The sequence below is a fragment of the Cricetulus griseus genome, chromosome 5, assembly GCF_003668045.3.
Source record: "Cricetulus griseus strain 17A/GY chromosome 5, alternate assembly CriGri-PICRH-1.0, whole genome shotgun sequence".
Taxonomy (NCBI): Eukaryota; Metazoa; Chordata; class Mammalia; order Rodentia; family Cricetidae; genus Cricetulus; species Cricetulus griseus.
In genome coordinates this window covers 168,832,739-168,904,827 of record NC_048598.1, presented here as the reverse complement: position 1 = coordinate 168,904,827, position 72,089 = coordinate 168,832,739, and the positions used below count along the sequence as shown (strand labels likewise).

Here is a 72,089-nt window from a genome sequence, read left to right as displayed (position 1 = left end):
ACCACCCGTGTCCAGAACAGACCAACCATGAAACAATACCTCTCATTCTCTCATCTTCCCCGTCAGCTGCTGTTAATTGTCACTCAACTTTTTATTTCCATAAATTTGACCTCTCTCAGGAGGTGGAACCACACAGATTGCTCTTTTGGACCTGGTTTATTTCTTTTAGCACGATGTTTTGCAGGTTCATTGGTGTTTACTATACCAGCCCCCAAATAAACACTGCCAGCAAGCCCTCCTGTCTCCACCTCCTGGTACTGACATTACAGATATGTGCTGCCACACCCAGCAATTAACATGCTCGCTTTGGATATGAACTTGGGTCCTTATGCTTGCCAGCAAACACTTTACTGAATGAGCCATCATTCCAGCTCCAAATAAACATTTTTAATTGCATAAAATGAACAAATGCTCAGATATTACCTCATCTCTAAATGGCCTCAGTGCACACTGCTGAGGCTTAGCCGGAATGTTCCAGAATGGCTGATGGGACAGAAGAATTAAAGAGGAGGTGGGGGTAGGGAGACTCTCGTCATGTGGCTGTGCCTGTGTCTACAAAACTGTTGCTGTATAAACATGCCGTCAGTTGTGTTCTCCCAAGGTTATTGCACTGTGTGTTGACAGGACAGAGATTAACGTAAGCCCCACTCTACTCTCCACCCAAAAGATGAGAGGCAGAGGTTACCGTGCATATTTCCACCCATGCTGGCACCTGTCAATGAACACTTCTACTTCCACCTCTGCTGTTTTTCTGGTGAATGTGGTTTACACAGGGACCAGGCGACTGACTGATGTTGCATTTTGAAATCTCAGCTAGATTCATTGGCTGACTGGCTAGTTCAAAAGATAAAGGCACAAAGAACTCTACTCAGTATTTTTAAAACCTTTAAAATCCACAGTGTTAACCCCAGTAGAAAAGAATGTAGCCATCCAAAGTATTTTCATTGTAAGCTTCTGTGAGATCTCACAAATGAATTTGTTTCCAAGGGTAGGACCCTTGGAAACAATCATTGGACCCTTGGAAACAATCATTGAACCCTACCCCACTTCCACCCCTGGCATCCTTGCTTCACAGGACTTAAGAATCACCCACACTTACTGCAATGCTATTGTCTGTCACTATGGGCATTTCAAGCATTAGCAAATGTGGCAGAAGACCTACATGGCAGAGGTAGTCGGGGTTCACTGAGATGGGTCATTGGGTTGGTGGGCACCTGTTCCCAGTCCTGTAGTTATCAACCTGCACCTTCAGACATCACCTCCTCTCAAATTAGGGAACTGGGGACAGTTTTACAGTGAATGCTGTAGTTGCTTGTTCTGTGGGCAGGCATGGTGGAAAATGTAGGGGAGAGGAGCTGAATTAGAAGGACAAGTTGATCTAAGTTTGAATTATTCTTTTGTACCTCCACAAGGGCAGAAACATATTCCCTCCTTTGTCCTTTCTCACCAGTGTCATGGGCAGCACTGTGTAATCTATACTTGGGGTTTCTTGTAACCAAAGAGCCAGAGAACTTAACACCATCACTGGCTGAAAACTTTGCCGCTTCTAAAGACTCTGTTAGAACAGGAGCTCGGCATTAGCTAGGTGGTCGCTGCACCATCACTGAGCTTTGAGACATCTTCCAACAACATCTCTCTCTATGTTGCACTCTTTTCTCCTATGGGTTTGGATTCTAAAGGATGTCTATTTTTAGAAGTTTGTCTCTATGGTGTAGTGCAATGTTCCTACCACTGTGAAAATGTAGTCCTAGCTAAAAATTTACTTATGTCTGAACAAATAGAATTTCAGCACTCCTGGCTAGTTTTTACCTGTCTATGTCTTTATTTTCCTCAAATATAAGAATTTATAGCCTAGAATCAACTCTGTATTAGCTGCAGTCTGAGAAAGATGGTTCTGAACTAAGACACAGAAATGTAGACTGGAAAATGAAGACTGACAATATGAGGCCACAGCCATATGAACACCCAGTTCTAGCACCATGGAGAAGGTCGTCTCTGGTAAGACATTTCCAGTCTCTGATCTTGTCAGTGCCTGTCCTTCTGCTGTTTTCCTCTGTTTCACCTCAAATAAAGGACTCACAGCCTCTGTCTTCTTCCTAGAGGACATTCCTCACCTTGTGAATCTTGCTGGAGGGCTACCCTGTTTTCTGGTACAGAAGTTAAGGAGCAGCAGTTTTGTTTGCCAGCTAAGATGTGGGCATGACAGAGGCTTGGGCCTTCTGCTACACTAGCTTGGATATTGAATTTGGAAGTACTGATACCAAGAAGCAGGCCAAACAAGCTTTTCTTTTGGTCCTGTGGGGGGGAGGGTGCAGTAGCAGTCTTGAGGTCTTGCCATCAGCAGCATCCTAACATATTGGTAATGTTTTCTTTGAGGAGGCACCCCAGCTTTCCCAGACATGGTGTGGCCCCTTACTGTTCACTCCTCACAGTTGATACACTGTTAAAATATCCAAAGTCTGCTGCTGACATTTATGATTAGGACTGTAACTGGTAGACATGGCCAATTTCTATTTGTTCTTTGAGGCTCCTCTTATTATCTATAGAAGCAGCGCCTACCTCTGGCCACTCCCAAGCTAGTGCTTCTGTCCTGGATTCCCACAGAAATCCCTTCTGCATCCCTGACTGCACTGTGTGACCCGTCACTCACTCACTCACTCACTCACTCACTCACTCACTCACTCTCACTCTCACTCACTCTCACTCACTCTCACTCACTCACTCACTCACTCGTTCCCCTTCTAGACTATGAGACCATTGAGGACAGAGCAGAAAACAGTTGTAGCAACAATACAAACACTAGCAGTAAAAGCGATAATAAATGGCATTTGTTAGCACCTACTGTGTGCCAGGAGCTACCTTACATTATTTCAAAGGCGCAAAGATAGTAAATAAATGAATACATTAATAAATGTATGTGTGTCTCTAGAGAGCCCACTCAAGTCATCAACTGTTCTTCAGGTCTGACTTTCTGTTGGTGGTCCCGAGAATATTTTTCATTTGTGCAGCATGGGTATCTCTGAGTAAAAACTGGTACTATCTCACTTTATCAATTAACTCTTCCTACAGTTCAGTTGTAGAACCCTTGCCTGACTTTCACAAGTCCCCAGGTTCCAGCCTTGGCATCACACATACACACAAATTATTCTCCTCCTTCTCCTTTTCCTTTTCCTTATCTTCTCCCCTTTTTGTCTTTCTTCCTCCTCCCTCTCTCTCTCTCCCCTCCCTTTTCATCCCTTCCTCCTTTCACTGTCTCATGGTCCATTATCAAACCAAATACAGTCTTTCAGAAAAGTGATGAACAATAGTTACAGAATCAGTAGCCAGGAACTTCATGTTTGCCTTTCAAAAAGAAGCTTGTTAAGGTGCACACCATTTCCAAAAGGAACCAAGGCTTTACTGTAGACAGGCGTACAAGCAACCTATACTTATTGTATGTCTTGGGCATAAGTGTTGAGGCATAGTGAGACCGCTGTTGTCTGGACAGCTTGGGGAGCCACCTGATTCTTCTCTCCAGCCTCTTTTGGCTGTTTGCTTTCTTCTCTGGGAAATATTTTCTGGTCCTCTAGCCCACAGAAATACCTTCCGAGCATGACCAACAACACCCCTAGAGTAAGCTCATGGTGAGAAGAGGCGGCTTTGTGCTATCCTGGGTATCGCTCTGCTCCCCATGGCTCCTCTCTTGTTGAATACAGAAATGACACACAGCATGTCCTGTTCTGAACCAACCCCTTCCACTGCTTTCAGTGTGTATGATGCCCTTGAAAAGCTGAAGTGGATCACAGATAAAACCATCTTAAAAACAAAGTTAGTAGGGCAAAATATGTAGATCAGTTGTAGAAGCATGTCTAGTACCCACAAAGCCCAAGGTGAAGTTCCTAGCACTGTATAAACTGGCATGGTGGTAAACACTTGTAATCTCAGTACTCAGGAAGACTCAGAAATTCAAGGTTGTCCTTGGCTATAGTAGGAATTCCAGGCTGGGGCTGCAGAGAGCACTTAAATCATCAACTGTTCTTCAGGTCTGGCCTGTTGGTGGTCCAGAGAAGGCAGGGGTGTATGACTGAAGACTGGTTAGTTGTTTTGAAGCAAATAGATCTGAACAGGTAGAAGAGAAGAATACTTTATTAAGAAGCACTCTTTCATGTCCTCAGAACCGATCTGTATTTACAAGGGATATTGGTCTTGGCTGGAGAAGCAGCTGTCTGATGATCAAAATGATAATCTCAGAACATGGCGCCAGGTATCTTTCTTATGAGCCTTAATGTCCCGGCCGAAGGGAGCATGTCTGGGAGAAAGAGCTGAAGTCAGAGGAAGCATGATTTGCAATAGTTTTCTCCGGCAAGTGTGTGAATCAACTTTATAATGTTTCCCATCTCTAAATGAAGACTGGCATGACTTGATCTTAACCACATGGGAACCCCTTTCTATCATTTTTTATTAACCAATGTTCAAGAGCTCTTGGGAGCATCCAGACTTTGTGTGTGTGTGTGTGTGTGTGTGTGTGTGTGTGTGTGTGTGTGTGTGTGTGTGTGTGCATTGCTGTCTGTTCTGCAGCACAGAGTGGAGACAAGGTGAACCACAGCTCATGTTGGCTGAAGGCCAGGGAATGCCCTGAAGCTCCGCAGACCCCCTGGCTTCTATCCTCAAGACTACCTGCACTGTGCCAATTTGTCACTGACCTATTTTGTATTTTATAGAGAGTTTTGAACTTTTGTGTATTTTCTCAGACTTTCACTAATGAAATTGGTAAAATGAAATCTTTTTTAAAATGAATGCTAAGATTTAATTGTATTTGGGCATGGTTTTTCTTTTCTTTTTTTGTTCCTATGGTATCATGAAAGTATTACATGTGAGCACTTCTTACCATCTAAGTTATTACCATTCTGGTCCAGTTACAGCTGTCCCCTAACTGTGGAGGAAGCTTCCAGACACATCTTCCTGCTTCTCTGTTTTTGTGTCTCACTATGTAGCCCAGGATGGCCTTGAACTCTCCATTCTCTAGGGTGCTGGGATTACAGGCATAAATCATCAGATCAGTTTTCCTACCCTGACAGGACCTTGTGTATCCCAGACTGGTCTTAGACTCATTGTGAAGCTGAGGACGACTGGCTTTGAACTTCTGAGTCCCAGGATTACAGACCTGTGCCGAGATGCAGGATTTGTGCTCTGCTGGAGTTCTGAGTCCCAGGATTACAGACGTGTGCCACAATGCAGGATTTGTGCTGTGCTGGAGCTCTGACCCCAAGGCTTCATTCTTGCTAGGAAAGCTGTCTCTCAACTGAGCTGCGCACCCAGTGCCTCCTGCCTTGAGTCTTAAGCCACTGCTGTGGCCCACACAGTCAGTCCATCCACCACAGACAGCAGAGAAACTTTCAGGAAAGGGGCAAAGATCAGATTACATAACTTTTTGATCTTAAACCTCAAAGTTTTTCCCTGCCAACCACCTCAGAACTCACTATCCATCTCTGGCCTATTAAACCTACCTGCCTCGGCTCCTTCTGGACTTCTGAGTGACTTGCTTCTGGTGGAGGGCACTCCAGTTCCTTCAGCCTTCTCTCTGTCTCTTGGCCCCTGTTAGCCTTGACACTCACTCTTCCTTCTACTGTTTTCTTTTTGTCCAGATCTTGGCATGGTTGGCCTTACCCCTTATCTAGGTTTCAATCCTCATCTCTTCTTCAGAGAGACCTTTAGCAAGCCATTCTAGGAAAGCCAGTCCCTTCAGTATACCTGTACTCTATCCCATCTCTTTTACAGCTGTGTCCTGCACTTATTAATTCTTGAAACTAAATATTTTTTTAAAAAAATCTGTTCATGTACATATCACTTCATCTGCTCCCCGCCCTACCTCCACACTGTGGTGTATACTCATCAAAGGCAGGGACTCAGCTCCTTCCAATCACTGCTGGAGCCTCAGTACTGGGACAGTGCCAAGCCTAATAAATAGTCATTGACTATCTGACAACAAACTTAACACTCAGTAAAATGGATGTGATAAAGGAATTAATGATTGTGGAACCACATAAAGGACTCTCAGTCACAATGTGCTGAGTACAGATCACACAGTGTAAAATTCCACTTACATGGTATTCTGGAAAGGCCAAGTGACAGGGTGGTAAGGTTAAACCCAATGCTCTAAAGACACAACAGGGAACTGTTTGGTGATGAGGACATTCTATGGGTTTATATTGTCTTGGATTTTTTGCATAAGGGAATGAACCCAGGCCACATACTAAGCAAGCACTCCACAGCTTAGCTATATCCTAAACACTATAGCTTGTCTTTGATCTGTTTCCTGGCTACATGTTTGTGAACAATCATAGGAACGATTCATTAAATAGTATGAAATTTTGTGTATAAATTATATGACATAAACCTGATTTGATTTAACTGTCTGTCAAGGACTTTCACTGACCCTGGAATAGGCACCTGGTGGTATATAGAAAGGGTTTCATATTGAGCCGTGGGTGATTGGTTGTCCTGTATATACTTTCTGAGCTTGAAAGCACTGGGTGCTGTGTGATGCCACGGGGACGGATGGGCTGAGGGTAAAATTTTGTTGTTAGCACTCACCACGTGTGTTCAGATTTCTAAGTTGTAAGCCAGCAAAGCCAGCTCTGGTCACGTGCTTACCTTTTGGTTACTCCAAGACCTCAAGAGAAAAAGGGCATTTATTTGGGACTTTCACAGCCAGCATGGATGAAATTCTACAAAAGCAATGTGATGTAAAAGACAGAACCAAGGGGCTGTTAGGAGGGACCTATGCTGTGCTGTGTGGTTTCAGTGGACCTCTCTGAACCTCAGTCTCCTATACTTAGCACCCACATTCCAGAATATAAGAATTTATCAAAACACAAATGTTGTTTCATCAATATTATTTTCACTTTTGTCTGGTCCATGCTTCTGAAACTTGTTAAGTCCTCAGATTCATCTAAAAGCTATGTAGTTTATCTAGTTCTTCAAGCTAGGAAATCAAGGTACGAGTGTCAGTTCAATTTTTTCTGTTTTTTTTTTTTTTTTGATTGGTTTATTGAGACACAGCTCAGGCTGGCCCTGAACTTGCTATGAGGCTGAGGACAATTGTGAGCTCTGGTTCCCCTACTTTCACTTCCCAGTGCACACTGCTGTGCCTGATTCAATGTTTCTGCCTATTTCACCTCAGCTGTATATCCTATTTCTGCTGTATGACTGCAATCATCTTCCAGGTGTCAGCTCATCCATTTCCCTGAGTCAGTATACCAGAACGACAACCTTGGAGCCACGCCTTCTCCTTCTATGTCTTCGCTTTGCTCCTTAACAGCCATACAACCTCAATCAAGTTGCTTAATCTTTGTGTGCTTATTTCCTCGTGTGTAAAGCAGGAGTGATAAGAGCTCTTGCCTAGAGAGTTGTTACAAAGATGAAGTGATTTATTGTATGAGCACAGAGAACAATGGTAGGGTCATGGTGAGCATTGGCCAATGTGTGTTTGCTAAATGGATCCACCTCCTGCTCTTAAAAAATTATCCTTCTAAAACTTAAACCCGGACTTCCTGCTGTCTTCAGGCATCTTTCTCCAGCAGACTAGTCCAAGTTAGAGTTGAGTACTCCTCCATGCATCCTTTATTTATGCCCAGCTCACCGTGCTATGATTGTTCTTGCCAGCCTTCTTTCCTAGTCTGAATTCTTAGAAACATAGATAAGTATCTGACCTATCTATGACTGGTACCTGTTTGTCTAGAAATGAGGTTACTAAACATTCACTGATTAAATTCAGTGAACACAATAGTTGACATCGTCCACTGAGTGAAATAGAAACTTGTTTTATTTTCCTTAAAATCAGAGGGTTTGGTAAAAACCCAGTGTTACCCTTGTAGCAACATTTATGCAAAAATCCAAAGAGCACAGGTGTGACCCTCTGCCATCAGCTTCCTGCAGGGATGGAGCACATAGAGTTGTTTCTACAAACTGATTAAGATTTCAGTTTGCCCCTGTGGGCATTGGTGGTGCACGCCTTTAATCCCTGTACTTGGGAGGCAGACGCAGGTGGATCTCTGTGAGTTCCAGGCCAGCCTGGTCTACAGAGTGAGTGCCAGGACAGGCTCCAAAGCAATATGGAGAAACCCTGTCTCGGAAAAAAAAGAAAAATTCAGTTTGTTTTTTATCCAGGTACCTGAAAGCAAGCAGTTTCAGGCTATGTTATTTGGCTCATTTTGAAATGCAGAAATTGTTATTGATTGAAATAGACCCATCTGCTTTAAACTCCAAGTGAACTGTATACTTTGTCATGGGATGTAAGACATGAGTGTTGTGGCTTATATATAGTCCCAGCAGCTGGGAGACTGAGCAGGGGGGTGGCCTCAAGTTCCAAATCCATCTGGGTTACACAGTGAAACCCTGTTTCAAACAAACAAACAAACGACCACAGAACAATAAAACAGAAAAATAAAAATAAAATTATCACCTAGGTCTGGCTGTTTTTCCATCTTATAGGAGTCAGGCAGTGCTGGTATTTATTGAGTCCTCCATACCCCTTAGCTCATTCTCAGCTGGAGTCCTAAATCAGCCTCAGTGAAAGTGAGAGAGGGCATTGGCTAGCCCTTGGAACTTGGATCAGACTCTCCCCCATCTCTCTCTGTGTGGTGTGTAAAATGTGTGTGTGCATGTGTGTGCATGTGCCTACGTGTGTGGTGTGTGTATATGTGTATGCATGTGTGTGTGTACCTGTGTGTGTGTGTGTATGTGTGTGTGTGTACCTGTCTGTGTGTGTCTGTGTGTATATGTGTCTCTGTGTGTGCCTATATGTGTGTGTCTCTGTGGTGTGTGTGCATGTGTGTGTGTACCTGTGTGCGTGTGTGTGTGTGTGTGTGTGTGTGTGTGTGTGTGTGTGCGTACCTGTCTGTGTGTGTCTGTGTGTATATGTGTCTCTGTGTGTGCCTATATGTGTGTGTCTCTGTGGTGTGTGTGTGTGTGTGTGTGTGTGTGTGTGTGTGTGTGCATGTGTGTGTGCATGTGTGTGTGCATGTGTGTATGTACCTGTGTGTGGATGTGTGTGTACCTGTATGTGTGTGTGCCTGTGTGCGTGTGTGCGTGTGTCTGTCTGTGTGTCTCTGTGTGTGTGTGTGGTGTGTGTGTCTGCGTGTCTGTCTGTGTTTGCTCAAGGGAAAATCTGCCTCCTGATGCACCCCGCTGTCAGATGCTGAGCGCCACACCTTGCTTATTTGAACTTAATTATGGCAGAGTTTCAAAACTACCTATGTCCAGCTGCTATGTGTAGCAAGTCATGATTTTCACTAGCGTTTGTTGTACGTGTGTAACATTTGTTCCAATGTGTAAAAAAGTTGAGATCCCCTAGTGAAAAGGGTGTAGCAGAGATAATCCAAAAGTTCTGTCAAGTAACTTAAACTAGCCAGCAAGAAGTTTGGCTGTCTCTTTGATTTTATACCATTAAGATAAAAAAAAAAAAAAAAAAAAAAAAAAAAAAAAAAAAAAACCAAAAAAAACCGATCTGTCAGGTCTCTGTTCTTAATGCTCCAGTTCTAGCAGGTCTATGACAAAGCACAATGGATCTAGCTATTGTCTGGGATCAGGATCCCTAGATCCTGGAACACATCCACCAATAAAGACAAAAACTGAAACACATCAGTGTCCACTAGATTCGGAAACAGCCTCAAATGATTTCCATTTTCTCCAATAAAACGTCTTGGCACCTAGTAACAACATAATAATTCTGTATACAGGATATTCAATAGATGCAAGAAAAGAATAATTGCTCCCAGGGGTCTAAAGGACTAAGTAAGTCTCCAATAACATGTATAAAAATTGCATAATTAACATTTACTCCAGTAGTGTGTATTTGACAGTATGTTTATCCAAAGTTGAAGTAGAAAACTGTCCTTTGCAAGTGACTGGGCAAATAGGAGCAGACCTGGAGGAACCCTGAATCCACAGAGTATTGTTTGCTTTGAATGCATCCCTTCATTTACAAAATGTAGATAGTACTAACATGCTTGTTTGATGCTGGTTATTATGAGGTAATGTATGTGAAACTACTTTGGAAACTGATATGTATCACCTAACAGTAATCCATTAATTACCATTTTAATTACTCATGAGGGAACAGTGCCTGGGTAAATCAGTCTTGCTTAATAATGATAGAGGTCTATACTCTGTCAAAATCCAAGAAAATCTAGAGGTGACTTGATTAAAGTGATTTACATTTGGGAATAAACAAAGTTCTATTGTAATCTGGGACATAGACACAGGTGAGGTAGGGAAAGATGGCGTTTTACTGGGGAAAGAGAAAAGTTAAAAACATGTTTTGAAGGACAGCTTACTGATCTTTGTAGCATTATGCAAGAGCAGGAAAGCTCTTGATAGGCCAATGACTGCAATTACTAGAAAACCAGTCCTAACATCATGGGACATTACTTTACTGGCCAAGGCTGCCCAGTGCACTTGTGGCTGTTCTTACACCACAAGGGATAGCTCTCTTCCTATGATCCGTGTGGGAAATTGCAGTTGAAAAATCTCTTGCCATAGTTAGTGATTTTAGGAAAAATGCTGAGCGCCCTCTTTAATTCTGTCAGAGTTTGACAAGGGTGACTCTTTTTGAATCTTGAAAGCTTTCACAATCCATAGGGAATAATATTTTTTTCATCTAAAAACTAATTTGTATTTCTTTTTTAATAATAACAAGCAGGTGACAAACAAAACTACAACCACTGTACTCTGAACACAGCAAAACCATGGGAGGACATCTACTATAATATAAACTTGTCCAGGCAAGGCATCCATGGTGCTTACTGTAATCCTAGCAGTCTGGAGGCTCACAAGTCCAAGGTCAGTCTGGGCTACACAGTAATGTCACAAGTCCAAGACCAGCCTTGGCTACACAGTAACATCCTTCCTCAAAAGGGGGGCATTTCCTTTCTACCCTTCAAGCACTTCCATTCTGTTTTATCTTTGCAAAGAAGTAAACAGTATCGAACATGTTGATGTATATATACACACACACATATATATATATATGGGAGGTGGGGTTGTAGAACTTTAACCATATCACTCTGTCACCTTCAGTCTAGATTGTTGTTATAGCACAAACTTTCCACTGAGTCACCTGATACTCCCACCTCCTCCACCTGAATGAGACGATTCAGGGTGAGCAAGTTTACCAAGGCTTGTCTTGCTAGCAGTGAGGTCTTCTCAAGGCAATGAAAGTAAGCATCTAGAGTGGTCGTGACTACAAGGGCCCCTGAAGCAGGAGGCATGACCCCTGCAGCCAAGGTCACAGTGCTCCTGTAGCTGGAAGGTAATTTTCTCAAGGCTCCCATGAACTGTTCAAAGCCTGGTTGTCACAATGAGATTCCAGCTTGTCACCTAAACAACAGCTACTCAGCTGCCAGCTTCACTATCAAAGCAGCTGGGTGTAAAGGAAGGGTCCAACAACCGTCAGCGTCAGATCTGTCCAGCCTACCCACAACTTAGATTATTTGAAGGAAAAATAGACATTACAGGTTATTTACAATAAATTTATCTTTAACAATCTACAACAAACATCATCAACATTACCAATTGTGCTCCATCCTCAGCCCGACATTCTAGGGAAGGTTGGGTCTGTCCTACTTGTCTCACTTTTAAAAGGCAAAACAATTAGAAAAATGAGATTCCACTGTGGATAAGGCAGTAAATACACAGACAGAGAGGCTTCTAAGACTCCCATGGCCCTTAAGGCTGGTTCAAGGCCCGGTCCTCACCAGCGCCCCCTTCTACAAAAAGCGTATTACCCATAAACTTCAGGCAGTTACAGCTCAGCCAGTGGGACCAGGTTCTAGCATTATTTTAACACTTTTGTACTAGGGTTCGCTCTGAAACCTTTTCTGTGATCACAAGACTTCCTCTCGAAGTATTGAGGATATCTGTATCTCCAGAGCCAGTGAATTCAGCAAAGATGCGGGAAGTGCTGCTTTTTACCAGTATATTCAACAAAGACGTGGGACAAAGACATCAATGGCGAGAAGTGTCTTGTCATGGATGCAATAACTAGCTTTTTCTGAGCCTGAGTTAATCAGGGTATAAAAAGTCTGTTCTGGCTCACAGGTTTGGAAGTTCCTGTCTATGACTGGGAAACTATGGGTAGGGGCAGCACATAATGGTTTCAGGCCTCTGCTGGTGGGGGTGGGACAGCACTTTATGGTTTGTAGCCAAGTGAAACCATTCTCCTCATGACTGTGACACAACCTAGAGGAAGAGGAGGGAACTAACTGGGCCACTCTTCCCTCCAAAGAGCATTTCTACCAGGCCCCGGGTCTCAGCTTCCACGTATACGCATAGTTCCAATCGGAAGACTAACCCTTTGGGAAGCAGGGCAGATCCAAACTACAGCCCCCAGCCATGTCCAGGCGTCTACGAGGTACCCATGAATGTATTTTTGACTTAACATTTATGCCCTGAATTGCATTATCTTTCTTACCTTGTTAAGTGTGAGCAGGATTTACTTAATAAATCCATAAACACGTAGTTTTTCTTTCGAGATATTTTCACTTATTTATTTAGGCTAAATCTAACAATTCTTTAATTTGTTTGCCTATAATTTTAATTTCCTTGCCCTTGTTCTATAATAGTTTTTCATTTATTTGGATATCCATAATCTCAAAATTTTTTGTTTAAATTTTCACTGTATATTCTCAACTGCGCATAGTACTGCATTACAGAAGAACGTGAAGACTTTAATGAGGGATTAAAGGAGAAGCATTTTTGGTTTGCTGTGAAGGGACCAGGCCCTCACCCAGCTCCCTGCTTTAGCTGCCATGACAGGCTGTAGAAAAGACCCAGCAAGATGTAGGCTTCTGACTCGGCACATGTTCTGACCTTCTGCCCCAGTCACTAGGAAGCCAGGTACCCTCCACATGGCTAGGAACCAATCAGAAGTTATCTGGTGGACTCTGGATGTGCTTTACGGCAGCAGTGATGTACAGAGCATAGCAACTGACCTGCGAGGGCCTACAGGCCATAGCAACCAGTTGACTAACCAAAACAGGACAGGTTGTCCAAGCCCAGAAGTGCACCAATCCTGAGACTGTTGCAGACTCCCGACACTCCCCTTGCTCTGCCCCAATAAATATCCTGCCCCTGGGTCCCTCCGAGTCCTTCTCACTCCACCCACTGTGTTGGACAGATGGAAGACACGAGTTAATACAGTTAGCTCGATAAAATTATAGACTCCTTGCTTTTGCATTGCATCAGGTCTCTTGGTGATTTGGGGTTTCAGAATTTGGGTACAACAACTGCAGCTATATCAAATTTGCGGACTTTGAGGGACAAAGCAAATGATGGCATAAGGGAAGGGAGGAGCTGACTGGAAGAAAACTGTGGGAACTGGCCAGGGCGATTCCCAAGGGCAATAATAATAAATAATGGGACAGGATTTACTTAGTTCCTGCTGATTGCTCCTGTTGAAAACATAGTTTAAAAAGAATGTTTGAGAAGATTTTTGGCAAAGCAACTGTATGGACTAGGGCTGGCCCAAGGGCTGTCAGTTTGTTCTCTATATACTGAGCCAAACCCATGTTTGACTTTTCTTTGGCCAAAACTCATACATTTCCAATTTTTTTTCAAATGCTCTTTAGTCAAGATTGATTCAGAAGAAGAAAAAATCCAGGACTCACACCTCTTTTAAATACTGTTGTGTTTTCTCATAAATTTGTGTGTTTAGGTGTATGCAATGGGAGAATAACAAAAATCCTTTGGGGATGAGTGTTTATTGATCCTATTTTAGGAACGTAAGAGCCCTTCAATAAATACTGAACTACATTATGCTTGGCCTTATGTAACTTATAATCTCTGACCTTCTTCTGGCTCATGTGCTCGATTCAGTTAAATAAAAGGCAAACAAAGGAGAGACATAACTCATCCTGATATTACCAGAATCTCTTCCTGCTTTCCATTCAGAACAGTTTAAAATGAATCTGATTTGATTTATTTTTCTTGGAAACAAAAGAGGAAGGAATGGGGGAAAGAGCGATTGAAAAGGAACAGGGAAGATTAGGGTGAATCATTAACCTAAAGAAAGGGAAAATTCTGGAAAACTAAAGATGAATGATACTTAATGCCATCATTTTTATCTTATTTCTTATTGGGTATATATGAGTGCATGGTGTAATCAGAGGACAATCTTGTGGAGCTGATTCTCTCCTAATACCTTCATGTGGCTTCCAGGATTGAACTCAGAACACAGGCTTGCACAACATGAGCCCTTACCTCCTGAGCCATCTAGTCAGCTCTGTCATTCAGTAAACATTTATCAGGTATTCTATACCACACACTATTCTGTGCTCTGGGGGTACAGCCTCACTTTCTGAGAGCAAGCAGAAGCTTTCTAACTTGATAAAGTAAAAGAATAAAAGCAAATCAGTGAGATAATTATAGGAAGTGATTTGGAAGACATGATCAATAAAACACAGAAGAGCTGCGTGTTATATTTTGTGAAGGTAACTGCAGCAGGGCACGAACATGCCAGGCAGACAGAGCTTAAATGACAAGTTTTATTCGAAAGGGAAGGGAAGAGGAAGGGGAAGAAGAGAAAGAGAGGGAGAAAGAGAGAGAGGAAGGGAGAGACAGGAAAAGTCCTGTCTTCCCTTTCAGAAGAACAGGGAGAAAGAAAAGAGGGCGGAGGTGGGTGGAATTTTTCTCTTAAAGGGGTCCTTTGCACCTGTGTGCAGACTATGTAGTGAGATAGCAGTTATAGAACCCTGGGATGACTAGGGTACTGCCTGAGTGCATTCTGCCAGGTAACTGGGGGCAGACCATAATGCCTGAATCCTTACACTGTGTATGGTGGCACTTGCCTGTAATCAAACTTGGGAGGTGGAAGCAGGTGGGTCTCTGTGAGTTTGAAGCTGGTGTAGCCTACATAGCAAGTCCTAAGCCAGTCAGGCTACATAGAGAGACCATGTCTCAAAAAGTAAAGCTCCATCTCTTATTAGCTCTGTGATAGAAAGTAAGGTGACTGCTTAGACTTCAACTTTCTTGTCTGTAAGATGTGGAAATATATGTATTTTAAAAGCAGTAGGTTTGTCTGAGGAATTACAGGACGCTTGATGTATCTATCCACTTGAAACTGTAGTGTGTTTTGTGGGTTAATGATTTGATAAAAGTTGGTGTATTTCTGACCATTTATTGCCTATCCTTTGTGAACTGTCTTTTTTGTTGTCTATCCATCAATTTTGGTTTGTTTTTATTTAATTCTTTTCCAAGTGCCCTTTGAATAGTAATAGTAAGCATCTCTCTTGTGTCTTAGTAAATATTTTCCCTGGTTTTCATTTGTCTTTCAATAATACTTATGGTATTTTTTTCCTGCATAGCAATCTCAAAGGTTCAGTCCTTTTGGCTCTATTTGATTTCAATGGTTTAATCTCATATACCTAAGACATGCTTTTGCATATCTGCTCCTCTAGTTTTTCTAATACTGTTTGCAACATTGTGTCTATTTTTTTCCAAATCACATTTGTAAAGAACATTTTGGTAAATACCCTTTATGTCTCTTTCAGTGGATAAACACATGTGAATATAATTTCATGCCAGTGGAGTCACTGTATGATGATACCTTGATTTCTTTTTATTTAGCAATATGATAGAAATCTTTCCATATACAGAAGGTCATATCTATTCCTCCTCTTAATGTTTGCACAATAGTATATATTTACCATAATTTGTAGACACTTAGTCTGCCTTCCAATATTAGTATGACATTGTATCTTTATAATTTTTTATAGCTGAGAAAATATCTTGCTAGTATAAATGAAGAAACATCTAATTGCTGGGTAATTTACATGGTGGTAAAGACATTGATGTCAAACTGTTCTTTAGAAAAGTCAACCAGACAAATTTGATTACACCAATAGTGTGTGAAAATGGCCCAATGCTATGTTTTCCAAGGTTTTGTGTCTTTTTTAAAAAATATTTTATTTATTTATTATTATGTACACAACATTCTGCTTCCATGTATATCTGTACACCAGAAGACAGCACCAGATCTTACAACAGATGGTTGTGAGCCACCATGTGGTTGCTGGGAATTGAACTCAGGACCTCTGGAAGAGCAGTCAGTGCTCTTAACCGCTGAGCCATCTCTCCAACCCTGTTTTGTGTCTTTTGAATCTTTGAAGAAGACAAGTGTCCTAGTTTGATTTCTATTGCTGTGATAAATAGCATAACAAAAACTTGGGAGAAAAAAGGAATTATTTCATCTTACAACTTCCAGGTCATGGTGTATCCTTGAGGGAAGTCAGGGCAGGAACTCAAAGCAGGAATGTGGAGGCAAGAACTGAATGAAAGACCATGGAAGAATGCCATGTACTAGACCACTCCCCATGCTTGCTCAGCCTGCTCTTTTACACATCCCAGGATCATCCACCCAAGGATGGCACTGCCTATTGTAGTATATTGCTTATTGGTATATTGGTATATTGCTTATACCAATCATTTATCAAGAAAATGCCCACATACTTGACTACAGGCCAACCTGATGGAGATATTTTCTCAGTTGAAGTTCCCTCTTACCAGATGGCCATTGTGTCAAGTTGAAAAACACCAACTAACCAGAATAGCCAGGATTAGACAAACCTATTAAGCCAGACTGACACTTAGAGGGAGAAATTAAGGAATGGAAAGTGGGAGGTAGCTCAGGGAACCAGTGCTTAATGTCTGGTAGCTGTGATAATTTGAGAAAGAGGGCAGGTTTTGAGGAAGAAAATACAAGAAACTGGCTGGCCTGGAGAACTGTTGTGGGAAATGAGGGCAGTGCGTTAAGGCACATCAAGGACAAGGGTAACCATTCTCATTGCTGGGCTGGCGGTCACAGGCAACAGTCTTACAGGCAAAGACTGAGAAGAACTTGAGAGGAACTGATTATCGGTGGGAAATGGGAGGAGGAAGATGAATGCAACAGCTACTATATGGTGAGGAGGAAGAGTTCTGCCTTTGTGGTGAGTTTATGCTTCTGTTCACAGACACCCACCATGCAATGTGCTGCAGGTGTACACCACAAAAGACACCAGCTCTTGGTCCCTGCTGAATTGGGCATCCAAATGTGACGGGGGATGTCCTTCTGTATATATGTTTCTCTTATTGGTTGATGAATAAAACACTGTTTGGACAATAGAGGCAGGAAGATAGGTGGGACTAGGAGACAAGGAGAATTCTGGGAAAGGTAGGCAGAGAGGCACCTCAAGGAGATGCCATGTAGCCGCCAAAGGAGTAACAGGTCTGGGCATTCTCCAGTAAGCCAAGACCACATGAAAATACATAGATTAATAGTTGTGGGTTAATAATTAAGAGAGAAGTAGTCGGTAAGAAGCCTAGCCATTGGTCAACAGTTTTATAATTGGTGTAAGTCTTTGTGTGCTTATTTGGGGCTAAAGGGGATGCAGGGGCAGGCTGGAAAGAAAAACCAGCAACACAAATATGCTGCTGTTGTTCCTAGGGCTGCTCTGAGTGGAGCAGTTGCTATGCGTTCTGGGAGAATTGAAGAGTATCCACAGCAGGGGAGGTGAACACTGGTGTCCAGTTGTCCAGTTCTTGACTGGTGAGCTCCAGAGACCAGAGCTTCATGAAGTCATGTTGTGGGTAGGAAAACTGACAAGAAAGCTTTGGGGGTGTCCTCATCCACTAAGAGAACACAGAAATGAGCGTGGTTCTCAAACCAGACATCTGCTCACACTGTGTATCAGCTCCTCTATTCTTGTAGTCTAAGGATTCCAAGTTAGGAAGTTGAGAGCCATTCTCCATTTCTGTAGTTTACTCCCTACCTCCACGAAAGCCCTAACCTTTTTCTCGTGTGTTCTCATTTTCTCACAGTCTCTTTTCTGCTTCTGTTAACATAGTTCAAGCACTCAGCACTTTGCTACTTTGATTACTTCAAGAACTCCTTCTTTTAAGATAAGAGAAACTCTGAAAATTAATCTTCTTGAGTGAGAGAGATAAAGAAATACTTCTTGCTGGTCCCAAGCCAGGGAAACTAGGCAGACAGAATCATTTTTTTTATCACCAAATATCATGTTAATGTACCCTTACTTCTAAGTTTTCCTTTTGTTTACCCGAGGCAAGCTTTCTCTATCAGTCCTAGCTGTTCTGGACCTCCCTCTGTAGACCAGGCTGGCCTCAAACTCACAGAAACCTGCCTGCCTCTGCCTCTGCCTCTGCCTCCTGAGTGCTGGGACTAAAGGCGTGCACCACCAACTGCCCTTTCACGTGATTATATGTGTTCGTGTCTCTCTCTCTCTCTCTCTCTCTCTCTCTCTCTCTCTCTCTCTCTCTCTCTCTCTCTGTGTGTGTGTGTGTGTGTGTGTATGCAGGTGCACATGCATGTATGTGTGAGTGCATGTGAAAGCCAGAGGGTAGCATTGGATGTCTTCTTCAGTTGTACTTCACCTTGTTTTTTTTGGGGGGGGGATGGAACCTCTTACTGAACCTAGAACTCATTGATTTTTCTTGGTTGTCCAGGCAGTGAACTGCCTTTGCCTTGATAACACCGGGATTCCAGGAGTGTGCTGCTGCAGTGAGGTTTATTTACACAACACTGGAGATCTAAACTCAGGTCCTCATGCTTGCTTGGCAAGCCATTTCCCCAGCCCCCCCACCTTTGTTTTTAATTATTTGTTTGCAATTTCACCAATGCCAAGGTGACAGAGATCCCACCCAAAATTTCTTATGCAAAACAACAATATGTTAGCTAGTTACACAACAGTGCAAGGGTAGAATCAAGTACAAGCATGACTTCACTTGTGAATCAGCATCATCATGAGGCCACTGCTGTTTTGATTTGCTATAAATCCCTCTCCATTCAGTCTACCCTAGGGATGTGCTTGGAGCAAGACAGTGCAATGACTCTTCTTTGTGTCCACTTGAGCATCCAAAGGGAACAAAAGTGTGTTGTCCTCTTCCTGTGTTGTAAGTCTGTGAACTAGTAACTGTGGCCAAGCTTGAGTAAAAAGCTCTACCTATAGTCTTCAGGAAAGAGATGTCCAAAAAAGATAAAGTGATAACCACAAATGTGCTGATAAATAAAAGCCACATATATAAATGTACATTGTTCTAATAGCCACAGTTTTTAAAAAACAAAAAAGGAACAGGGGTCTAGGGTGTGATTCACAGCTGTAATTCAGCATTGGAGAGACTGAGGCAGGAGGATGAGTTCAAGGCCAATCAATGTAGGCTACACTTCAAGGTGTGTATGTGTGGGAGAGAGAGAGAGAGAGAGAGAGAGAGAGAGAGAGAGAGAGAGAGAGAGAGAGAGAGAGAGAGAGAGAGAGAGACCAATTAAATAAAAATGTTGTTATTTTAACATGTAATCAGTATTTCTGAGCATTTTACATTCTTTGTTCACATCGAGACATCAAAACCCACCATTTTAACTGAGCTTCCAAACACACTCCGAGAAACAGTATCCTGGAGACACTTGTTTCCTTGGTGTTTCCAATCTCACCTTTGGAGCCGTCCAAGGCCTGCTGACAAGTTTCAGCCATCAGTGAAGAAGGCTGGCTGTCACTGGGTGGAGTCAGGGTTGCTCAGACTCTACTGTTGCTGCTACATTGCTGCCCTCTGTTGGTCATAATATATATCACAACCCATACACACAAAAATGAAACTGGGCTTTTGGTGTTTCTGGCAGTCTTCCTTTAAGGGCTCTTGAAATGACTTTCTTTTTTAATTTGGATGCATCACAGAGCATGAGAAATCTTCATAGTGTTATTATGGATTATCTACCTTGCTATCAGGTTTCTTTCCCCCTGTGTGTTACATTAGACTCACTGTCCTTCAAATCCATCCATGTCCATTAAATTATCCATTGCAAATATTCCTGTTTTCTGTTTCTGCAAATATTCCACTTCTTAAGAAGGAAAATGGAAAGATGCCTTGACATCCCTAAGCCTTACTTTGTTCAGCCATAAAATATTGGATGATAGTTACTTTTATGGTTTGTAAAGACACTGCTTAGTATATTTGAAGAACACTGTTACGTTATTATAAAACCTTAAAATTTGAACAATGACTCATTGTTTTCTGACAGAAAAATTTGAATTTATGCTCTCTTTTTAAGTCTGGATTATATGAGCAAGAGGGGCCAAGATCATGATGGGGAAACCCAGAGACAACTGACCGGAGCTAGTGGGAGGTCACAGGCTCTGGAATGATAGCCCGGGAGCCTGCATGGGACTGAACTAGGCCGTCTCTGCGAGTGGATGAAAGTTGTGTAGCTTGGTCTGTCTGTGGGGCTCCTGGAATTGGGACCAGGATCTATCCCTGGTTCATGAGCTGGCTTTTTGGAGCCCATTCCCTATGGTGGTATGCCTTGCTCAACCTTGATGCAGTGGGGAAGGGCTTGGTCCTGCCTCAACCTGGTATGCCAGGCTTTGTTGACTCCCCATGGGAGGGCTTACCCTTCCTGAGGAGTGGATGAGGCTTGCGGTGGGGGAAGGTGGGAAAGGAAGCAGGAAGGGGGGTGGGAAGAGGAACTGTGGTTGGCATATAAAATGAATAATTAAAATAAAAAAAACCCAACCCAAAAAGATCTGGTGGCACTCACCGGAAATCCTAACCCCTATATTCACTTATGACCCACACTTTAAGAAGCTCTGTATTAGAAAAGCCACTTAGTAGTCCCCCAAATAGTTGTGTTTGTAGTTACAGCTCACACGTTGTCTCCATTTAATCTCTATTTCATCGGTTCCTTTTCAAACATGCTTGTCTATTCTTTAAACCCTGTCATGCCAAGAACATAACTTTTCTCTTTTAAAAAAGATCATTGTTATTGTTATTATTGAGCATAAGTGTTTTGTCTGCATGACATGCCCACAGAGATCAGAAGAGAATGTCAGCTCCTCTGGAACTTGAGTTACAGACAGTTCTTATCTGCCAGAAATGGAAAGCCAAATCTTTGAAAGAGCAGCAAATGCTCTTAAACACAGACCCACCTCTCCAGTTTCCTAATAGTTTTCCTAACACTTCCATTTTCTACTTTAGCTCTAGTTCCATTAATCCTGTGCACAACAATAAGCTCCTAATCTCAACATGCATATATTTATTTGTGTGCCCCAAATGTTTGATCATTTAACTTCATTTTTCTCTCAGTGTCTTGATGGCTTGGAATAACTCTTTCACTGAAACATCATATGAAACATACATAGTGAGCATTTTCAGGGTATTTGACCTCAAGTGCTGTTTCCACTTGGAGAGTTTTAATTCTGTGGGGACAAAGACTGTGAAGAGACAATCCTTCACAAGCTGGCAGAAAATGGGTTGAGGGACACGCTTCAGTTCTCTAGTCCCTCTTATCTCCGCCTTGCTGAGGGGAAGGCAGAGTGTCTCCTTTTCAATAAATTGAGCCAATCAACAGTATAATTGTGTTGGTTCAAATCCCACAAAAAAAAATCCATGCTTGGAATCTGAAACCATGGCTATGAATTCTGCATTAATGATTTACCAGACTTGGGAACTTCAAACAGCAGCTTAATCCTACAGGAGCAGAAGTCTCCTACTTTGTTACCAGAAATGATGGGCTGATGATATTGACATCAGGATCTCTTTGTGACCAGGGCTAGTATCTGCAGAATTCCAACAGCCGTGCGTGCAATGCCACTCTATAAACACACTCATTTTTAGAACCCCGGAAAGCCTTACCCTACACAACAATCTTCTTAACCCTTTATAGAAGAAGCTGAATAACTTAAAATTCATCTGGTAAACACTTGACAATTTCCCCTTGTGTAGGACAGCCCTAGAGTAATTTCTGTTTTTAAGTATTTTCTCTAAACCAGATACATAGTTTGTAAGTTTTCTCTAATACTCTTCGATGGAAGCATCATCATTGTTAGTTACATCATTATCATATTTATAGAGACAGGCAGACTAAACCCAGGCACAAGCAAAATAATTATAGAAGGAACATTTGTAGCAGTAGGCCTGACATAAAGTAAATTATTATACCCAGATCTCTTGTTGCTATTTTTCCCATGCATCTGTGCCTCAGATCACATCACCCTGGTGTCTATTCTGTATCTAATAAAATTGTCACCACCCTTCAAGCACTTTCAGCCCATCGTGGCACTTTCTATTCACTTTCATTCATAAGACAATTGTTTAAAACATATTTTGGGTAGTGGGGAGGTAGTTGGATGACTCTTGAGTAAAGGTTCTTGATGCCCAGCCTGAAGACCTGAGCTCTATCCCCAGAACTTAATGGTGAAGGTGAGAGTTAGCATTCACCAGATTATCCTCTGGCCTCCGCATGCACTATACTTGCCACCTCCTATAAGTAACTTTAAAGTTTTCCCCCCATTTTTTATTTAAATTAGAAACAAGATTGCTTTACATGTCAATCTCAGTTCCCTCTCCATCCTCTCCTCCCCTGCCCCTAACTATCACCTTACGTATCCCATCCCCTTGCTGCTCCCCCAGGAGGGTGAGGCCTTCCATGGGGGATCTTCAGAGTCTTTCATGTCCTTTGGGATAGAACCTAGGCCCTCCCCCACGTGTCTAGGCTCAGGGAGTATTCCTCTATGTGGAATGGGCTCCCAAAGTCCATTCCTATGCTAGGGATAAGTATTGATCTACAAGAGACCCCACAGATTTCTTAGGCCTTCTCACTGACACCCAAATTCATGGGGTCTGGATCAGTCCTATGCTGGTTTCCCAGTGATCAGTCTGGGGACCATCAGCTCCCCCTTGTTCAGGTCAGCTGTTCCTGTGGGTTTCTCCAGCCTGGTATGGACTGCTTTGCTCATCAGTCCTCCCTCTCTGCAACTGGATTCCAGTTCAGTTCAGTGTTTAGCTGTGGGTGTCTGCTTCTACTTCCATCAGCTGCTGGACGAAGGCTCTAGGATGGCATATAAGTTAGTCATCAATCTCATTATCAGGGGAGGGCATTTAAGGTAGCCTCTCCTCTGTTGCTTAGATTCTTAGTTGGTGTCATCCTTGTAGATCTCCAGACATTTCCCTAGTGCCTGATTTCTCTTTAAACCTATAATGGCTCTCTCTATTATGACATCTCTTATCTTGCTCTCCTCTATTCTTCCTCCAACTCAAACTTCCTGCTCGCTCATGTCCTCCTCACTCCTACTCTTCTCCCCTTCTCATTCTTCTAGCTCTCTCACCCCTCCTCCCATGATCCCAATTTGGGCAGGAGATCTTGACCCTTTCCCCTTCTCCAGTGAACCATGTATGTTTCTCTTAGGGCCCTCCTTGGTTCCTAGCTTCTCTGGCTATGTTGAGTACTTTCTTATGTGTCTTTCAGCCATTTTAGATACCTATATTAAGAATTCTCTATTTAATTCTGGACCCCACTTTTAAATTGCATTATTTGGTGTTTTGAAAACTAGCTTCTTGAGATTTTTTTTTGTAATATTGGAGATCAGCCCTCTGTCGAATATTCGGTTGGTGAATATCTTTTTCCATTCTGTGGGATGCCGTTTTGACTTGTCGACTGTGTCCTTTGCCTTACAGAAGCTTCTCAGTTTCAGGAGATCCCATTTATTAATTGTCAATCTCAGTGTCTGTGCTACTGGTGTTATGTTCAGGAAGCAGTCTCCTGTACCAGTTCATTCAAGGATACTTCCCACTTTCTCTTCTAAGAGGTTCGGTGTGCCTGGATTTATGTTGAGGTCTTTGATCCATTTTGACTTAAGTTTTGTGCATGGCGATAGACTTGGATCTATCTGCAGTCTTCTACATGCCAGCATCCAGTTATGCCAGCACCATTTGTTGAAGATGTTCTCTTTATTCCATTGTATAAATTTAGATTGTTTTTCAAAAATCAGGTGTTCGTAGGTTTTCAACTCTATTCCACTGGTCTACCTATCTATTTTTGTGCCAATATCAAGCTGTTTTCAGGACTATAGCTCTGTAATAGAGCTTGAAGTCAGGCATGGTGATGCCTCTGAAGTTTCTTTATTGTACAGGGTTGTTTTGGCCATCCTGGGTCTTTTGTTTCTCCATATAAGCTTGAGTATTCTCCATGAGTATTGTTCTTTCAAGGTCTGTGAAGAATTGTGTTGGGATTTTGATGAGGATTGCATTGAATCTGTAGATTACTTTTGGCAAGATTGCCATTTTTGCTATGTTGAACCTACCCATCCAAGAGCATGGGAGATCTTTCCATTTTCTGGTATCTTCTTTAATTTCTTTCTTTAAAGCCTCAAAGTTCTTGCTATACAGGTCTTGCACTTGTTTGGTTTGTGTTACCCCAAGATATTTTATGTTGTGACTATTGTAAATGGTGATGTTTCTCTGATTTCTTTCTCAGCTCATTTATCATCTGTATATAGTAGGGCTACAGATTTTTTTGAGTTAATCTTGTATCCTGCCACTTTGCTGAGGTCTTTATCAGCTGTAGGAGTTTCCTGGTAGAGTTTTTTAGGTCACTTATGTAAACTATCATATCATCTGCAAACAGTGAAAGTTTGACTTCTTCATTTCTAATTTGTATCCCCTTGATTTACTTTTGTTGTCTTATTGATCTGGCTAGAACTTCAAGTACAATATTGAAGAGGTATGGAGAGAGTGGACAGCCTTGTCGTGTTCCTGATTTTAGAGGAATCATGTTGAGTTTCTCTCCATTTGCTGCTAGTTTACTTTATATTGTTTTTATTATGTTCAGATATCTTCCTGTTATCCCTGATGTCTCCAGGACCTTTATCATGAAGGGGTGTTGGATTTTGTCAAAGGCTTTTTCAGCATCTAGTGAGATGATCATGTGGTTTTTCTTTTGCAGTTTGTTTATATGGTGGATTACATTGATAGATTTTTGTATGTTGAACCAACCCTGCATCCTAGGGATGAAGCCTACTTGATCATGGTGGATGACTTTTCTGATATGTTCTTGGGTTCGGTTTGCCAGTATTTTATTGAGTATTTTTGCATCAATGTTCATCAGGGATATTGGTCTGTAGTTCTCTTTTTTAGTTGTGTCTTTATGTGGCTTGGGTACCAAGTTAATGGTAGCCTCATAAAAAGAGTTTGGCAATGAGCCTTCTGCTTCTATTGTGTGGAACAATTTAAGGAGTATTGCTATTAGCTCTTCTTTGAATTTCTGGTAGAATTCTGCACTGAAGCCATCTGGCCCTGGGCTTTTTTTAGTTGGAAGACTTTTGATGACTGATTCTATTTCCTTATGGGATATATGCCTGCATAAGTTGCTTATCTGTTCTTGATTAAATTTTGGTAAGTGATATCTATCCAGAAAATTGTCCATTTCCTTTAAATTTTCAAATTTTGTGGAGTACAGGTTTTCAAAGTATGACCTGAAGATTCTCTGGATTTCTTCACTGTCCAGTGTTATGTCCCCCTTTTCATTTCTGATTTTGTTAATTTGCATGTTCTGTCTCTCTGCCTTTTGGTTAGTTTGGATAAATGTTGTCTATCTTGTTGATTTTCTAGAAGAAACAACTCTTTGTTACATTGATTCTTTGAATTGTTTTCTTTATTTTGACTTTATTGATCTCTGTTCTCAGTTTGATTATTTCCTGGGGTCTACTCCTCCAGGGAGACATTGCTTCTATTTGTTCTAGAGCTTTCAGTTGTGCTGTCAATTCTCTGGTGTGACTATTCTCTAGTTTCTTCATGTGATCATTTAGAGCTATGAACTTTCCTCTTAGTACTGCTTTCAAAGTGTCTCATAAGTTTGGGTATGTTGTGTCTTTATTTTCAATGAAGTTTATTAAGTCTTTAATTTCTTTTTTTTCTTTTCAGATTTTTATTTGAATCAGAAACAAGATTGTTTTACATGACAATCCCAATTCCCTTCCGCCTCCCATCCTCCCCTACCACCCCCCAACTAAAACCCTACCTATCACATACCCTTTCTTCTATTCTTCCCCTGATTCAAACTTTCTGCTCCCTCATGACCTCTGCATCCTTCCTCTTCTTCCCTTCTCAATCTTGTAGCTCCCTCTCCCCTCTTCCCATGCTCTCAAATTTGCTCAGGGGATCTTGATCCTTTCCCCTTCTCCAGGGGACCATGTATGTCTCTCTTAGGGTCCTCCTTGTTTACTAGCTTCTCTGGCAGTGCGGATTGTAGGCTGGTAATCCTTTACTCTATGTCTAAAATCCACATATGAGTGAGTACATACCATGTTTGTCTTATTGTGATTGTGTTACCTCACTCAGAATGGTTTCTTCTAGTTCCATCCATTTTCCTGCAAATTTCAAGATTCCATTGTTTCTTTCTGCTGAGTAGTACTCCATCGTGTAAATGTACCACCTTTTCTTTATCCATTCTTCAGTTGAGGGGCATCTAAGTTGCTTTCAGTTTCTGGCTATTACAAATAGTGATACTATGAGCATCGTTGAACAGATGTCCTTGTTGTATGAATGTGCTTCTTTTGGGTATATGCCTAAGAGTGGAATTGCTGGATCTTTTGGTAGACTGATTCCCATTTTCTTGAGGAGTTGCCATACTGATTTCCAAAGTGGCAGTACAAGTTGGCACTCCCACCAGCAGTGGAGGAGTGTTCCTCTTTCTCCACATCCTCTCCAACATAAACTATCATTGGTGTTTTTGATTTTGACCATTCTGACAGGAGTAAGAAGGTATGTCAGAGTTGTTTTGATTTGCATTTCCTTGATGGCTAAGGATGTTGAACACTTTCTTATGTGTCTTTCAACCATTTTAGATTCCTCTATTGAGAATTGTCTATTTGTTCTGTACTCTGTAGGGGAAGCTGTAGCCATGTCTGCTTAGGGGCTGGCTAAAGGTGTGCCTGACCACGCCTGCAAGGGCATGGTCAGGATGACGTAGAGTGAGAGTTGGTTAGGTGGCTGGTTTTTGCTTTCAGTTTTACTTTCGGCTTGCTGTGCAGACTGCTGCCCGCTGGCTGGCTAGGTCACTCTGTAAGTAAGGCTTTTTCGCCATTAAAATCCCTCGTATCTCTACGTGGCTCCGTATTGGTAATTTCCTGCAATATCTGGTGTCAGAAGCGGGATCTTGGCCCCATTTGGGACAGCCTTCAGGTCCCACCAGGACTGCAGGCCTAGGCCGGGAAAGCACCCTCTCTCCACAGGTGCTCCTGGCTCGCAGCTGACCCAATGCCCCACACAAGATATTTCTGCTGCTGCTGAGCCTCTCTGAACCGTCTGCCCAGCTGGGAGACAGTTTCTAGCTGCATGCTCAGGACTGGCTTGGACTGCAGCCTACCCTCACCCTGAGGCCTCCTGCCTAGAGCCAAGTAGGCATCAGCTTTCAGCATCAGCTTCCCCTGGCCACTGAGGCGTAAAGTGCATCTCTTTCAGTGGTTGCAGCTGCAAGGCCATATACTCTCTAAGATAAGCGCAGCTGCTTTTGTGACCTCTCTCCACCACTACCATCTTGCCTGACCGACCGCTGCCAAATGCCTCGCTGAGTAGCTGAACTCCTGCACCGCCAGCTGGTCAAAGATAGTTAGTGCATCTGGAGTAGAAATCAAGTAAAATTACGGCGGAATATTTATCATTTGCTAAAATTGGTAATATTTTTGCTTATTATGTGAATTCAATGTTTGAGGAGGATGCTAATCTGCCAGTTACTGGCCTATATGCAGTAATGGCAGTTAGCTTGCTGGTACAAATAACATTCCTAGCCAGAAGCCTCAGGAACAGGGATAAGGATAACCTAACCACCTACTTACAGGAAATAACAGCTTTATGCAATGAGGTTTTGGAGAACAGATTAAGTCAGACCACAAATGTGCAGCAAGTGAAACAGAAATTGGATGATAAGCTTGGCTCTGTGTTTAATACGCTAAAGACAGAGCTATTTGTTACCCAAGATGAGATGCAGCATATTTTTGATAAGATAAACACAGAGAGATCCTCCATGTCTGAGGCATTAGAGGCTAGGCTGTCAGAGGACCATGATGAACTAAAGAATATCTGTAACCAGCTAGAAACTCAGATAGGCACTGTTACCCAGAAACTAGATGCAAAGGTGCAAAATACCCAGGATAGGGCTGAAGAATTGGACAATACCATTCAATCAATTATTGAAGCATTTAAGGTAGCAGATCACAAATTTGAGTCTAGATTAGAATGTTTGGAAGATAATTTACAGTACAGGGCTGACAGATTACATAGGTCCATACGGTCGATTGCTGAGGACTCAAAACCAGCAAATCATGATCTCGAATCTAGACTCCAATACCTAGAAGGCAGTTTCCATACCATCCAGATGCTGTCTAAGGATGACCATATTAAAGATCTAGAAAAACGTGTAGAGGAGCAGTTAGAGCAATTTACAGATTCACTAACATGCTTGGAATCTTTTATGATTAAGGAGATTGAAACTTTTCATGAGGATACCATTACTAGGCTTAAAGATCATTGGGATGCCTCAGAAGCAGAATCACTCCAATCTGAGGCACCTACTCCACCCAGGTATCATGACTACTCTTCTAAGGTTGTTACTTGTACACCATTAGTCTACCCAGCTACCATGGTAGAAAAGCCAGCTTCTAAGAAACACCCTCAAGGACAGATGGCTTATGTATGGCAACCTATACAGCTGAAGGATCTTAAGAATATTAAAGAATCAATTGTCTCATATGGTCTCCATAGCCCATACGTAAAACAGCTATTACATTCATGGGCAACCTTTAACAGGGTGACACCCACAGATTGGGAAGATTGGTAGCAGCTGTACTTGAGAATTCATGCCAAATCCAGTGGAAGGCATTGGTCAGGGAAGGAGAAAAGCTCCTTGAGCATCAAGGAATAAAGGTAGGTTATGAAGCCCCCCCTAGAAAAGATTCTTGGTGAGAGTATTTATGCTAACCCACAGATTCAGGCTGAATATGACGACCATATACTGTCCCTATGCAGGAAAGCAGCATTAAACGCCTGGGATAAGGTTCATGAGCCAGGAGAATGCCTAGAAGCTTATACCAGAATAGAACAGGGACCTACAGAACAGTTCCAGGACTTTTTACAAAGGTTAACTAGGGCAGTAGAATTACAGGTAACAGATCCAGAAACAAGACAATCAATTATATATACAATAGCTTATGAAAATGCAAACACAATATGCAAAAGAATAGTTTTGCCTTTAAAGATCAGATCAGCTCTGCTAGAAGAATGGGTTTTGTATGCAGCCATCATTGACTATAACGTGCAAGATACTGTAGCTTGGGTAGAAGAAGCCATCTTGAAAGGTTCAAAAAGGCAACAGGAAATTAAAAGTTCTAGAGGCAAGGATGCAAGGGCTTGGGAAGGAGAAGCAACTTACAGAGGTCAACATAGGTATCAAGAGGCTAGAGGTTACTATGAACCAGAACCTTGGGTAGGAAGAGCCTTCCCCAGGAGACCACGAAGGCGCCAGGAACCTAGATGTTTCAGCTGTGGTAGAATGGGACATACTAAGAGAAATTGTAGACAAACAAATTCTAACAATGCCTCATACGGAAGGCCATTACCTTCTGGATTGTGTAGAAGATGTGGTAAGGGCAGGCACTGGACCAGTGAATGTAGATCCACCAGGGACATGCAAGGAAACCCGTTAAGGCCAGGAAACCCTGAGAGGGGGGCTCAAGAAGTCCTCCACATTGAGAAAGGCCTGTCATTCCCAGTAGCAGTGGAAGACAATCTCTCACAAGATGAATAGATGGTTCTTTGCCTATTGTGAAAAATGATACTGCTCTAGATGGTAGTTTGAATAGCGATGAAGAATCAAATGTGACTGGACAAAATGAGAAATGCATGTTTTGGCAAACTTCTGTTAATGATAAAGGGCCTCAGTTGAAAATGAAAATTAATAATAAAGTTATTACTGGCTTAGTAGACCCTGGGGCAGATGTGACTATTATTACCCAAAAGTCTTGGCCTCAGAAATGGCCTATTTAAGAGGCAAATGTATAATTTTTAGGAATTGGAACTCTATCTAGAGTTCGACAGAGTGTTAACTCGGTAGTCTGCATTGGACTGGAAGGACAGAAAGGGAGACTGAAATCATACGTGGCAGATATTGCTATAAACCTCTGGTGTCGTGATCTGTTACAGCAATGGAATACTCAGATTAATATTCCTCCAGTGTAGGATACAAATTATGTACAATCTTTAGATAGTAGAAAAGATCTGGTAAGACGCTATGGAAAACAGTTACCAACTATCCATGCAGTACAGAAACTAGGTACAAATGATGGACCTTCAGAAGAGCCAAAGGCCCTACCATTGAAGTGGCTTACAGATGAACCTGTTTGGGTAGGACAATGGCCTATGACCTCTGAGAAATTACAGGCTTTAGAAAAGTTAGTACAGGAACAGCTAGAAGCTGGACACATAGAGGAATCTACAAGTCCTTGGAATTCTCCTGTATTTGTTATAAAAAAAGAAGTCAGCTAAGTGGAGAATGCTGACAGACCTGAGAGCCATAAATAAAGTAATTCAACCAATGGGCTCTCTGCAACCTGGAATGCGGTTACCTTCATTGATACCTAAAGGATGGCGGATCATAGTCATTGATCTAAAAGACTGTTTTTTCACAATACCATTACAGGAAAATGATAGATAAAAATTTGCATTTACTGTACCAACTCTTAATAATTCACAGCCAGTTAGGAGGTATCAGTGGAGGATTTTGCCACAAGGAATGCTAATAGTCCTACTCTGTGTCAGCACTTTGTACAGCAACCTTTGGTAGTAATTCGTAAGAAATTTTCACAATCTCTTGTTTATCATTACATGAATGATATTCTTTTATCAGATTCTAATAAGGAAACTTTGGAATGTATGTTTGAAATGGTGAAGGAAGTTCTGCCGTGTTGGGGGTTAGAGATTGCCCCAGAAATGATACAAAGAGGAGATTCTATTAACTATTTAGGTTACAAGATAGAGTTACAAAGAATCAGACCTCAAAAGGGTCAAATTAGGAGAGATCGTTATCAAACTTCAGAAATTATTAGGGGAAATTTCTCAACTATAGACAATTATTGGAGTAGAAGGACATGACTTAAAGCATTTAAAAATGACCCTTAAAGGTGATAAGGACCTAAACAGTCTGAGAATATGATCTGCTGAGGCAGAAATAGAATTACGATGGGTAGAAAACAGAATATTGGATGCACATGTAGATCAGATAAACCTTAATTTAGACTGTATTCTGGTTATCTTGCCATCCAGAGAATACCCTTCTGGAATTCTGATGCAGAGGGAAGACACTATATTGGAGTGGATATTTCTGCTGCATAAACAGATTAAAAAGTTAAAGACATATATAGAAAAGATTTCTGATTTGATTTTAAAGGATAAATTAAGACTCCTGACTGGAAAAGATCCAGCAGAAATTGTAGTACCTTTAACTAATGAAGAAATTTCCTCCTTATGGAAGGATAATGAATATTGGCAAATAGATCTTATTGACTTTTTGGGAACAACTATCCCAAAACTGACAAAATTAAATTCATAAAAAAGACAGTCTGGATTTTTCCACGTATTGTAAGACAAACTCCCATTTCTGGAGTTCTTACATTCTACATTGATGCCAACAAATCAGGTAAGGCAGGTTATAAAGCAGGTGAAGTAAATTACTTCAAAGTCCATATACATCTGTACAGAAGGCAGAATTATATGCAATTCTCATGGTATTCATGAATTTTACAGAATCTCTTAATATAGTTACTGATTCTCAATATGCAGAGAGTCATGTTACACATTGAGACTGAAGAATTCATTCCTGTTAATACAGAATTAACTTCATTGTTTTTACAATTACAGGAAACAATCAGAAACAGAAGCAATTCTCTATACATTACACATATCAGATCCCATATGGGTCTGCCAGGCCCACTAGCACAAGGCAATGATGAGATTGATTGTTTATTAATTGGAAGTGTGCTAGAAGTCTCAGAATTTCATAAAAAACATCATGTAAATAGCAAATGTTTGAAAAAGGACTTCTCCATCACTTGGCAACAAGCCAAGGAGAATAGTGAGAAACTGTCCTACTTGTTCCTTTTATAACCAAACTCCATCGCCAGCAGGTTGTAATGCTATGGGCATTCAGAGAAATGAGGTTTGGCTGATAGATGTCTTTCACTTTGCAGAATTTGGAAATTTGGAATATGTGCATCATACTATAGACACATTCTCAGGGTTCCAATGGGCTACTGCTCTTAACTCTGAAAAAGCTGATTCTGTTATTACACACCTGGTGATGGCAGTTATGGGTATACCTGCACAAATAAAAACTGACAATGCTCCAGCATATGTCTCCACAAAATTGGAACAGTTTTTCAAATATTATAACATAAAGCATGTCACCGGTATACCACACAATCCTACAGGGCAAGCAGTGGTTGAGAGATCTAATAGAACACTAAAGGAGATGCTCAAAAACAAGCTTGGAAATCTAAACCCCCCCTAACATAGGTTGCATAATGCTTTATTAACTAAACTTTCTTAATGCCAATGAAAAAGGACAAACAGCTGCAGAAAGACACTGGACCACGGAAAAAACTGCTGAACTCAATTAGCCGGTATACTTCAAAGTTGTAGTAACCTCTGTATGGAAACCAGGACATGCGTTATGTTGGGGTAGGGGTTTTGCATTGGTTTCCACAGGAGAAGAAAAACTTTGGATACCATCAAAGTTGATCAAGATTTGAGTTGAAAAGGAAAAACCTCTCGATGAGGAGAAATGACAGGTATTCTATTATGGTATATCTCATAAACTAAATAGAAACCTCCCAAAGGAAAGGGTTTTGCTTTTATCTTCACAGGAAAACTCATCTTCAGAAGGCAAAAGACACTGCATGGGTAGATGTGTAAGAAGAAAAGGTAGCTATAACCATCAAACAAAAGGAATGTGCCATATGGTAAACTTTACCGCTGTCTCTCAGAGAACTCTATTTCTCTTTATTTCCTAGTCCCTATTCAATGAAACCAATGCTGGATTTAGAGTTGGATTTTGGCTTTCCTCCTCTAAAATCCAATCATGTTGTTTAACTAAACTTTAGAGTTTCTGTATTGTATCAAGAAGCCAATTGATGTAATACTGAATAAGAGAAGAATTTGAGGACTGTCTTTGTCTTTTCTTGGCTCTTTCTTTCAAAGTGTATACCCTCTCATAATTGTTATTCTCCCATGGTTGCCTTTCCCAGTATGTGTACATACACAAGCAAACATTTCTCTGCTAACTGTTTATGTCTGAGTCCCATACAGCCAATGAAGACCTGCCTGACAGCAATCCCTGGACACCCTGGAAAGACAATGGGCCACACCTCCTGGAATGCACTGGATCCAACTTGCTCCATTTCAACGGACACTCTGGCTAGAGCTTCAGTACTTACTTCAATCAAGTTGAGGATTTCAAGCGAGATCTTCAATCAAGTGAATCCCATCTAACATGGATGGGATACAATCCATTCAAGACTTTCATTACACTAACATTTTCTTCCTACAGGACCCCACAAGGCTGTCGTCGTCCCATTTCAGCAGGAAGTAACTTGGAGGATGCTATGCCCCCTTTCCCCATTGTTGTCACTTAGGACAGTGTATATACCTAGTTAGGGATAGCTTCCTATTGTTTATGGTTGGGATTGGAAGGAGGTGTTCAGGCTTGGACACCTCTTTCAGATGACTTTAGGGTTTAGTTAAAATAGATAGTTAGGATGTGACATAAGCAGATTGTTGTATTTTCATATATTTTACCTTTATGATTGTTAATTTTGAATACTTTACACTGTTAAGTTTTAATTCTCTATTAGACTAAAAGGGGAATTGTAGGGGAAGTTGTAATCATGCCTGCTTAGGGCTGGCTAAAGGTGTGCCTGACCACGCCTTCGAGGGTGTGGTGAGGGTGACATAGAGTGAGAGTTGGTCAGGTGTCTGGTTTCTGGTTTCGGTTTCACTTTTGGCTTGCTGTACAGAGTGCTGCCTGCCGGCTGGCTAGGTCACTCGCTCTGTAAGTAAGGCTTTTTCCCTATTAAAATCCCTTGTATCTCTACCTGGCTCCGTATTGGTAATTTCCCGAAATAGTTCCCCACTTTTTAATTGGATTGTTTGGTGTATTGGAGACTAGCATCTTGAGTTCTTTGTATATTTTAGAGATTAGCCCTCTGTCAGATGTGGGGTTGGTGAATATCTTTTCCCAGTCTGTGGACTGCTGTTTTGTCTTCCTTACTGTGTCCTTTGCCTTACAGAAGCTTCTTAGTTTCAGGAGGTCCCATTTATCAATTGTTGATCTCAGTGTCTGTGTTACTGGTGTTATGTTCAGGAAGCGGTTTCCTGTACCAATTAATTCAAGGGTATTTCCCACTTTGTCTTCTAGTAGGGTTAGTGTGTTGGGTTTATGTTGATGTCTTTGATCCATTTTTACTTAAGTTTTGTGCATGGCAATAGTCTTGGGTCTATCTGTAGTCTGCTACATGTCTGCATTCAGTTATGTTAGCACCATTTGTTGAAGATGTTCTCTTTATTCCATCGTATAAATTCAGATTGTTTGTCAAAAATCAGGTGTTCATAAGCGTGTGGGTTAATATCAGGGTTTTCAACTCTATCCCATTGGTCTACCTGTCTATTTTTGTGCCAATACCATGCTGATTTCAGGACTATAGCTCTGTAATAGAGCTTGAAGTCAGGGATGGCGATGCCTCCAGAAGTTCCTTTATTGTTCAGGGTTGTTTTGGTTATCCTGGGTCTTTTGTTTCTCCATATAAAGTTGAGAATTGTTCTTTCAAGGTCTGTGAAGAATTGTGTTGGGATTTTCATGGGGATTGCATTGAATCTGTAGATTGCTTTTGACAAGATTGCCATTTTTACTATGTTGATCCTACCTATCCAAGAGCATGGGAGATCGTTCCATTTTCTGGTATCTTCTTTAATTTCTTTCTTTAGAGACTCAAAATTCTTATGGCACAGGTGTTTCACTTTTTTGGTTAGTGTTACCCCAAGGTATTTTATGTTGTTTGGGGCAATTGTAAAGGGTGATGCTTCTCTGATTTCTTTCTCCACTAATGTGTCATCGGTATATAGTAGGGCTACAGATTTCTTTGAGTTAATCTTGTATCCTGCCACTTTGCTGAAGGCATTTATCAGTTGTAGGAGTTCCCTGGTAGAGTTTTTCGGGTCACTTATGTAGACTATCATATCATCTGGAAATAGTGGAAGTTTGACTTCTTCCTTTCTGATTTGTATTCCCTTGATCTCCTTTTGTTGTCTTATTGCTCTAGCTAGAATGTCAAGGATAATATTGAAGAGGTATGGAGAGAGTGGACAGCCTTGTCTTGTCCCTGATCTTAGAAGAATTGCATTGAGTATCCCTCCATTTAATTTGATGTTGTCTGTTGGCTTGCTGTATATTGCTTTTATTATGTTGAGGTATGTTCTTGTTATCCCTGATTTCTCCAAGACCTTTATCATGAAGGGGTGTTGGATTTTGTCAAAGGCTTTTTCTGCATCTAGTGAGAGGATCTTGTGTTTTTTCCCCTCAGACTGTTTATATGGTGGATTACATTGATGGATTTTCATATGTTGAACCATCCTTGCATCCCTGGGATGAAGCCTACTTGATAATGGTGGATGATTTCTCTGATGTGTTCTTAGATTCGATTTGCCAATATCTTATTGAGAATTTTTGCATCAATGTTCATGAGGGATATTGGTCTGTAGTTCTCTTTCTTTGTTATGTCTTTGTGTGGCTTGGGTATCAAGGTTATTGAAGCCTCATAAAAAGAGTTTGGCAATGACCCTTCTGCTTCTATTGTGTGGAATACTTTGAGGAGAATTGGTACAGAATTAGCTGTACCTTGAATTTCTGGTAGAATTCTGCACTGAAGCCATCTGGCCCTGAACTTTTTTTGGTTGGTAGACTTCTGATGACTGCTTCACTTTCATTAGGAGTTATAGGTCTATTTAAGTTACTTATCTGTTCTTGATTTAATTTTGGTAAGTGAAATCTGTCCAGAAAATTGTCCATTTCCTTTAGATTTTTGAATTTTGAGCAATATAGGTTTTCAAAGTATGACCTGATGATTCTCTAGATTTCCTCTGTGTCTGTTGTTATGTTCGCCTTTTCATTCCTGATTTTATTGATTTGCATGCTCACTCTCTGCTGTTTGGTAAGTTTGGATAAAGGTTGTCTATCTTGTCTATTTTCTTGAAGAACCAACTCTTTGTTATATTGATTCTTTGTATTGTTCTCCTAGTTTCCTCTTTATAGATTTCAGCCCTCAATTTGATTATTTCCTGGCTTTTGCTCCTCTGGGATGTATTGGCTTCTTTTTGTTCTAAAGCTTTCAATTGTGCTGTTAATTCTCTAGTGTGATTATTCTCCTGTTTCTTCATGTGGGCACTTCGTGCTATGATCTTTCCTCTTAGCACTGCTTTCAAAGTGTGCCATAAGTTTGGGTATGTTGTGTCCGAATTCTCTTTGAATTCTAGGAAATCTTTAATTTCTTTTTTTTATTTCTTCCTGGACCCATGAATTGTGCAATTGAGTGTTACTTAATTTCCATGAGTTTGTAGATTTTCTGTAGTTCTTGTTGTTGCTGAATTCTAATTTTAAAGCAAGGTGGTCTGATAAGACACAGGGGGTTATTTCAATTTTTTTTTGTACTTGTTGAGGTTTGCTATGTTGCCAAGTATATGGTCGATTTTAGAGAAGGTGCCATGTGGCGCTGAGAAGAAGGTAAATTGTTTTGTATTTGGGTGGAATGTTCTATAGATATCTGTTAAATCCTATTGCGCCATAACTTCTATTAGTTCTTTTGTTTCTTTGTTAAGTTTCTGTCTGGTGTTCCTGTCCAGTGGTGAGAGTGGGGTGTTGAAATCTCCCACTATAAGTGTGTGTGGTTTTATGTGTGATTTGAATTTTAGTAAAGCTTCTTTTACAAACGTGGATGCCTTTGTATTTGGGGCATAAATGTTCAGAATTGAGACTTCATCCTGATGGATTTCTCCTGTGATGAGTAGGAAATGACCTTCTTCATCTATTTTGACTGATTTTAGTTTAAAGTCTAATTTATTGGGTATTAGGATTGCTAATTTATTGGGTATTAGGATTGCTATTTGATTGGAAGATCTTTCCCCAACCTTTAATTCTTAGGTACCATCTGTCTTTGAGGTTGAGGTTTCTTGTATGCAGCAGAAGGAAGGATTCTGTCTTCTTATCCATTCTGCTAATCTGTTTCTTTTTATAGGTGAGTTAAGACCATTAATGTTGATGGATATTAGTGACCATTGACTATTGCTCATTCTTGTTTGTTTTTGATTTGGTGATGGTGGCAAGATTATGTGTGGGTTTCTATCTCTTTTTCCTTTTGACTGTTGATAATTTAGGATTATCTATTGCCTATGTTTTTCTCATTGTAGTTAACTTCCCTGGGTTGCAGTTTACCTTCCAGTACTTTCTATAGGGCTGGATTTGTGGATATGTATTGTTTGAATCTGGTTTTGTCATGGAATATCTTGTTTTCTCCATCTATAATGATTGAAAGCTTTTCTGGGTATAGTAGTCTGGGCTGGCATCCATGGTCTCTTAGTGTAGGTAGAATATCTATCCAGGACCTTCTGGCTTTCAGAGTTTCCAAGGAAAAGTCAGGTATGATTCTGATACGTTTGCCTTTATAAGTTGCTTGACCTTTTTCTTTTGCTGCTCTTAATATTTTTTCTTTGTTGTGTATGCTTGGTGTTTTGATTATTATGTGGTGAGGTGACCTTTTTTTTTGGTTCAGTCTATTTGGTGTTCTGTAGGCTTCTTGTATTTTCATTGGCATGTCTTTCTTTAGGTTGGGAAAGTTTTCTTCTATGATTTTGTTGAATATGTTTTCTGTTCCTTTGAGTTGGATTTCTTCACCTTCTATACCTATTATTCTTAGGTTTGGTCTTTTCACAGTATCCCATATTTCCTGGATTCTTTGTGTTAGGGATTTGTTGGACTTAAGATTTTCTTTGGTTGATCAGTCTATTTCTGCTAGTGTGTCTTCAACTCCTGAGATTCTCTCTTCCATCTCTTGTATTCTATTGTTTATGCTTGCATCTGTAGTTCTTGATCATTTACCAAGCTTTTCTATTTCCAGCATTCCCTCAGGTTGTGCTTTCTTTATTGTCTCTATTTCAGTTTTTGGGTCTTGAACTGTTTTCTTGAGAGATTTGTTGATATCTTGTAATTTTTGGTTTGTTTTTTCTTCCAATTCTTTAAGGGATTTTCTCATGTCCTCTTTGAGGTCCTCTTTGAGGTCCTCTATCATTTTCATGAAGATGTTTTTAAGGTCATTCTCTTCTGCCTCATCTGCCTTGTGATGTTCAGGTCTTGCTGGTATATGGTTCCTAGTCTCCGGTGGTGTCATATTGGGTTTTCTGTTGTTGAATGTGCTTTTACATTGACCTCTTCTCATCCTTTCTTCTGGTGGGTGTAGCAAGAGTCTCTTCCTCTCCTGGTGGGTATGGGACCAAGGTTCCCTTCTGGTAGATGCAAACAGATCCAATACTCTGATGTGTGTCCTCTTTTCATGAATGGAGATGGCACTGTTACTGGGGCCTTGGCAGTGTCAGGGTGTGTTGGCTCCCACTGCCGAGCTTAGATCTGGTGAGCAAACCCCTGGTGTCAGATGCCTCCGAGCAGGGTCCCTGAATAGAAAGTCTTCAATTTCTTTCTTTACTTCTTCCTTGACCCAGGAATGGTGCAATTGTATGTTGTTCAATTTCCATGAGTTTGTAAGTTTTCTGCAAATTGTGTAGTTGTTGAATTCTAACTTTAAAGCATGGTGGTCTGATAAGACACAGGGGATTATTCCAATTTTTTTTGTACCTGTTGAGGTTTGCTATGCTGCCAAGTATGCGGTCGATTTTAGAGAAGGTTCCATGTGGTGCTGAAAAGAAGTTATATTCTTTTGTGTTTGGATGGAATGTTCTGTAGATGTCTGTAAAACCCAATTGGTTAATAATTTCTATTAGTTCCTTTGTCTCTTTGTTAAATTTATGTCTCGTGTTTCTGTCTAGTGGTGAGAGTGGGGTGTTGAAGTCTCCCACTATAACTGTGTGAGGTCTTATGTGTGATTTGAGTTTTAATAATTTTTCTTTTAAGAACGTGGGTGCCTTTGTATTTGGGGCACAGATGTTCAGAATTGAGACTTCATCCTGATGGATTTTTCCTGTGATGAATATGAAATAACCTTCTTCATCTCTTTTGATTGATTTTAGTTTGAAGTCTAATTTGTTAGATACTAGGATAGCTACACCAGCTTGTTTCTTGGGTCCATTTGATTGGAAAATCTTATCTCAATCCTTTACTATGAGGTAATGTCTGTCTTTGATGTTGAAGTGTGTTTCTTGTATGCAGCAGAAAGATGGATTCTGTCTTTGTATCCATTCAGTTAGTCTGTGTCTTTTTATAGGCAAGTTAAGACCATTAATATTGAGGGAAATTAAGGACCATTGAGTGTTAATTCTTGTTTGTTTTTGATTTGTTGTTGTTGTTGGTATTGTGTGTGGATTTACTCTGGTTTTTCTTTTGGCTTTTGGTACAGTGGGATTATCTATTGCGCATGCTTTTGTGAGTGTATTTAACTTCCTTAGGTTGGACGTTTCCTTCCAATACTTTCTGTAGGGCTGAATTAGTGGCTATGTATTGTTTAAATTTGGTTTTGTCATGGAATATCTTGTTTTCTCCATCTATAGTGATTGAAAGCTTTGCCGGGTGTAGTAGTCTGGCCTGGTGTGGTCTCTTAGTGTTTGTAAAATATCTATCCAGGACCTTCTGCTTTCAGAGTCTCCATGGAGAAGTCAGGTGTAATTCTGATAGGTTTACCTTTATAAAAAAGGTTTCTTGGCCTTTTTCCTTTGCTGCTTTTAATATTCTTTTCTTTATTCTGTATGTTTGGTGTTTTAATTATTATGTGACAAGGGGACTTTTTTCTGATCCACTCTATTTGGTGTTCTGTAGGCTTCTTGCCTTTCATTGGCATATCTTTCTTTAGGTTGGGAAAGTTTTCTTCTATGATTTTGTTGAATATGTTTTTTGCGCCTTTGAGTTGGGTTTCTTCACCTTCTTCTACACCTATTATTCTGAGGTTTGGCCTTTTCACAGTGTTCCATATTTCCTGGATATTTTGTGTTAGACATTTGATGGACTTAAGACTTTCTTTGGTTGATGAATCTATCTCTCCTAGTGTATATTCAGCACCTGAGATTCTCTCTTCTATCTCTTGTATTCTGTTGGTTATGCTTACATCTGTAGTTCCTGATCATTTACCCATCTTTGCTAATTCCAGCATTCCCTCAGACTGTTTTTTTTTTTTTTTATTGTATCTATCTTGGCTTTCAAACCTTGCACTGTTTGAATTGTTTCTTGCAATTTCTGGTTTGTGTTTTCTTCCATTTCTTTGAAGGGTTTTCTCATTTCCTCTCTTAGGGTCTCTATCATCTGCATGAAATTGTTTCATTCTCTTCTGCTTCATCTGTGTTGGGATGTTCAGTTCTTGTTGGCGTAGAGTCCCTAGACTCTGGTGGCATCATATTGGTTTTTCTGTTGTTAAATGTGTTCTTATATTGTTGTCTTCCCATCTCTTCTTCCAGTGGGTGCATGTGGTGTCTCTTCCTCTCCTGTTGTGTATGGGCCTAAGGTTCTCTTCCAGTGGGTGCAAGAGGGTCCGATACTCTGATGGGTCTCGGAGGTGGGTACAGGCGGGGCTGAGGCACTCCATCTCCAGGTGGGTGAGAGCGGGACTAGCACAGTGATGTCAGCAGACTCATGGTTGCTTGGTCCACCTGGGCCGAGTTGAGCTGCCTGCAGACCCCAGGACAGGAGTTCCCAAGGCAGGTGGATGTTGGGCCCAAGGCAGGGGCCAAAGTTTACCTCTGCCCTGAGTCAACTTTCAAGTTTTAAAAAGGATTTAATGTGGAAAGAACTAGCCTGGGCACTGGGGGTGTATCAGTGAACATAGCAGACAAGAATCAGAGCCTCCATGGAGCTTAGATGCTGGTGGCAACAGACAATGTTAAAGTTGAATGACAAATTAATTAGAAGATGTTAATTGTCATGGGAAAGAAGCATCAACTCAGGGAGAATGAGAGTACAGGGTGAAGATAGGTTTGCTGAAAATGTCATTAAAGTGCTCTAGACATGCCCCTTGAGAGTGAGTATTCGGGCCGTAAGAGAGGTGAAGGTGGCAGCTGGGCTGGACACTGGGGGTGCTGTAGAGATAGCTTAGTAGTTAAGACCACTGGCTGCTCTTCTAGAGGTTAAGCATTGTGCTCTCAGCACCCACATGGCAGCTCACAGTTCCAAGGAGTCTGTCACCTTCCTCTGGCCTCTATGGGTACTGCTTGTACACAGTGTACAGATGTACATACAAGCTAAACACTCATGTGCACATAAAATTTTAGATGGGAAAAAAATCAAAAGGGGTGAAGGAGTAGGTCACTTGGGTAACACAGGATGAAGAGTATGGAGTTGTATTCGTGGATGAAAAGTCCTGCCCAGACTGGCACACTGATACTTTTTGTACAGGTGGCTATTTCCTCAACTAGCATGTGACTTCCCCACAACCAGGGGTCTTGTTGATAATTCTTTTGCATCCTCTTCTGCTTGACAAATGATAGTTTGTACATAGGTTTTGTTTCTGTCTGTCCTTGTCTCCAGAATTATTTTCAGAGTATTATGGTAACCCTGTCCCCACACCAAAACACAGGGTTCCCTTTTTGAAGCTTCCTACTTTCTCCTCAGTAGCCATAAAGGGACTGCATAGTGGAGGTACACTGCCCCCTTCTGGGAAGTCAGTGCTAGTAGCTTCTGGCTAAATTCCTACTTACAGGCTGAGACTGTTAACATTGTAGCTCTTTATTAGTTGGTCAGTTGATCACCACTGCTTAGATTATTATTTTGGTAGAAATTTTGTTTAAAAGTAATCTAAGAAAAATAAATCAGGAAAAAGGAAATGATTAAGATATGAAGTATAATAAAACCACAGTTGCACAGAGCAATGGACTAATATCCACCAGGCCTGTTCTTCTGGTGTTTGCTTGTTTTTGCTCACAATAATTAAGGGCGATAGAACCCTGGCAAACCTGTGCTGAAGTTAGAGTAGATAAATTCCAGGGGTGACATCTTGAAACCCAAGATTATGAGATAGTGGGAGCTTGGGAGATAGATAGCTCAGTGGATAAAGTGCTTGCTGCGTGAGTACGAGAATAGTTGAGACCCCCAGCACCTATGTTAAACGATGGTCATGGCAGCATGATTCTACATCTCTACACTGCATAGGTGGAGACAGGTGGACCCTGGAGGAGACTTGCTGGTCAGCCAGGCAATGGAGAGCTCCAGGTTGAGTGAGAAGCCCCATGTCAAACCATAAAACAGAGCCACTGAGAAAGATACCAGATATCAACCTCTAGCCCCCACATGCATATGCACATGCCCCTCACAAGTTTCTTGGGTCAAAGGGGTCCAGGTAACTGTCGCTTGGCAATTAGAAATGTGTCCATAGATTAGCTGCATATGACATTTAGAATGTTTAAGTTTTGTGCAGTGAACCATGACCAAGTCTAATAGTGACCTTTGAAATCTTCAAAAGGATGGTGCCCCATAGAGTTGATTTTACCTGGATTATGTTTAATACCACTAAGCTGAAAAACACCACCTAAAGATTGACCTTGGACTACAAACTGCTCTGGACAATTTCAAGGTGGCTAGCTGGGATGATCCAGCCTCACAGACTATTCTTGCCAGGACTTGGAACAAGCCCCACACCTTCCCATCAGGCAGAGACTGGATAACAAAAGATACAGCTACCTCCCCCAGGACTTGACAATTAACCCAAAATTTTTCTCTCAGGATCCCCTAAAGATGCTCTTGCCACCAGGCAACAGGAAGTAATTTTAAGAACAAAACACCCACATTCCCAAGAGGTGGGGTAGGTGGTTTTTGATCATTCAATGGGTTATGGATAATTGTCATCACTTAGGGTAATTGATTACAAGTTGTTATTGGTAATGGTCAGGAAAAAAGTTGAACAAAGGAGATTTAGATTCAGAGTTCTTGTTTTGAAAAGAAAAGAGGATACATATTTGATAGGATATAAGGGTATATTTTTGCATCTACTCTGAAAAGAAAAAAGGAGGATATAGAAATAGGATAAAAGGTAGATTATTGAATCTACTTTGAACACAAAAAGCGGCTACTTGTTTAAATATTTTACATTGATATAGATTTTTGTGTATTGATACAAATAAGATTATTTTTGTTAGAACATATTGTACATACGTTTCTAATCTTGTCCTATGCAACTTATTCTAACAATGTAATGTAAATTTTTAGTCCTTGAAAGGTATTATTACCATCTACTTAGGATATAATAAGGAAATGCAGATTAGCAATTATCACCTATTACCATCAATCTTGTAGTCACATTAGGTATGTTTTCTAGGTCAAACAGAGGTATATTTTAGATATCAGGTCATCTTCAAACACTTCAGAGAGGCCAGGTGGTGGTGGTGCACGCCTTTAATTTCAGTTCTTGGGAGGAAGAGGCAGGTGGATCTCAATAAGTTCAAGACCAGCATGGTCTACAAAGTGAGTTCCAGGACAGCCAGGACTGTTACACAGAGAAACCCTGTCTCAAAAAAACCAAAAAAACGAAACAAAACAAAAAACTGACACAAAGCAAAACAAAACAAACAAACAAACAAAACCCCCCAAGCCCCCCCAACAAAAAAGAACCAAACACTTTATACAGAATATGGCATTCAAGATGTTGTAATAACATAAGTCCTTTTTTATTTTTTTTAAAATGACAACGAGACATATCTGCTCCTGGCAGCACCAATCTACTTCAGAGAAGATGATGGGCATTGAAGAAACTCCACATGGAGTTTACTTTCTTTGTGGTAAAAGTTAGACACTGGGCAAGAAAGTGCTCTTCCCTCAACTGCTGACAGTATGTTGTCCAAATGGGACAAGCAGGACAAAAAGAAAGTGACTGCTGAACTTTGCCAAGACAAGGTAGGGCAGCCCTTCAGAATATCCTGCTCCACAGAAAATCTGTCAGATATGCTAGGCCTGTGGGCTGAAGATAGATGCCCCATTATTGCAGAGGAACCTTGGGTGTCCAGGTAGCCAGCTGTTTCTGTCATTTCTCACATTTTTGGAAGTTGCTTGCTGCACTTCCTGCTTATTTAGGTAATATTGCTTCCTTCTCAGGTCTTTGATGGAGTTAAGACTTTATAGTTATAGTTTTCCTTGTTACCAGATTCAGAAAAGAAATTCACTAAAGAGGTGTAAAATATCCAAGGTTGAGAGACATTAAAAGATAGTTTTGGTATTGCAAGTTAGAATAGAAAGTGAATTAGGAGCTGGGTGTTGGCGGCACATGCCTTTAATCCCAGCACTCAGGAGGCAGAGGCAGGTGAATCTCTGTGAGTTCGAGGCCAGCCTGGTTTACAGATCGAGTTCCAGGACAGGATCCAAAATAATACAGAGAAACCCTGACTCGAAAAACCACAAACAAAACAAAAAGTGAATTAGGCACAACAACCTTTCGGACTCACCAAGAGATGATAGATAAGAAGTATTTTCTCTGAATTTGTCAACTGTTAATGGACTAAACATTGTAGATGTATTTATTGCCTGGATGTATTGTTTATAGTAGTGTACTTATTGTACATAGTTTTTCTTTTATTAGTTATAATATTTTTATTTTAGAAAAAGGGAGAAATGTGGTGATATCTTGTTTGTTCTCTAACAAATAAAGTTTGCCTGAAGATCAGAGGATGGAGCTAGCCACTAGTTGACCATAGAGGTCTGGAGGTCTGTACAGACAGACAGGAAGTGATATGGCAGGGTGGAGAGAGAAATATAAAGTGGGAGGAGACAGGAGTTCACTCTTTTTGTCTGAGAAGTTGTGGTAAGGTGTGACTGTGGTATGCTCCTTTGTCTCTCTGATTTTTCAATATTTACCCCTATATCTCACTCCAGGTATTTATTGTTAAGACCAATTAGGACTCATACTACAGGAGACGATGGTGGTGTTTCTGCCTAGAACAATCACTTCACCCTCCTTGCCGAGACCACCTTGTTTGTGTACTAGGTACCACTTCCTCAGTAGAGCTGGCTACCCCCAACTTGATGAGACCTTATTCTCATAAATTAGCATGCTTCTCCCCATCTCTTGTCATGGAACCATCTCATTATAAAACTACATTCCTACTAGGCTCTAAATGACACAGTCATGGGATGGTTCTGATTTAGTTCTCTTTTGTTTGCCTGATCAGTGGAGGAAGGAGTAGGTAAATAAGCTTGCAGGTACTGTTACTCCTCCTGTGGTTGGTACTCATACTCCAGAAGCTGTTGGGCTGCCTGGGTAGGCACTTCATCAGTATGGGTTTCTTTGATTTCTCCTACTTGGCTCCTCATTTTCTTTGTGTCTGTGCCCTTTATCTGAAGCACTCTACTCCACTCTTCCCACCCTGAGTCCTGAACAATCCTTTTACTCAGCTAGGTCTTTATTTCCTTGGCCAGCCACCCAGAAGAAAATTCACTGGTGAGCTGTTACACAAGAACAGAGTAAATGGGGTAAAGACACTCCATTACACAAGGACAGAGGAATGGAATAAAGATCCTGTAGCACAGAGCTCATAACATGTCTGCTCATATTCCCTCTGTCTGTCACTTTTCCCTAAGGTGGAACTTGGAGCCAGCCTGGATGTAACAGAGAACATTCGGAGAAGGAACAATAGGAATGAATCTCTTAATGGGATGCTTTCAGGATAGAAATGAAGGAAGTGATTGGGTGTAGAACTATTTTGGGCCAAGAGTCATTTAGCAGATCTCTCAAACTCTGTGTGGGCATCACTTATTCTCTTTGCCAGAGGAAGCTTGTGTAATACCCCTTGAAGGCCTTGTAGCTGGCTTGGTGGGTGGGTGAAAAGCTTTTCCTGTGCTGGTATGCCAGACCCTTGAGCGCCCAAGGCCTAGGGCTTAGTAGCCAAAACCAGAGAATTGTAGTTCCTAAGAGTTAGGGACCAATTTTGTTCTGGGCTTCAAGTCAGAGGCTTATGGCTGTCTGAACTCAGGTTGAAGGATTGTTGTTTTTTACTGTAGCCACCAACTCATGCTCTTCACCTGTCAGCCTTTGTAGTCCCCAGCTTCTGGCAGTCCTGTGTGGTGGAGGCAGATAGCAGGACACTACAGCAGGGAGCTTTTCCTAGTGTCACTGGTTCCCTTCAGCCCTGGGCACTGGGACCCTCAGACCTACAAGGGCAAGTGTTCCAGGTGCTGAGTTTAGGGTTTTGTCACCCTCAGTTACTAACAGCAATGTGTCTGAGACTGGGTCTCCAAGGCCTGGCAGCTCTCTGGAACTCTTCCAGCCACCACAGCCTGCACTTTCTCTTCTCTACACACAGCCCTTTTTCTTTCCTCAGCCTTCGTCCTCTGCCCTTGATCACCTTTTGCTTCTGCCATTATTTGTTGCCTCTGCTCCTGTTATTACTCTTTCTCTCCTGGCCACTCTCTGGAACACTTCAGCTGACTTTCATCGTTACTGCCACTGTCACCACTGCTTGTCTCTGATGCTGCTTCACTATCATCTTCTCTTTTCTTGTTACTCCCTCACCCTGCTCTACAAAGGATGACAATCAAAAGGAGGCAAGAAAAGACCACTCCACAGAAGTCCTTTATTAGAACTGAAATTTCAACATCACAAAGGTAGTGATCATCTGGTTATATAGCCAGAGGGATGTGTGGCAAGGGTGTCTGTACCAATCACAGAAATCCATGCAAATGAAGGTCTGGGTTTGTTCTAGAGGAGGTCTATAACAAGTGAAGTCTTCAGCTCTGACTAGGGTGGAAATGGCAGGTGAAGGCAAAAAACATTTCACCACTTGCTATCTGAAACAGCTGTGTGCGATGGTGCCTTTATGAGACAGTGTTATGCTTTGGTAACCAGCAACAGTGACTTCTCTATGGCTGGCTTCCTCATGGCATCTGTGGGAGTGTTCAAAGCAGCCAACACTAACACAACAATAATCTGATAGGCAAGATGAAAAGCATCCTAATCTCAACATCTTACTTAAAGGAAAATGAAACATTAGAAGGCATCATTATCAGGATGCTGTAGACACATCCACAACCTCAGCACTGGAAGGCTGAGGAAGAAAGGTCACAAATTCAAGGCCTGCTGGGACTACATGTGAGCTTGAGGTCAGCCCAGACTATTAATGAAAACCTGTTTCAGGAAACCAAACACCTTACAAGGGAGGGTGGTGGGGCAGGGTGAGCATACATTAACAACTTAACATTAATAGTGACTCAACAGTTTTTAACACTGTCTGATAATTTCCAACTCCTGCCCAGTGCCCTCTTATCTGCTCTGCAGAAACAGTTAAAAATAATTGAACAGATAGCAAGCGGGACTTTCTCTGAGTCAGTTGTGCTAAGTACTCAATCTCTCATATGACCCTATCCTGTTAGATGTTATCTGTATTCATCTATTCCTATAAATGTCACATGGCCCAAATATCAGCAGATTTCCAATTTTAATGCTTTCAAAAAGGTCCCCTTTTCCTTTGTGTATGTGTGTAAATGTAAATGTAGTATAGGCACAAGTGTGTGGGTATGGCAGCCCACACACAAGTCAGAGGAGAATGCTGGGAGACCCATCCTATTAAACTCTGCCTTATTCCATTCAGAAACTATTTCTCATTGTACCTGGGGCTATGCTGGTCACCAGCAATCCTCAATGATCCTTCTGTCTCCATCACCCTCCCCTATTAGCATAACCATGTCTAGCTTTTAAAAATCTGATAGTGTGTGTGTGTGTACACTTGAACAGTGCTCACTGTGTGCAAAAGGCATTGGGTCTCCAGGAACTGAAATTTCAGGCAGCTGTGATACGGGTGCTGGGAACTGAACTTGTATTCTCTACAACAGCAGTACTTTCTCTTAACCACTGGTCCCTCTCTTCATTCCCCATGTCTGGCTTGTTATGTGGGTTCTGGCTCTAAATTCAGGTTTTCATACTAGCCCAGAAAGCCCACTTACCCACTAATTCATCTCTCCATTCAAAGTCTAGTGCATCTAAGTTCTAGACTAGTTACTTCTAGTAACTTCTCTATTGGTTTGTCAAGCTGGTGTTTCAAATTCAATGAACTCAACTCATTGCTATTCCTTTATTCTGCTCTTTCCCTGTCTTGCTGATCTTTGCATTGGGTTTCACTCTCCAATAACCATCTAAAACAGCTGAGCTTACAATTCAGTTTTGAGACATAAAAGTCACCTCTCACTGGTGAAAACGGGAAGTTAGTGAAAGTCAACAGTTTTAGCCTGTTATGTCAGAAGCATTACTAGCTAGTGAGAGACTATGGATATAGGGTAAATCACTATATTAATAACTTTCAAAGCTAGTGAAAAGCAATAAAGCTACAGAGCTATGTGATCAAAGGAACTAGACAGCCATTGTGAACAAAAGATTCCAGGCAGAATTCTGATAATGGCAGAGCCAAAAGAAAAGAGAAGTTAAGAACTTCTTCATGGGACATATCTGCCAGAAATACCAGCTTAGACTTTATATGAGAGTAATTGATTATCATGTCATTATTTTGGGGCTTTGTCTTGTAATAGCTGAATCTCTACATAAACTAAAATTGCCCATTCAGTCCTACTTTGTTGGCAGAATGGCAATAGTTATGGGGGTGAACATTGTTTTTATAATGAATAGTGGCAATGGTAATGGTGCACCATAAAGAGAGATTTAAATAGCAACAAAGGCGAGAATGAGAATAAGGAGATCCATATGAGAAAGAAAATCAGTTGTAATTCTACTGATTGTTAGGGTGGTGATGGTGTAAGGGTTTAATCTATCCATTGCTTTACAACAAACTGTCCCACAAATCTTAGTAGCTAAAACAATGACAATATTTATTTTGTTCATAAATACAGCAATTAAGAGCATTTGGGTTATAAACTGCCTACAGAGAGAAGGGTTAGGGAGAAGGAAGAAGAGGAGGAGGGCAGGAGGAAAGAGGAGGGAAGAGGGGAGATGGAAGAGAGATGGAAAGGGAGAGGAGGAGAGCAAGGGGAGGAGAGAAAGATGAGGGAAATGAGGAGGAGGAGGAGGAGGAGGAGGAGGAGGAGGAGGGGTTCTGTCCCTAGCCTGAGAGTCACCTAATAGCACCTATGTTTCAATCTATTAATTAGAAGAAACATTTGCCTAAGGATGGCCCATATTCAAAAGAAGGTGAAATCAAGTCTACTTTTTAATTTGAAAAGTGTTAAGCTTTGGACTTAGTTTAAATGCACCACAATGAGAGTTATTCCATCAAAGATTATCAGAAATAGTTTAACAATAAATGAAGAAGAGCATTAGTCTACATTTGGTCATATGCCGATGTATAGCTGTATGGAACCTGGAAAAGGTAGTTGCTATTCTGAATACCTATCTGTCTAGCTGAGCACTCTATGTATGGAAAGAAGGAACAAGGCTGGAGATGTAGCTTAGTTGGAAGAGTGCCTGCCTGGCATACTAGAAGGCCTGGGTTCCATTCCCACCACCCAGTAATGCATAAACTTGGTGTGGTGGTGGACACCGGTAATCTAGCACCCAGAAGATGAAAGCAGGAAGATCATACATAAGTTCAAGGTCTTTCTCAGCTGTGTATGGAGTTTGAAGCCAGCCCGAGGCACATGGGACACTCTCAAGAAAAGAAAAGGGCAGATGAGCACAAGGGTGGAGGGAGGGGGAGGGATGATTATTTGGTAACAGCTAGCTTTCTTCATAACATTAAAACCATCCATCCATCCATTCACTCACTCATTGAGTCTTCTCTCAAAATGGGCATAGATAGAGGACAAACATTCATCTAATGCTTAAACTCTATGGAGTTCACTACAGTGCCTGGGTTGTAAACTTTTGAGAGATGTAGAATTAAAGTTTTCTTTACTAGAGATGGTTATTACAAAGTGGGAATCGGACCTCAGACCTCCGTGCTCAATCCTGTAGACAAGTTACCAATTTTTTAAGGTGAATGACATCCTATGAAAACCTCCTACCTCCCCCACCCTCCCAACCCTTTCTAGTTTGCTTTTGTAGAGGCGTGCTTCCAACACACAGAAACAGAAGGCAGTTTCCTACACGATCTTGTTTGCGGAGTTTTCAGAGCAGAAGTCTGTGGCCCATCTATCCCTTACATGGCCTCTGAGAACAGAGATTACAAACCAGTAGTTAAGATCAACGCCTTCGTCCTCGGGGCTTCAGTTATCTCTCGGCTGCTCTCTTTGCTTTAAGCTCCCGGAGCTCCATCCAGAAAAATGGGAATACTCCATACGATTTTGTAAAGCGAGGTGAAGCCGATGGGAAGCGTCCACGAGCGCCTACCGCAACCACGAGCTTGTCAAATCGAGCGCTTCTTTCTTTCCTATTTAAACTTTGCTTTCTGTAGGCTTCACTGAGCAAACAACGCTTCAATCTATTCAGTCCGTCTTCCAACTTCAACCGCACCTCTACTCCAGCCCCTTGGGCCACACTTGTTCCCAAATCCCCAGCTGCCGCAAAGCACTGCGCTCGACACGACAGTGAACGACGGCGCGACCCTGCCCCCCGCCGCTCGGGCCAATCGCGCCGCTCCTGGGCGGTGACGCGCGCTCCTGCGCATGCGCAGGCGGGGAGACCTTGGCTGAGCGGACCAGTAGCTCGGCGGAGGTGAAGGCGCTGTCGCCAGGGTCAGGCCTCGGGGAAGATGCAGAGCTGGAGTCGCGTGTACTGCTCCTTGGCCAAGGTGAGGGATGCCCGCTCGTGGCTCGCCCGGCCTCCCGAGGCTGCGGAGAGCGCGGGCTCGGGCCGGGGAAGCCGGCTGCGGAACGACTGCCCGCAGCTTCGCACCGCACTTCCGGACGCGGGCCGAGGGCCTGGGCCTGCACCCGGGCCGGGGACGCGCAGGTCACCCCGTCACCCGCTGCCCGTCCCGTCCCTTCCTCCCGGCCCTGGCCCCCCGCGGGAGCGGCCTGCTTCCCGGGGTGGGTAGGTAACCTTGATGCGCGAGCGAGTGGGCCCAGACGTGCTCAGCCCCACACACTGCGGTCCTGTCTGCTGCCCGCGCCCGCGCCGGGCTCTGGGCTTACGTTTTTAATTGCAGCGGACTATCGTCCAAACTACTTTCCCGTTTCACCTACCGGTTAAACAGATAGAGCCGAATTGAATGTATGCGGCGTCGTGGCGGGGTAGCGTGAGGACTTTAGAAATACTACAGAGATCAGACTATTTCACACCGCAGTCGTCTGTGTCTTCACAAACTAATGTAACATGCAAAATGTTCTTTTAGGGAGAAGCTGAGCTGGGGCTAAAACTCAGTACAGACAGTTTGCTCTTCTTTGGTTGGCATGGCTTGATCTCAAGCGCAGAAGTTGTCTCCAAGCAAAGAGCATTGCTACATCGGAGTATATAGTCAGTTCCTTCCATTAGTCATTGATGTGCTCGCTGGGATAGGAGCTGCATGCAGCTCTGCTTTGTTTCTTGCTCTCACTGGTCTTAGGAGATGGTAGGCATAAAGTCTAGAGGGTGTGAGATTGTGATGCAGTTTGTGGAACTTCCAGAATGTGGGTACACTGACACTGTTGGTACATATCCTACTTTAGTTTTCTGTTCATAGTTGGTAGCTCAAGAACATCTTCATAAATGTTGTGATTTACAGACTGTTAAATAGATTAAATTAGAAAACGTAATGACAAGTGAAATGATTGTTGTTGAAGTATTCAAATACATGAATTCAAAGTTTCAGAGTTCTTATTGGAATACTAAAATGGTTTTTGGCATTAAAATTAGCCTTGCTTTCTGACATTTTAATAAAACTAAGCCATTAAGTATATTCTATTAAGTTTAATATGAGATGGTGCATTGACTATTCACAATAATAAGGCAGATCTGGAAAGGTAAGATTGTGAAAGTTTAATATTATTGACAAAGAGGAGAAATTGATAGGATACCCTTTGTGATAAAAGGAAGTCCATTAAGAATCAGTGCTTGATACATTTACCCCTGTTTGTTGTCATCACCCTTCTAAATTACATGTATTTATTTTTGTGTGTGTGTGTGTGTGTGTGTGCATGAGCATGTGTGGAGGTTCCAGTACAACTTTTTGGGGTCAGGTCTCTTCTTCCACAAGGGATTGAACCTGGGAAGTCAATCTTGGTGGCAGGACCTTTATCCAACTATCTCACCGGCCTGTTGTAAAAATAATATTTTACTTAACAAGAAAATTTTCTTTGCCTTTTTCTTTTAGAGAGGCCATTTCAATCGGATATCTCCTGGCCTACAAGGAGTTTCTTCAGTGCCTTTAAGAACTTATGCAGATCAACCAAGTAAGTACTCAGTGCAGCGGTTTTCAATCAGATGAGCTGACAGTTCTTTTCCATTTTTATATAAAAGAAAGCGAGTATTAGAGTAACTGTTACTCTGTTAGAATTAATCTATACACCAGTTGATTGAACACCTAGTATGTTACAAGAGGTGAACAAGGCAGAATCCATTTTTAAGACACTTAAAGACTACTATTAAAAGGTGGGCAATACATAAGTAACAAGTGTTTGGAGAAGTAATTGAAAATTAAAACAAGTTACTAAGAGCCTAGAGAGAAGTCAGGGAAAGCCTTGAGGGGATGTCTGAGAAAGGGGTGAGGGTGTGAAAGGTGCCTCAGTGAGAAAGGTCTGAAATGGAACTTAATTTGTGAGCCTCCAGGAAAAGCAAAAAGACTAGGCTAGATGTGCAAAGTTCTAAGAAACAAAGTCAGACACATAGGCAGGGATCAGATTGTGGAATGCGCTAAGCCAGACCAGGTGCTATGGATTTTACTCTGGGTGTGGTGGAGAGCCACAGGTGGGTTTTGAGCTGAGCAATTTCATGTGATTACAGCTTTTAAGAATTAATTTTATCTACTGGGTCAGATTGGGTTGGTTGTGTTTCAAAGCTTCGTGATGATGATGACTTTTGACATCTTGAATGAAATTCTTTAAGACTACCATTATATGCATAAAAGGGAGCTGTGGGGTATATAATTTTCATAATGCTTTCTTGAAGTTTTGAATTTTCTTTAAAATATATGTATTTTTAATAAGCACTTTGGAATGGGATAAATGAGCTTTTAGTGAGGTGTTTAATTTCCTAGTACAAAAAATATTTGAAGTGGTCTGTTTACTGACTCATTCATAAAATTTAAATTTTAAAATATTTTACTCTTAACGTTGTGTCTGTTATGGTGTGTATAAGGGTGTAAGTACCTGTGTGCATGCCACAGTTCAGGTGTGGAGATGAGAGGACAGCCTGGAGTGTCATGTAATAGGAGAGTGTTAAGATATATTCATCCACTTCTATTTTCTTTGAAGTCTTTGAGCAGGCACTTAGATTTTAATGGAGTGAGACTGTGCTGGTTCATTCTTATCTACTTGACACAAACTAGAGTCACCTGGAAAGAGGGGTCCTCATTTGAGAAATTATTTCCATCACATTGGTTGTGGGCAGGCCTGTGGCTCGCTTTCTTGATGTTGAAGGGTCAAATCCACTGTAGCAGATAGTTGTTAGCTATTATAAGAAAGCAACTTGAGCAATCCAGTGATTAGCATTCCTCCATGGGAACTGTCCATTATTGAATAGGTTATTTTTATTTAATTTTCTGAATTCTTTGTCCTAGATATCAGTCGTTTGTCATCTATATAGCTGGGTCTTGGGAACTTGAGGCTTTTCTTTTTGTACAGAAGCTCTTCAATTCTAGGCAACCTATTTGTCAGTTTTTTTTTTTTTTTTTTTTTTTTTTTGTTTTTTTTTTTTTTTTTTTTTTTTGAGACAGGGTTTCTCTGTGTAGCTCTTGCTGACCTCAGACTCAGAGATCCACCTGCCTCTATCTCCTGAGTGCTGGAATTAAAGTCATGTGCCACTACTACCTGGCTATTTTTTGGTGTTTGATGTTATTTTCTATACTGTGGGAGCGCTTTTCAGAAAATTTTTGTTTAGCCTGTACCTGAAGTATTTTCCTTTAGCAGCTTCAAATTCTTATGTGAGGGCTGCTGGTCCACTTTGAGTTTTATACATTGTAAGAAATGAGACTCTAGTTTCAGTCTGTTATGGATGGATAGCCAGTTTCCCCAGCACCATTTGGTGGAAAGGCATTCTTTTCTGGTGTCTTGGTAAAAACAAATAAACAAAAAACAATTAGCTGTAGTTTCGTAGTTTTATTTCTGTGTCTCATATTCTATTCCATTTGTGTACATATCTGTTTTGTGGGTATATGCACACACCAGTACCTTGCTGTTTTTGTTGCTATGGTACTATGGTGTTGCTCTTTTTCCTCAGAATTGCTTTGGTGGTTTGGGGTCTTTTGTGCTCCCATGTGAACTTTAGAAGTTTTTTTCTATTTTTGTAAAAGATTGCATTGAAATTTTGATGGGTATTATATTGAGATTGTTTATCTTGTTTGGTAATAAAACTGTTTTTATGATATTAATTCTTCCTATTTTCTACTTTCTGCTGTCTTTTCAGTTTCTTTGTTCAGTGCTTTAAATTTTCACTGTAGCTGTCTTACTCCTCTTTGGTTAAATTTATTGCTAGGTTTTAATTTTTATTCATTTGATGATATTGCAAATGAATTTTTTCCTGATTTCCCCCCCAGCATGTTCATTATTGATTAAAAGAAAAGCTACTGATATTTGTATATTAATTTTGTATCGTGCTATATAGCTGAAAGTGTTCATCAGATCTGAGAGTCAGAGGAATTAATTTTTGTGTACAATGATGTTGGACTGCCTCCTTAGTTACCACAGCAGAACTGAAAATAAATGTAGCAAATAGAAATTAGACATCTCTTATGTATTATGTATTACTGTTTTGTGCTAAGTTATTTGGTTAGCTGCTTGGATATAGCATTGATCTAAACAGACAAAACTCATCTTTCTTAGAGTTCACAGTCTTTGTGGGGAAGACAAACATTTAACAAATACTTGTAATCATGATTAACAGTCCAGCGACTAAGGACAGGGATTTATGAAATGTGTATGTGGTTTGGGAATGGATGCACAGTTCTTAAGGGTTTTATGTTTATGTATATAATGATTATTAATGTCATCTTGCCAGTTTTGGAATCATCCAGGAGATAAAAAAAATAAACCTGGGGATGTACATAATCATGAGGTTAGGTTTAGACTTGGAGGAATTATTCTGATTACATTGATTGATTGGGAAAATCCACCTTAACTGTGGAGTGGACTACAACCTTGCAGGGAACCATATAAATTGGAGAAAGTGAGTGGAACACTCTGGTTTCTGGTTATGGGTGTGATATCCCCAGCTTCCTCAAGCTCCAGGTGTCTTCACTTCCCTGTCATGGTGACTGTGGTCATGACTTTGAACTGTGATCCAAAATAAACCCTTCATTCATATATATTGATATATGAATGATATATATATATATATATATATATATATATATAATATTATTGATATATATATCAATAATGGCAGTGTGTTATGCAGCAACATAGCTTTTCCAGGTTCTGCAGTCATTTGAACAAAATTGTAGAGACATCCAGCACACTCCATTAAAAAAAAAAAATCTCAGAAAACAGCACATAAACCCTCCTTTTAAGTTGCTGAATTTTGTCACATCAACAGGAAACTGAAGATAGTTGACTTCTCAGATAGGAAGTTGGGAGTTAGTACAGTGTTTTAGGATCATTTCAGTTAAAGGTTAGGCTTTATTATTCTTTATTTCTCTCTAATTAGATCATAAGAGGCAGGGTAATCATCATGTATGTCTATTCCAAGAGCTTAGTGTTTGAAATGTGAAATGCATGCTGTCAGTATGTTGTTCTAGATAATGAAACATTGTATATATATAGGCTAGTATAAGCCTGTGTGTAAGTGAACGCTGAATCTTAAACTGCTTGGTATTGATGGGTGTGTAGAATGGGTGGGAGATGAGATTGGAGAAAAGATGTTGGTGCTTTACTTAGTAAGGTAGCGTTGTTTGAGTAGGAGACAGGGAAACTAATGAAGAGTTAGTTAGAAAATTGATCTGAGCTGGGCTTTTCAGATCTAGCACGAAGGGTAGCAGCATCCTAGCTTTTGCCAGGATGGGAGGGATTGAAGCTGGATGCTCATTTTCTAAAGTCTGGCCAGACAGAATGTGGCAGGCAGATCCAAGAAAGGACGTGACATTTACTGAGTACTTAGTATGTACCCAGCACCTTCTTAGGTTTTTTTAACATTTGTTTTCTTTGGTTATTAACAACCTTGGACTATTAGACATCATCACCATTATCCATATGTTGTATCATCAACACTCAAAAGAATTGATTTTTTTTTCTCAAGAATTGAAGGTTATATAGTTATTAGTTGAACCCAGATTTGTTTTTTAAATATTATTTTATCTTTAGGTGTATGTCCACATGTATATATGTTCATCATTTGCATGCCTGGTGCCTGTGATGGCCAGAAGAGGATGTTAGATTCTCTGGAACTGGCATTGCCTCCATGTGGTTGCTGGGAATCAAACTCAGGTCCTCTGGAAGCCAGTTCTCTTAACCACTGAGCCACCTCTTCAGCCCTGAACCTAGATTTGTTTTAATCCTTATTTTACTGTTAAGGACTAAAAGTTTTTAAGATTATGATCAGAAAGTGAATTATCCAGTTGAGGATTTCAAATGGTGAGCACTTTGGGGTAAGAATAAGTATAATAAATTTATCTGAGAAGCTTGTAAAATAGTTTGGAGATTAAGGTCATTGACAGCTTAAAAACCACTTTTAGCTCTCAACATTCTGCTTTATGACTGTAAAGTAAAAATCTTTTTGTGATTATTTTGCAGATGAAGGGTTAAAGCGAAGCAGGTCAGATTACTCACCTAAGGTCATCTTGCTAGTGGTTTAGAGCTTTGCTCTTTGGGATTTTTAACTTATGAAGGCTGAAACTAAAGAAAGGGGTTTTACTAAATAAAAAGGAAAGCACCAGATGTAGAGTCAAAAAACATAGTTTGTCTCTGCTACTTAATTACTAGATAGTTTGAGCTAGTCAGTTCATTTCAGAACCTCTTATTTCTTCTTGAAAATGTTATGTTTATATCATCTTTGTCTTCTTCACATTACAGAAGGGTTACATCATCTGATATGTGATAACCAGTAAGTGGCAGCTGGGTATAAGGTTCATATTCTAGGACTTAGCTGTGTTTGCACATGTTATAATGAATAGAAGATAAAAGTGGGATTTCAACATTTGTACTGTTTTTAGTTGCATCAAAGAACATCAACTATCTTGGAACAAAATAATGCTGTGTGGAACATGCTGATTATTTGAAGGGTTTTTGGTAAATGTTAGTGATTTACCATTTTATATCAATCTGCTCTTGTTATAGTTGATGCTGATGTGACAGTGATTGGTTCTGGCCCTGGAGGATATGTTGCTGCCATCAAAGCTGCCCAATTAGGCTTTAAGGTAAGATAGAACCAAAGTCAATGTTGCTTTCTTTTATATGGGCCAAGCTTATTTTAGTCATAGCATGTTTTGCAGTATGGGAAATGATTAGAAAGAAATTTTTTAAACTTTTATGCATCTGGATCTTTTTACATGCCTGCATGTATATTTATGCACTGTGTGTATGCAGTGTCCACAGGGGCCAGAAAATGGCATCAGATCCTTTGGGACTAGAGTTATAGATAGTTGTGAGCGACCATGTGGGTGCTGGGAATTACACCTGAGTCCTCTGGAAGTGCAGCCAGTGCTCTTAACCACTGAGCACCTCCCTAGCTCAGGAAATTACTATTTTTTTTTAACTATTTTTTTTTTTTTAAATCTGAGACTACTGGGCTTTATTGGTTGTAGTAGTATAGAAAAGTCAGTTATTTTTCTTCTGAAATACTTGATGTTGGTTTCTCAGTACATTTGGGATACAGTGATAACAGTAACACATGTATGTGGTAATGTTGGACAAAAGTCTTTTTAGAATGATTCACTCTGGAATTAGCCTCTTTTTTTTTTATTATCCAGATGATAAATTTCAAAGGATTCTTTTAGCTTGAGCTTGCTTTGCAGAGCAATTTAGATACGTATATTTTGAATTTTAGTGAAATAAGATATGCATTTATGTATGATTAAGTAATGTTCTCTTTGATTGTAGACAGTCTGCATTGAGAAGAATGACACACTAGGTGGAACATGTTTGAATGTGGGTTGTATTCCTTCAAAGGTGAGCATGTGTTTCAAATGCTTCGAAGATTGTTTTTCAGTAGCTACTACTGACTGCACAGATGTATTGAGACTAGATCGGTAATCTAACACAGTTCCTTAAAAGGAATCTAAGTATATTTGTAAGACTTTTCCCTTTGTAAACCTTCAGGTGCTGTCTGTCACAGCCTATCATGCATTCTGGAAATTCCTCCTATTCCAGATTCCAATGTTGCAATTTTGTTTTTTCTTTTTTGTTTTTTTTTGCTATTGCCAATGAAAAGATAATTAATAATTTTTTTTATGTTCTTGCCTGTGAAAACAAGAAGTCCCTTTTGACCTGCTACCTTGAAATGTGTTCTTATTGTTTTACTTTTAAAGATAATAACTTTGTTTTGGATTTTGGTTTTTTGAGACAGGGTTTCTCTGGGTAGCTTTGTAGACCAGTCTGGCCTCGAACTCACAGATCTGCCTGCTTCTCCCTCCCGATGGCTGGGATTAAAGGTGTGAGCCACCACTGCCTGGCTCTTGTTTTGTTTCTTATTCTTGTTTGTGTGTCTTATGTCACTATTGTTTGTCTTAGGCTAATTGTATGAGAAGGAAAGATGAATTCTTATTGTAGTATGTATCATTCTAAGTAGAAAATGTCATTTTGCAAGTTTGTTTTAGAGACTGTTCATGAGTATTTGATACATTTGCTTACTTCTTTTAGGCTTTATTGAATAACTCTCATTATTACCATCTGGCTCATGGAAAAGATTTTGCATCTAGGGGAATTGAACGTGAGTATACTTTTTATAGTTAGTAGTATTAGTCATGCTTGACTCTTCTAGCTGAATACTGGTATATGTGAACAGATATTTATTCAAGGATGAGTGAGATAAAAATCTTGAAATTTAGAGAGATTTACATAAGAGTGCTTAGGTTCAAATTTCTACCATGACAATGTCTCTGCCTTTGTAAGCTTTTCCTAAGTTCTATTTTTTTGGTGTCAGTGAAGAGGCAGGTTTTATTTCCCTCACAATGTGAACATGGGAGAGGCTAGATTCTGAGTGCTTTGCTAATGACAGGCATGACTGAAGGAAGAGCAGGCCTATGTGAGTTGTTGTAAAGAACAGACAGAGCCAAAGGAGAGAAAGAAGGGGGAGATCTAGTGAGAAAAGACGACTGTTTATAACATTTGTATTTAGTCTGTATTGTTTTCCCTATGTTTTGGAGGGTTGTTTTTATTCCTTTTTTTCTAGATGTATTTGACAGATATTTCCAGGAAATAGAAATAGACTTAATGTACTTTGTGGTTTTTTTTTCCCCCCCTGAAAGAGGTTGTGCAGGGAGTCAGCATATTGATGATGTGTATGTAATGTGCTACAGCAAATATGTCACACTCTGAAAGTACCATGTTAAGCAGACATGGGATAGTCAGGAGACAGGTATTTTTTATAGGCAAGCCTTTCAGCTTGGTGACCTTTGTCAGTCTGAAATGTCTAAGAGTCTGTGTATGTGTTGGCTGCATGGGCTAACTGCTGTGCCTTTTCCTCTGAATTCTGCTCAATTGAATATTTTTATATTACATTGTTGCTTTAGTATTCTGAGTAAAATGAATTTTAAAATCTAGTTGATTAAACTAAACTCATTATATTAAGCTTTTGTATTTTGAAATGTTCAAATATATACTTAATTGTTTTTGTCTTAATAAAATTTTAACATTTGTCTTTATAATTTCGGGTAACGTTTTACTTTGCCATTTTTACGTAACTATTGTCCAGACTGAGAACCATCCTAAAGTCCTGTAGAATGCCGCAGTGGAATAGAACATTTTTATTTGGACTGCGTTTTTGGCACAGATGCATGTTTAATAGTGCTTGATAGGTTCTAGCACTGTTGTGATGTGACGATTTAGCTTTGCTGGCTGTGCTTATGACAGTTGCTAAATTTTAAAAGTTAATACTGCCTTTATATAGTTTTAGTAACATTGAGATGAATATTTTCAGATCTTGATTAGTTGAAACTGTCACATATTGCTTTCAGAGTTTAAATAATGACAGATTTATCTAACAAATTACAGTGTCAGAAGTTCGCTTGAATTTAGAGAAGATGATGGAGCAGAAGAGTTCTGCAGTAAAAGCGTTAACAGGGGGAATTGCCCACTTATTCAAACAGAATAAGGTTGGTTGGTGTTCAGTGCTCAGATTCACAAAGACATGAAATAATTGCTTCATGCTAATAGTGATGCTCTATGATCTTGGCCTGCTGTGGGATATTTAATTTAAAATAGTACTAAAACATTTAAAAAAGATGTAATGCATTTGTCATCATCCAAACTGTACAAAGAATAAAAACCAAAATCGAAACTAACACTACCCCAAAGCAGATGTCCATGAGACATTGTTTTGCTACTGCATGTGCTATGCGTTATTAAGGAAGTATTTTATGTTCTGTGTTATCTAGAGTACTGTTCCTGTTATTTCTGTCAGAAAAACAGTTTAAGCATATACATATTACTTTATAAAGGTTGTTCATGTCAATGGATTTGGAAAGATAACTGGCAAAAATCAGGTCACAGCTACAAAAGCCGATGGAAGCTCTCAGGTTATTGGTACAAAAAACATCCTTATAGCTACGGGTTCAGAGGTCACCCCTTTTCCTGGAATCACGGTATGTATATCTTCTAATTCATTTCTTAAAATGTTTCTTACAAAATAGATTTTACAGATTTGTTCTGTTTATAAATGTTTAGTGACTACTGACTGAAACACTGTAATTAGACAGCCATTTAGCCTTGCAAAGTTACTTGTCATTTTGCAGTGATTATGATCAGATATAGACCATTTTATAATATATTTGAGTTCAATATGAAGTTAAGCCAGGCATGGTGGTGAATGTCTGTAATCCCAGTATTTGGAAGAAAGAGGTAGGAAGATTGCTGTAAAGTCAATGCTAATCTGGTTTAGGGGCAAGGACTACACAGTGAGACTGTTTCAGACAAAGAGCTGGTGAGATATAGTCCAGTCGATTAATTGCTTATTATACACCTATGTAAACAACTAGTAAAACCCCTGAATGATGGCTGAGGTTGACCTTTTGCTCCACACACATAAACATGTACACACAACAAAACACAGAATACAAAGTTAGAATTAACCATTTTTATTTTGGAATATAAAATGATAAAATTTCAAAGTAGCATTTTGAATGAGAGTTGATGAAATTGTGATATATAGAAGCCATAATAATTTTTGACAATACTTTTTCCAAGTAAACTTGCTTATTGTTTTTGCTTTTCTTGTAGATTGATGAAGATACTATAGTATCATCTACAGGAGCTTTATCCTTAAAAAAAGTTCCAGAGAAGTTGGTTGTTATCGGTGCAGGAGTAATTGGTGTAGAATTGGTAGGTAGTATCTTTCTTATTTTACTTCTATGGAGTTGAAAGGGACTTAAAACCTCTTGGGAGGCTGGAAAGATAGCTCAGTGGTTAATGACACATACTGTTCCTCCAGGGGACCCAAGTTCAGTTCCCAGCACCCATATCAAGTAGCTCACAACCACCTGAACTCCACCTCCAGGAGTTCACCACTTATACTCATGTGCACGTACCCACATATACATACATACATAATTAAAAATAAAATGTCTCTCTCTCAAAAAAAAAAAAAAAAAAAAAAAGGACAGGATGGGGCGTGTTTAAGGTAGTAGACAAAAGGGAGAGATTGCTCAGTGATTAAGAGTACTTGCTGCTCTTGCAGAGGAACTGTGTTTAGTTCCCATGTATAATGACTTTTAACTATCTGTAACTCCAGTTCTAGGGGATCTGCACCCTCTTCTGGCCTCTGAGGGCACCAGGTATATGCATGGTATCCAGACATAGTTGTAGGCGAACACCTGTTCAAATAAAAATTTTAAAATCTTGAAAGAAAAACCATAGACAAAAAACCTTACCTCTTTTTGATTGTTTATATAACATTTTAGGTCAGTTAGCATTGAGGTTGGCTTAAAACTTCTAGTAATAGCAAATACAGCTTTTCTTCCAAAATGACTTATTTAGGTAGTTACTATTCTTTTGTATGTCCTTTGTTTTCTAGTCTGCTTCTTTGTTTTCTTACTCTTTCTGATCATTGGGATTGGCTTCCTTTTTAATCTGATAATGCTTGACATACTTAAAGATGTGTAGTTTTCATTCTGAGCAAATTGCATTCTAGTGAAGCCCACACTCCTCATGATAGACAGCATACACAGTGACTCTTCCTTCTTCCTAACATGGTTTAGAAATGCCTCAGTATTCACAGTTCTGAGCACTGTAGTATTTCATACCTTCTGCCTGCCCGGTTTCCACATATCTGTAACGAACCTTTACCCTTAGTTGAGGTGTCCTCTTGCAGGGTAGTCACATCTTACTGCCAAGGACTGCTCTGCCTCTGCTGTCCTCAGCTCAGACTTTCCCTGGCCACACTCTTCTCTTAATTACTCCCACTGTAATTGGGTGTTTGAGTTTTCTAGTTGAGAAATTAAGTAGATTTTTGCCTTCCTGTTTTGACTGGTTTCCTGATCAGTTTAGATTCCACAGTCTATTACTTTTAACTGTTCTCTTTAGTGAGTCCCTTAACCTTTTTTTATACTGGAAATTGAACATAGGGACCAGTGATAGTTATTAGTACAAGCCCCAAGCAAGCACTGTACTAGTAACCTATATCCCCAGCCCTCTCCTTTTTATTTTGTGTCAGAGCTTTTCAGTAAGTTGACACAGCTGGCTTTTTAATTGACTTGGTAGCCCAAGTAGGCGTTGACCATGTGATATCCCTGCCTCTGCCCCCTGGGTAATAAGATTATAGGCCTGCTCTACTTTTCTGATATACTTGCCTGGAAAAACTCTAGAGTCTTGGTTGAATTTAGCTGTCAGTCTTCCTTTGCTATCCCCTGCACCAGGTGGAAAGTAGACCCTTCAGACTGGTGCCTGTATTAAGTTCTTATTGAAGTCACAGACCTCAACATGAACCTCAGCCTGGGTGATGATCCATTATTTCCCTAGCTGACTTTTCTTTTGGTCCCTGCCATGGCCACTGAATTCCCACTCTTATTTCTACCTCTACTGGCACGTTGTCTCCCCTACTTCACATGGGACTTCCTGAGTAACACATAGGAGAGAGCGTGGAATGAAACATGATTTGTCTTAATGTTCTCCTTTTTGTTCTTCCTCCTACAGTGAAAATACTGTTTCCCTCCTCTTTCATACTTAATAACATGTTTTTCTGCCTTCACAATGACTTAGTTTCATGGTTTCTCTTCTTTTTTTAAAGTTGGTCTACTTTCTACCCCTTTTATTCAGAGAGGGTTTTATATAGCCCCTTCTGGCCTAGAATATGGTATGTAGATCAGACTGGCTTGAACTTGCAATAGTCCTCTTGCCTCTGCCACCTGAGTTCTAGGATTGTAGGCATGTACTACACAACTGGCTATTTTCCTTTTGATTTACAGTTAAACATGCCTCAGTGTTTATACCTGGGTGTCACACAGACTCAGGTGCATTTCCTTGTAGATATAGGCTTATGCTTATGCTTCAGCTTCTTGTGAGCTTGTCCTTCAGTTACTAATTTCCCTTTTTCTTTTCTCCATCAAATTTCTCACGAGAGTATTCATGTTCGTTTCATCACCTTCTCCTTAACCCTTAGGCCATGGCCTCTTGTGTTAAGAAATCGCTCCTGAAAAGGACACATGCATTTTATTATTCATTCCAGCCAGCTTTGTGATTTCTTGCCTTGGAAAATTTCCTAGCTTCTTAGACTTTATCCTGTGCTGAATTTCTACCTACCCTCTGGGTTACCTTTTTTACTTATTCAAATTCCTTTGTTCAGTTTCCCTTTATTACTCTAGATTCCATTGCAAGTTTTTTTTCTTGACCCATTTTGTCTATCCACAAAACGTTCTTTTCACTATCATCTCAGTTACTAAAGGACTCACAAAATTATAGCTTAAGACTCTTTGCTTCTGGATTTTTATTTCTGAATGTACAACATCTCCATGTAATGTTTTTCATGTGGTTATGATAGTACTTTTCTATCTTCATTTTTCTTTCCAAACAAAGCCACACTCATTTATCTAACATTTCCCTCCTCAGTGTTTCTGCTGTTTCTCCTATAGAGGCATACCAAGAACTCGAGGGTCACACCTCATTTCTCACCCCATCTCTTGTCCCATAGGCATTCCTTGGGTTCCAGTGGACGTCACTCACTCAGATCCTAGTTCAGACCAGCATCATGTCTTATCCTAGGCCTTCCTGACTTTATCTTCTAATTATAGCCACTGGTCTTCACAGTGGCTATAAACAGGTGTTCAAATGTGTCCCTTCCCCTCCTTAGCTGAAGTCTTTGAATGGCTGTTGTTTGAGGGTTAGCACTTTGTGGTTCTGGGTTCTCTCTCCAGCTTTATGGCCAACCCTCCTCCCTCTCACGCTGTGTTTTGGTTATATCAGAATAAGTTCTAAGCAAACATTACACCTACTAGTAAACATTCTCTCTGGAATAGTTGTTTTTTATCTGTTTTGTTTACTTTGGATTGGTGTTTAAGATGGTGTCTTACTGTGTATCCATGGCCGGCCTGGAACTTGCTGTGTAGACGAGGCTGACCTTGGGCTTAGAGAAACTCACCTGCCTCTGCCGTTCGAGTGCACTTTGGGGTTATTTCTCCCTTCTTACAGAGACTCACCTGCCTCTGCCCCTCAGTTGCATTCTGGGGGTATTTCTCTCTTCCTACAGAGACTCACCTGCCTCTGCCCCTCGAGGGCATTCTGGGGTTATTTCTCTCTTCTCAGCTCTTGCAGTATTTGAGCCTCACTTCATGAGAGTGGAGGTTCTTTGGTGCTCCTGCTGTTTGTTCTATTGTACCTGGAAGTTCTGTTTCTTATAACATTTATCTTACTTTCTAGATATTACCTGTTCCCTTTGATTTCATTAAATTATAAACACAAGGACAGGGATCATAGCTGTTTTGTTCCCTGTGTGTCCTTGTTACATATCAGCAATTGTGCTGGATAACTAAATATTCTTGTTTAGCCTTTACTATTTCTCAATAGACATATGGTGCCTACCTTTCAAAAGCTAGCTTAGTAGTTGCCTGTTTATTTTTGAGACATAATCTTACTGTGCCTCTAGATTGGTTTGATTCCCTGCCTCTCTGTCTTAGTTGCTGGGAAGACTGTGTTCTGGTGTTTTATCTTTTCCTAACTTGGGGTCACAAAAGGCACTTTGTGTGCTTTGTTTTAGAAGCTTTAGTGTCTTGGGTGTTATATCCATGATTCATTTTGAGCTAATTTTTGTATATATTTGTGGAGTTTTCATAGTTCAATGTTACCTCCTCTTCTGTTCATTCTCATCATAAAAATGCATGAAATTTGTAAATGACTGTGTAAACCTAACTCAATTAGAAAGATATTCTTGCCATTTAAACTTACTAGATGATTTTAATGTGAAATGTTAAATAATATATTTTTAAAAGATTACCTGTTTGCTTTCTTTCCAGTTCCAGGGTTAGAACTTGAGTCTTGCACCTTCCAGGCAAGCATTCTACTGCTGAATTCTTCTCCTAGTGCTGACTTCAAATTTTATGTTGTTTCATATTGAATCATTGAGAACTCAAAGCCATGCCACTTGTTAAAATGCAGTATACAATTTGAGACAAAATTTTAGCACAAAAGTAAGCATTTCTCCTTTGTTGAGAAAATATTTTCTCAGCCAGCTTAATATTTTGAGAATTTCTTACGTGCATATAATATAGTTTGATAACATCCACCCTCTCTGCACTCCAGATTTTCCCCTCTCCTCCCATCACTTTCCCCTCTCAACTTCGTGCGTCCTCTTTTTTAAACTCACTGAGTCCATTTAGTGCTGTCTGTAGGGCTGTTTGTATGTGCATGGGTAGAGGCCCATCTGCTGGAGCATGGAGCTCTTTTGGTGCTCCATTCCTAAAGAAAACTTACTATACCTCCCCCAGCACTATCAGTTGCCAATAGCTTCTCACCTATGGGTGCGATTTTATCAGCCCCTCCCCTGTCCATGCTGAGATGCTGGCTGTCTTAATCTTGTGTGGGTCTTATGCATACAGTCATAGCTGCTATGAGTTCCTGTGTGCAACAGACCAGTTTTGCTATAGATGTTTGTCTACTACTTATGTCTCTTAAAAATCTTTCTATCCTTGCCGGGTGTTGGTGGTGCATGCCTTTAATCCCCGCACTCAGGAGGCAGAGGCAGGTGGAAGGTGGATCTCTGTGAGTTCGAGGCCAGCCTAGAGGGAGTTCCAGCACAGCTTCCAAAGCCACAGAGAAATCCTATCTTGAAAAATAAAACAAAACAAAAACAAAAATCTTTCTATCCCAACTTGTGCAGTGATTCTTGAGTCTTGTGGGAAAGGATGTTCACTAGGTTTAGAGCTGGGCACTCTTTAATACCTATCATTTTCTGCACCGTGACCATTTGTGTGTTTCTGTATTAATCATCATCTACTGCACAAAGAAGCTGAAGGCTGAGAGATTCATTAATCCAGGTTCAGGACTGGGCCCTGTCCTGGATTTACAACTTTGGCCGAAGTCAGTGAGATCAATATCATTCTTATTTAATTTTAGGACTCTTATATTTACTTGTCTCCTCTGCCCTTAACACTCTTCTCTCAGTCCCTGCTATAGTTCATTTCCCTTACTCCTTCATGTGATGTTACTTAGACTAAAGCATCTGCAATCATGCTAAAATGGCCCTGGTTCTGTCTTCTCTTTTTCTCATAGCACTTTAGCTATGAAGTTAAGAGTCCTCTAGCATGAAGTTGTTACTTATTTGTTGACTTCCTCTACCATATTGTAAAGTCCCCAGAAACACCAAGTTTTGTTGTTTAGTAACATGTGCCTAACAGCTGTAATGGTACCTGGCCTGTAGTAAGTAGGTGCCCAGTAAATGTGGAATAGGTGAATAAATAAGTAAAATTATGTTTTCCCTTTAAACACTACAGCTTCCCTTAAACATTTGCAAAAGAAGAAAATACAATAAAATATTCGAGATAATTAGTAAACATTGCTATGGAAACTTACATGATTTTTCTTAAAAATTCATTTCAGGGTTCTGTTTGGCAAAGACTTGGTGCAGATGTGACAGCAGTTGAATTTTTAGGTCACGTGGGTGGAATTGGAATTGATATGGAGATATCTAAAAATTTTCAGCGCATACTACAAAAGCAAGGCTTTAAGTTTAAACTGAATACAAAAGTTACTGGTGCCACCAAGAGATCAGATGGGAAAATTGATGTGTCGTAAGTATGCTACATTTGTTTTTGACAAACCATCCTTACTTGTCTCAAAAAAGCACTCATTTTCAGACTTACAAATGTAGTCCAGACTTTTTTATAACTTAGACCCATCTTATTGCTTTGTATTACACAGTGTTGCCTATCAAATTAGCTAGTTAAAATTTATGAATAAGTTGATACTAAAAAACCTAATTAGATAGTCTTATTGTGATAATATTTTTCACTGTATATATTCATAAAATTTAAAGCTCCTTGTGTTTAGTAAAATTCATGCAGCACTTTTAGACAGATACTCGGGGAATTTGATGATAGTATTACTTAAATTGATAGTATGTATTCTGCACGTATTAAATACCTAGTTTAACAAAGTAACTTCTTCACAGTCACACAGTTGGTGATTGGTGGAGCCAATCAATATCTGAACATGGATCTTTCTGAGATCTTTTTTTGGCAGGGAGGAGTGCTTTTTGAGACAGGGTTTCTCTGTGTAGCCCTGGCTGTCCTGGAACTCACTCTACAGACCAGGTTGGCCTTGAACTCACAGAGATCCTCTTGGCTCTGCCTCTCAAGTGCTATTATTAAAGGTGTGGGCCACCATTGCCCAGCCTATCTTTTATGTTTTTTTATATTGTTAGGGACCAAACCCTAAGACATCAAGCATGCTAAGCAAGTACTCTACCACTAAGCTACGTCTTCAGCCATGAAACCTATGTTCTTACCTTGTGTTACAATGCCTGGTTTTATAAGATTTTAAGAATAAACTTTTAAGAATTTGTATGTTTGATTTCATCACTTATTTCATAATTAAAGATACTGGAAATATCATGTTCAGCTATGTTCAGCTGTCAATGTAGGTAGGTACATGTTTAGCAGTTACCACTGTTTGTTATTTAGTGTTGAAGCTGCTTCTGGTGGTAAAGCCGAAGTTATCACTTGTGATGTGCTCTTGGTTTGCATCGGTCGACGGCCCTTTACTCAGAATTTGGGGCTAGAAGAGCTTGGAATTGAACTAGATCCCAGAGGTAGAATTCCAGTCAATACCAGATTCCAAACTAAAATTCCAAAGTAAGTTGAATAATTACCTGTTGTCTTTTTAAAAATGTTCTGTGTGTGACAATAATTTTGGTTTTTTTATAAAGATTGAAAACTTACACGTGATGAAGCATGTGTGTTGTAAAGGAAGACGTACCACTTCTGCCCTAATCATTTTACCAGGCTTATAAGAATGATAGTAAAAAAGGCTTTTGAAATCCTTGAATTATAAATAATTTATATCTTTATTGTATGAATGTTTTTACCTACATGTATGTCTGTTTGCCTTGTGTGTTTCTGGTTCCTGTGGAGGTCAGAAGAGGGCATCAGATCCCCTGGAACAGGAGTTACAGGCAGCTGTGAGCCACTTTGTGGGTGTGGGAATTGAACCCTGGTATTCTGCAAGAACAGCTGATGCTGTTAATCACTGAGCCATCTCTCCAGCTCCAATTACTAATATTTTTAATTGAAAATATTTTATTTACATTTCAACTGTCTGTCTATCTTACTTAGATATGAAATTTTGTTCTATGGTCCAGGCTAGTCTTGAACTAGATTCAAGTGATCTTGTCTTTCTTAGGCTCTCAAGTGTTGGGCATTTTCAATAATTTTAAATTTATTTCAAACACTGTCTTGAAAATAAGACTGTTTAAATATAACTAACTGAATTTTTCACAGCTCAAAGATTACATACTTAGCTCTGGCTTTAGAAGAGCTACATTTGATTGTCTTCTGGTGACTTATTAGCTAAAAATATGTTTCTGTTGTATAACTAACCTCCTTAGATTTTAGAAGTTTACTGTATTTCTTTTTTCTGGTAGTATCTATGCTATTGGGGATGTGGTTGCTGGTCCAATGTTGGCTCACAAAGCAGAAGATGAAGGCATCATCTGTGTTGAAGGAATGGCTGGTGGTGCCGTGCACATTGACTATAATTGTGTGCCATCAGTGATTTACACACACCCCGAGGTTGCTTGGGTTGGCAAATCAGAAGAGCAATTGAAAGAAGAGGTACCTTAAGTGTGGGATTTGAAATAATGGCACTAGTGACTAGAAAACACATCTTGCCAGGCATGCTGGCAAATGCCTTTGATCCCATCACTTGGTGAGAGGCAGAGGCAGGTAGATCTCTCCACAGAGGGAATTCCAGAATAGCCAGAGCTACATAGAGGAAACCCTGTCTCAAAGAAAAAAAAAAAAAAACCACACAAAACAACAACAAAAAAAATACCACAACAGCAGCACAACCAACCCCCCCCATCTTTGCCTTTTTAAAAACTCTGTAGAATATTGTAGCTTATGTATTTGTTCCTTTGTTAGGATTATAAGGAGATATTTACTCCTTTAATTTGTCAGCAATAGTAGACAAAATGATAATAAGCCCCCTGTACTCAAACACTGCTAACTGCAGAGCCTTTTTTTATTTTTGAGACTGCCTTGGTTGTCCTAGAACTCACTCTCTAGACAAGGCTGGCCTCAAAATCACAGAGATCCACCTCTCCTCCCAAGTGCTGGGGTAAAACGCATAGTTGCAGAGCTTTTTAATATTTGGCTTTGGAATACAGCCAGATGGCATTTATACCTACTTACATTTCTTCCCTCATTAAATTTCATTAACCTGTCTTTGGTCGTTCTTTCTGTGTGTCCTGAACAGTTGCTTTCTTGGGACTTATTTTTTTAACAAATGGGAGATTATTTCACTAATGGAAACAAACTTTTACAGTACTTGATGTATGTTCTCATTTTTTGTTCTCCACAGGGTATTGAGTACAAAGTTGGTAAATTCCCATTTGCTGCAAACAGCAGAGCTAAAACAAATGCTGACACAGATGGCATGGTGAAGATTCTTGGACAAAAATCAACAGATAGAGTACTGGGGGCACATATTCTGGGACCAGTAAGTATTGCAAAGTCTTAGAAATCCTAGTAAGATTTCTGGGAATCATTTAATGGGTAGAATTTAATATAGTTGCAGTTTCCATTCTGCTGTTGCTGACTATTGGCCTGTGAAAGTTTGACTAGTGAAAGTTTTCTTTTTGTAGCAAAGTACCACCAGCACTTACACAGTCTTGCCTACTTTTACTTCTATACTGCCTAAAACCCACCAGTGATACTTGACAACCTCAGACTGTAAGGATGCGAGGCCTTGCTGATTCTGGTTGCACTCTGCTCTGCCTTCCCCACCCTCCTTTTTGGCTTCATCTTTCTGCTCATCCTGTTTACTCACTAATTTAATTTTTAAACGTTATTTTTATTTTATGTGTGTGGGTGTTTCCCTGCATGCATGTCTGTGTACTGTGTTAATGCAGTACTTGCTGAGGCTTGGAGAGGGCATTGGATCCACTGGACCTAGAATTGTGTGCCACAATGTGGGTACCAAGGATTGAACCTGGGTTCTCTGCAAACACAGCCAGTGCTTAACTGCTAAGCCCTCTCTCCAGCCCCACTCTTTAATTTCTTACCATGTAAAGGGCGCCTTCTTCCTTTTCATAGCAGGCCAAACTTGGTTTGCAGTTTGGGTCCTGTATATATGCATATTGTACCCTTGGTGTAGAGCACTCTACTTCCAGACTTCTGCATGTTCTCAGCCCAGAAGTTACCTCCTAAGGGAAGGCTTCGATTTCAGTGAATCTGAAATATATATTCCCCTGGTATGTGGCAGAACAGTAAAGTTAACAGTATTTGAATGCTTTCTATGCTACTTCTAATAACTTAAACTCATTATTCATATTTCACTTTTACAGTATTATGGGAGAGTTGCTAGTTTTTAAAGCAAAGAAATTGCATGAAACACATAAAAATAGCAAAGTACCAGGATTTAGGCCATTTGGCTTTGAAGCCCTGTTACATTTTCTCCTAAGCTTTCCTTGTCTGACTTTTCTCTAGCTGCTGTAATAATAGGCAAAGGTTTGAGAAGATTTAATGTCTGAAAGCCCAGAAGCCTGATTTGTTCATTAGAGTGTATAGTTATTCTTGCCTTGGAAACATAATTACTTTTTAATTTTAAAGGGTGCTGGAGAAATGGTGAATGAAGCTGCCCTGGCTCTGGAGTACGGAGCTTCCTGTGAAGACATAGCTAGAGTCTGCCATGCACATCCGGTAATTATGCCAACATACACAGGCTTATTGCTACCCATGTTTCCTTTGACCTAGGCTGTTTCATGTTCAACTGTTCTTTGCTCCCTTGCAGACCTTGTCAGAGGCCTTTAGAGAAGCAAACCTGGCTGCGTCTTTCGGCAAACCAATCAACTTTTAATGAGAAGATTGTTTTCCTCAAATCTGGAAGCTTTTGTCAAACAGGATAATCTCCCAGTTCCAAGAATTTGTAGGATAAAATTATGAAACCTGTGGAAGGTATTTAGTAGGTTTAAACAGAATGGAATAACCTTGTACCTATATTTTAAATAATTTGTTCCAGTGCATTATTGTGGACAGAAAGCTACTTGTGTTTTCATGCTATCTGTGAGATTCAACTTTACTGAATTGGCATTCATGGATTTTATCTCTAATTCAGTGGAGGTGAATCTGTTCACAAGGAAGGAGCTGGAGAATTCATGTGAACAGCTTGAAGAAAACTGACAAAGTGAAATTTGGTTTTCATATTGGAAACGAGTCAGTGATTAGAACAAGATTCAAATATGTACAAACAACTT

At 40.4% G+C, this 72,089-nt stretch overlaps 1 protein-coding gene across 1 annotated transcript; it reads left to right on the top strand.

Annotated features, from left to right (window-relative positions):
• Positions 1–50,661: 50,661 nt before the first annotated feature.
• Positions 50,662–71,702, top strand: Dld (dihydrolipoamide dehydrogenase). The gene is given in 15 exon segments (NM_001246697.1): positions 50,662–50,700; positions 52,201–52,279; positions 57,314–57,393; positions 58,076–58,144; positions 58,835–58,904; positions 60,188–60,288; positions 60,634–60,777; positions 61,412–61,513; positions 67,217–67,407; positions 68,299–68,469; positions 69,258–69,447; positions 70,196–70,333; positions 71,446–71,535; positions 71,627–71,688; positions 71,691–71,702. Coding segments are annotated over 15 exon segments (1,527 nt in total). The 3' UTR covers positions 71,692–71,702.
• Positions 71,703–72,089: the final 387 nt, after the last annotated feature.